The sequence below is a fragment of the Ailuropoda melanoleuca genome, chromosome 4 (genome assembly GCF_002007445.2).
Source record: "Ailuropoda melanoleuca isolate Jingjing chromosome 4, ASM200744v2, whole genome shotgun sequence".
Classification (NCBI taxonomy): domain Eukaryota; kingdom Metazoa; phylum Chordata; class Mammalia; order Carnivora; family Ursidae; genus Ailuropoda; species Ailuropoda melanoleuca.
In genome coordinates this window covers 65,581,784-65,653,339 of record NC_048221.1, presented here as the reverse complement: position 1 = coordinate 65,653,339, position 71,556 = coordinate 65,581,784, and the positions used below count along the sequence as shown (strand labels likewise).

The following is a 71,556-nucleotide window of genomic DNA, read 5'->3' as shown; positions in this document are numbered from 1 at the left end:
CAAAAACCTCCAAAGACACATCATGGGACAAAGTGGTACCACCTCTTCCTGTTTGAAGTTTTAAAGGATTATTACCATTTTCAATCCTGTAATGCAGTATTTCCCCCAAGTGGGTTTTAAAAAAGACTTAGATATTTATTTTAGAAAGAGGGAGAAAAAGAGAGAGAGCAAGAAGGGGCAGAGAGAGAGGGCGACAGAAACTTCAGCAGGCTCTGTGCTAAGCACAGAGCCTGACGCAGGGCTCCATCTCAAGACCCTGAGATCATGACCTGAGATGAAACCCAGAGCCAGACACTCAACCGACTGCCCCACGCATAGGCCCCCTCCCCCAAGTGGAATTTCTAGAATGTTCTTCCCATGAGACACATGCAGAAAAAAGACCCCATGGTCAAATAAGGGTGTGTCAAAGCTCTGTAGAAGATTCACAACCCGTGTTAGAATAAAAAAGTCACTGAGAAGTTCTGCAATAAACAAGTCTAAATCAAAGTTTTTCAAATTATTTGAGCAAGAAATGATTACAAACAAGGAACTTAATAAGTTTTTGAATGAGCACACGTTTGGACAGTCAGGAAAGGATTGGCTATCTCAGGGAAATAGCAACCTAACGCAATGAAAGTGTTAACATTCATGTCAGGGTGCAATGTGAGCCCCAGGGACCTCCTCCCTCCAATAGCCACACCATCTGGAACACATGGCCTCCAAAACAGCCAGGGAAGGGAGAGAATGGAGGAGCTTGGTTAGTAGTTTTCTATGGGCTGGATCTAGGTGTTCCCCACACTGCCTTGGCCATGATAGTCTCATCTCTCAAGATACAATGTGATCTCTCTGTATGCTTAGGAGGAAAAGGTTTGATGACATACAGTATGGTACTATATACACCACACACTTTGGGAAACACTGCCCAGCTGGCGTATATGGTTTCAGAATAGGTATCCATGTTGATTGACTGATTGACAGCATATGAAGAAACCTCTGAGAGCAAGCACTGTGGCCTCTGCTCCTGGACCACCTGCCGGTGGTGAGGCTCCATCTTGCCTCAGAGCCCAGCCCTCAGTTTGGGACCAGAACAGGTATTCTGACCCTGCACCTATATCACCATCAATCATGTGTATTTCTACAAAAAAACAAAAAACCAGGGGAACATTTGGAAGATCACATGCCAAAAATTTTTTACATTTTTATCTCCTCACAGACAGTATTTGACAGGAACAATTGAGTCGATGAATTTAAATTGCTCAACTGAAAGGCAGGTCAGTGGGCTACCACTGGGAGAACATGGCTCTGTATAGCCACAGACCAGGCAGAATCCTGCAGAAACAGCCAGTGCATTAACATGGCCAACCCACAGCCATTATTATTTAGTGTCTGGTCATATAACAAAAATAGAGGCAAGGAAAAAAGAGGTACTGCTAGTGATAAATACTTGATGTTTTCCCAGAAATAAAACCTGGTCTTAGTGTGGTCGGTGCATCAGGAGACATTGTAAGCTCTGCAGTGGAAGGACATAAATAGCCTGAAAGGCGCGTTAATATTTTACACACAAAAATCAATAACTCCTCAGTGAGCGCATAGGATGTTATTATGCTTCATTAAAGTGTATTTAAAGCCTTTTCAACATCAAGTGGTGTTGTGGAAGAGAATAAGAGCTGCCGAGCATGTGGCGCTGAGACAGAAAGTGAGGAATAGATTAATAAAAAGGGTTAGAAAAGGTGCTGTGTGTGCCTGGGACGTGAGCTTCTTGGGAGGGTCTCCCGGCTGGAGAGCAGGCCTGGCTCCCCCCGTCCAAGGTGGGCCAGCCTGCCGGGCGCCCTGAGCCAGCGCAGGGCCCACCTGACAAAAGTGGCTGTGGAGGGGGTGGGGGGCCCACAGCTGGGCTGCCTGTCCACACCCAGACGGGAGGCAAAGCTTGTTTGGGATTCAGGGGGATAACAGGAGCCAAACCCTGGCTCTGCCACTCTGTGACCCCATCCAGGTCACTTCCCGCCCCCCCCCCCAGCAGGACCTGCTTCCTCCTCGGTGACCAGGATTATAGCCAATGGAGGTAGTGCCGTCAGGCCCCGCTGCACCGAGGGCCCTCCAGGATGGCAGCCATCCTCTTGCCATGCGTCTGCTCGCATTTCTGTTTCTCTCTGAGCACCCCCATCCCTCTCTGCCATTCCTGGCGCCCAGCGCTCTGGCCTGAAGTTAGAGGCCGTGCTGTTTCTCCCCTGGCTCCCCCTCTGAGCAACTGGAGCTTTCTTTTTGAGAGCTTTCCACAGCTCAGCCTCCTCAGCTGAAAGGGAGAAACATTTCACTTTGCATCTGCTTGAGTGGTTGTGGGGATTAAACAGGGTGATGCATATCAAGTCTGAACACACTGCTGGGTGCGAGAAGACGCTCAGGGAAATACTTGCCATTGGTACTTCCTTGCTTGTGTGACTGCTGGTCCCAAAGCTAACAGAGGAGGGAGTTTCAAAGAGGCGGTGATGGGTACCAACTCTGTTCCACATTATGACAAAGGAGAGAAAAAGGAGCCTTGAGAACACACATGTACCAGGTGTTTTGTCTGTGTCTGAGGACAGCTATGGGGTGAGAAGATGGGCCTTCCAGAAGCCTCTGTCTTCTCTTATACATATTTCCCAGATAGCCCCTCGTTCGTTGAAGATGATTATGTGCCTTGCCTGAAGCTGAGCCATCTTTTCAACGTGTCTGCTCAGCGCCCTGGCCCTTCCCTGTCACTGCACAGGTGAACCAGGAGGATGTGTTTGGGGGTGAAAAGTAATATTGTAACTGAAATCTGACTGGGCTTCCCAGGCTGTCTCTGCTGTCACCCCACACCCCAAGGCCAAAGTTATGCAGCCGTATTTTTTTAAAAACCCAAACCCTTGGGGCGCCTGGGTGGCACAGCGGTTAAGCGGTTAAGCGTCTGCCTTCAGCTCAGGGCGTGATCCCGGCGTTTTGCGATCCAGCCCCACATCAGGCTCTTCCGCTATGAGGCTGCTTCTTCCTCTCCCACTCCCCCTGCTTGTGTTCCCTCTCTCGCTGGCTGTCTCTATTCTCTGTCAAATAAATAAATAAAATCTTAAAAAAAAAATAAAAACCCAAACCCACTGAAAAGCATCCCCCTAATAATGTGGATAAAGTTTCAGGGAGAAGAGAAGGAAAGGTTCCACTGACACCACACCAGAAAATATTTTTAAAAATCTGCCATACCCTATCTCGCCTGCCTTCCTAAGATGCTCACATGTCCCTTCTTGTCCAGCCCTGCCTCTGGTGCCTCTCCCACACTTCTCTTCAGCCTTCCTCTCCCCTTCTGCATACTCTTTGCACACACCCCTGCCCCCACCACCCCACCTCCCCTCTCTACACTTCTGCTCATTTGCGTCCCCATCTATTGCCCTGCTCCGAGAAACAAAGCTTCCACCCCAGGCTACACCCACAGGAAGGTAGAAAAGGAAAAATTAATCAAGAGGTAGTATTTTCCTAGTTACAAGGTAAATATAAATTCATCTTTCATAGTTTTTATGTTATGGGGCGCCTGGGTGGCTCAGTTGTTAAGCATCTGCCTTCAGCTCAGGGCGTGATCCCAGGGTCCTGGGATTGAGCCCCACATTGGGCTCCCTGCTCCGCTGGGAGCCTGCTTCTTCCTCTCCCACTCCCCCTGCTTGTGTTCCCTCCCTCACTGGCTGTCTCTCTCTCTCTCTGTCAAATAAATAATAAAATCTTTAAAAAAATAGTTTTTATGTTATGCACATTTCCTAAGATTTATTTTTCTCCATTCTAGTAGCAAAGTAGCAAGAAATGAAAATTTCCTGTATGGTTAGGGAAATGTAATTTACTGACCACTTCTCACTCATAGGTTCTCAGCCTAGAGAAGACAAGTCACCTGTGAAACTTTCCAGCATCACAGAAGCTCATCGAATGCACCTGCTAAGTTCTCCCCAGCACCCCTCATTTCAGTGGGTGTCCTATCAGGCCTTTTCCTTTGCCCATCTGGGATGGGGAAAATATGTATATGAGAGAGGATGTTGGTGGCTCCAAAGGAAAGCCAGGGAAGCAGGTGGGAGCCTCACACAAGACGCATTAAGAGGGGATCAGAGAACATTTCTGAAGAATCCAGAGCCCATCTTAGAAAGTAGACCCTAAAAGAGATGGTTTCCATACTTAAAACCATTGAGTTGTGCGCCTAACATGGGTGAATTGTACAGTATTTGAATTATATCAATAAAACTGTTATTTAAAAAAATNCATTTCTGAAGAATCCAGAGCCCATCTTAGAAAGTAGACCCTAAAAGAGATGGTTTCCATACTTAAAACCATGGAGTTGTGCGCCTAACATGGGTGAATTGTACAGTATTTGAATTATATCAATAAAACTGTTATTTAAAAAAATATATTTCAAACCAAGTCAGGTTAGTAAAAAGAAGAGAGAGATTCTTTCAAAACCCAGACATAGGCTTACATTCTTTGATATAACTATGGTGTCTCTAGAGAGATCTTAAGGATGTATGAGCATATTCACAGATTTAGGCTTTTCCAAATAGGAAGGGTGGGGTAGGGAGAGGAGAAATGTACCCAGGGACCCAGGGGACTACAGCTATATTTGTATTGTTTTATTTCTTAGCTGGGGTGACAGGCAGATAGTCCTTATTATGCTAATGTACTGTGTGCCTAACGTGTTTTATTCTTTAAGGGAAAATGATTGGAGATAACTAAAATTCAGAAAAATAATTTCACATACTGTAGATTTATATTTCTTTCGTCAGATATGGGTTGGTGTCTATATTGGAAGTAATTATATAACTTTTAAATACAGTTGATCTTCTGGTTTTGCTCAATTTTAAAATTAAAGGTAATGAGGGGCACCTGGGTGGCTCAGGTCATGACCCTAGGTTCCTGTGATCCAACCCCATGTTGGACTCCCTGCTCAGTGGGGAGTCTGCCTCTCCCACTCCCTTTGCTCCCCCCTCCTTCCCCCACCCCCGCTTGTGTGCACACGTGTATGCTCTCTCTCTCTCAAATAAATAAATTTTAAAAATCGTTGAAAAAATAAAAAAGAGGTCAACTAATCTTTGGCAAAGCAGGAAAGAATATCCAATGGGAAAAAGACAGTCTCTTCAACAAATGGTGTTGGGAAAATTGGACAGCCACATGCAGAAGAATGAAACTGGACCATTTCCTCATACCTTATACAAAAATAGACTCAAAATGGATAAAAGACCTAAATGTGAGACAGGAATCCATCAAAATCCTAGAGTAGAACACAGGCGGCAACCTCTGTGACCTCAGCCATGGCAACTTCTTGCTAGACATGTCTCCAAAGGCAAGGGAAACAAAGGCAAAAATGAACTATTGGGACTTCATCAAGATAAAAAGCTTTTGTACAACAAAGGAAAGATTGACAAAACCAAAAGACAACCGACAGAATGGGAGAAGAATTTGAAAATGACATATAGATAAAGGGCTAGTAGACAAACTGTATAAAGAACTTATCAAACTCAATACCCAAAGGACAAATAATCCAATCAAGTAATGGGCAGAAGACATGAACAGACATTTCTCCAAAGAAGACATCCAAATGGCCAACAGACGGATGAAAAAATGCTCAACATCACGGGGCAGCAGGGAAATACAAATCAAAATCACAATGAGATACCACCTCACACTGCTCAGAATGGCTAAAATTAACAGGTCAGGAAATGACAGATGTTGGCAAGGATACGAAGAAAGGGGAACCGTCTTACACTGTTGGTGGGACTGCAAGCTGGTGCAGCCACTCTGGAAAACAGTATGGAGGTTCCTCAAAAAATTGAAAATAGAGCTACCCTATGACCCAGCAATTGCACTACTAGGAATTCACCCTAAAGATACAAATGTAGTGATCCGAAGGGGCACCTGCACCCCAATGTTTATAGCAGCAATGTCCACAATAGCCAAACTATGGAAAGAGCCCAGATGTCCATTGACAGAGGAATGGATAAAGAGGATGTGGTATATATACACAATGGAATACTACTCAGCCATCAAAAAATGAAATCTTGCCATTTACAACAACGTGGGCAGACTAGAGGGTATTATGCTAAGTGAAATAAGTCAGTCAGAGAAAGACAATTATCATATGATCTCAATGATATATGGAATTTAAGAAACAAAACAGGATCATAGGGGAAGAGAGGAAAAAATAAAACAAGATGAAATCAGGGAAACAAGCCATAAGAGACTCTTAATCATAGGAAACAAACTGAGGGTTGCTGGAAGGGAGGAGGTGGGAGGATGGAGTAACTGGGTGCTGGACATTAAGGATGAATCACTGACCTCTACCTCTGAAACTAATAATGCATTATATGTTAATTAATTGAATTTAAATTTAAAAAAAAGATTCTCTCTCTCTCTCCCTCTCCCTCTGCCCCTCCCTCCTTTCTCCCTCTCCAAAAAAAGGGGTAATTAAAAAAAGAATTGCGGGGTGCCTGGGTGTCTAAGTTAAGTGGCTGCCTTTGGCTCAGATCATGATCCCAGGGTCCTGGGATGGAGCCCTGCATCGGGCTCCCTGCTCAGCGGGGAGTCTGCTTCTCCCTCTCCTTCTGCCCCTCCACTTACGCCCCACTTCCTCAAATAAATAAATTTTTTTAAAAGATTTATTTATTTGACAGAGATAGAGACAGCCAGCGAGAGAGGGAACACAAGCAGGGAGAGTGGGAGAGGAAGAAGCAGGCTCATAGCAGAGGAGCCTGATGTGGCTCGATCCCATAACGCCAGGATCACGCCCTGAGCCAAAGGCAGACGCTTAACCGCTGTGCCACCCAGGCGCCCCAACAAATAAATAAATTTTTTTAAAAAAGAATTGCCTCTGAAAAAAGTAAAAAATAGAAAGATAGTGAAATACTGGTTTCATGGTTAGCTAAGGACGTGGGCTTTAAGGCTTTGGTTGGTGACATCTGACCAGTTTCTAATGCCATCTAGTGGTAATGACATACACAATCTTTGAGACCAGCCTTCAGACTCCCTGGGAAACACTCAGGAGCTTTAAAAAGAAAATATTGCTGTCTCGGCCCCAACACCCAGAGATTCTGACCTAAGTGGTCTTGGGTGTAGCCTTTTTAAAAAGCTACTCAGGTGATTCTAAATGCAAAACTAAGATTGAGAATCACCATCCTAAAATGAATGAGATGTTTTACTCCTAACGTGCTATAATGACCAATGATTCGTTCATTCCCTCATTTGCTAAGCAAATATTTATTGAGCACATATTTTGTGCCAGATACTCTTCTAGGTCTTAGAAGAGTAACACACCTTAAGATCCCTGTTCTCATGGAACATATATTCTATTGGGAGAAAAAAGACACAAATCAATAAATAACATCAAGAAATATCAAGAATGCTACTAGGCAATGATGAGTATGGTACAGAGATTGAAGGAGGCTGATGGTGTGGAGACTGGTGGGTGGCTATGTCCCTCAGGATCAGAGAAATCTCTGGGAGAAACTGAGGATGAGAAAATAGGAAGGAGCCAGCTCTTCGGATGGAGAAAAGAGCAAGTGCAAAGGCCCTGAAGTTGCACTGAGTTGGCCTGTCTACGGAACAGAAGAACGGCCAAGATGAACAGAGCATGGATGGAGGGGGACAAGCATCGCCACGAAAAGCCAAAGATCTTTGTAAACTACAGAAAGGAGTTAGAGTTTTAATTGTACCAAGAAGCCACTGGGCTGTTCGACAAGGTCATAAATGAGCTATAAGCCTAAAATACGGAGAACCTGCTTTCGCATGTCTTAAAATTGAGGCTCTTAATCAGATTTCTCTAAAGGGATCATCTTTGAGATTGTTTCTATAAGTAGTGGGTGGATATATGTTAATTGTTTATTAAAGTTGAGTATTCTATCTTTATTACATTTTAACTTAAAAGCAGTGTTGCAATGCACCACTCTCAGGTCCAGTGATTTGCTAGGACTCCAAGAACTCAAAAAAGCGGTCATACTCCGCTTATGGTTTATTCAGTTATGGTTTATTTCAGGAAAAGGATAAAGATTAATGTCAGCAGAGGAAAGAGGCACAAGTGTCCAGGTAGGTGCAAGTTTCCGAGTGTCTCTCCCGTCACACGCGTGCGGGCCACTTGCTCCTCCTAGGGCCTCTTATTACCAAAAGTAATGAGTCAATAAAGGGCAGTATAGATGTGTTATCTAAGTGAGACATGAGGTTGCTAAAGACCAGAAGAAGCAGGGGAAAGTGTCGAAAGTGGTTGTCTCCTTGAAAAACACCACCCGGGGAGCAGCAAGCCAGGAGACCGCTGTTTCTCCATGATGAGTCCGTTAGAGCTATTCCATGTCGCAACTCTCGATTTGGTAAAATAAAAATTAACTAATGTTTTAATAAATTAAAAAGAAGGTGGTGAAAGCTCAGTTATGTTTTTAAAAATCGTAAAACAATGGTAAAAATAAACCATTTTTAATGATTTAGAAAGTGTAAGGAATGTTGGAAGATATAAGTTATCCAGAAAATGTTCTAGGAAGGAAACAGTGACAAATGGAAACAAGTAGTATCTAGGTGACGGAGAAGTTCTGGCGTCGTTTTGAGTGCTATTTTTAAATGTTATGTTTATGGACTCGAAAAACGTGTGAGGGCTCTCCTAGATTCCTTTGCAAAATCAGGCCCTCCAGGGTTTTTTTTGCAAAAGGCAGTGGGTTCCAAGTTGTTTCCTTAGAGTCTGTGGGATGACGGAGGCACGCCCGGGCCACCTGGAGGGCTAGTCCAGGGGAGGCAAAGTGAGTGCGGGCCCTAGGAGCCCCCACTTCAATCGGAACGTCTCTCCTTGGGTCTGGTGTATTTAGTGGTGTTCTCTATGGGCTTTCTTGTGAGACGGGCGACCTCTGCTGGTAAAACTCTGAAAGCACTGCCGGTCCTAAGTTCTGCGGTGATCCTGTGCTTGAGGAAGGATTCTGTGCTTACATTCAGGAATAGCTCAGATCACCGCTCTCTAGGCACTGAGCTCTTTATTTGGACAGCCCGTGCTAGATTTGGGATGGGGACCTTGTCCTCTGCGGCTCAGCAGCAGCAACACGTCAGCTGCTGGACATTTGGGAGCTGGTGGTCTAGCCTGGGTTGGCAGGTTCAAATGGTCAAATTACAGGTGAGTGAGGGAGAGAGGAGTTATGGCTCTATGGGGCCTCCTGGTCACAACACTGGGACTCTCAGGCATTCTTGGTCAGCAAACCTTTATTGAACCCTGCAGTGGGCCAGGCACCTGCTGAGAGCTGTGTATCCAGTGGTGAAGAAGGGCATGCACCTGACTGCCCATTGGGCAGGCTGCTTGTGGATACAGGCAATTACAGAACATGGTTATGCCACCTGTTTCATCTGCCTCCCCTAGAGCCACTGTCCACATTTCTATGCCTACCCTCTACTGCAGGAGGCTGGCCATAGCGTCCTGTGGGCCACATCAATAGCTTCCCCAAACCTCTGGCTGCCAGTCAGATTTGCTCCAGCAGGGGAATCTGAGTGTGCAGAAGAGTAGGGTATTTAGGGCATTTCTTTCCTTAGCACATATGAAGGGCCGCAATCCTATATGCCTCTTTCCTTCTGGCTTCTGACAGTCCTTCCTTCCATTTGTTTCTTTGGGCCTGGAGATGTAACTACCCCATGGCCACCAGCCCTGGGTGATTGCACTACCCCTGTGACTCCCCTCACCCCACCCAAACTCCCCTAAAGTTATGTAATTTGAACATGACATCTGTTTCCTGTTGGGACCTTGACCAAAGCAACTCTGACAGGCACAGAGCCTTTGAGGGAGAATCAAAAAAATGGAAAGAGCTTTCTGATGCTAATGTATTGACAGGAGGTGGCTACTCAGCCGATGGGCAGAAAATCCAATGTTCCCACTGAAGCTGCCTCTTTCTTTTTTGCCTCTCTCCATTTTTTTCTGAAAGAACCACGTGGAAAGGATAAGAGAAACTAACCGCCAGAACAATTAGACCGCACCACGGGGAGACTTAGACTGTTTTGCCTTGGGTTTCGTGGTGTTCCACGTGGCAAGAGGATTGAAGCTGCGTCAACAACCTGGAATGGACTGAAGGGGAAGGGGCCATCTGGCATTCCTTTTCAGCTTGGGAAATGGGAGAGGCTCCAGGAAGAACCCAGAGGCAGGTGTTTGAGTAAAAAAGAACAAATCCCAATCATACACTTACAAGTGATGTTTTCTGTCTTTCAGTAAGATTTCTTCCATCAAAAATAACGCATGGTGATTTGGAAATCACATGAATGTAAAAAAGAAAAACAGGTATCCATCTAAAGACAACCGCTGTTTACGACTTTAAATACGTACATATGCGTGTTTGCGTGTGTATATGTATGCATATATACCACCTTTGTTTGCTTTCGGTGTTTAGCATCATACCATAGAAATGTTGCTATATATTTTTTAACTTTATTTTGAAATCATTGCAAGCCTACTTAAAAAAAGCAGAAGAAAAAGAAAAAAGGGGTGCCTGGCTGGCTCAGTCAGTGGAGAATGTGACTCTTGATCTCAGGGTCATGAGTTCAAGCCCCACGTTGGGTGTGGAGCCTACTTAAAAAAAAGGGGGGGGAAGGAAATAATTGTTGATTCACAGGAAATTGCAAAAAAAAAAAAAAAAAACCATGTAGGGAGAGTTCCCATGTACTCTTCACCCAGTTTCTCTTAGGGGTAACATCTTGCATGATGATCAAATACAATCACAGTTAGGAAACAAGCAGTTGCAACTTATGTGTGTGGTTCTGTGTAGTTTTATCGCACACGTACACCTGTAGCTACCTTCACAATCACCACACGGAGCTGTTCCGTTAGAGTCCCATCCACCGCTCTGCCCCTCCGCCCCCCCACCACCCCCTATCTCTGGAAACCATTCATCTATTTTTTAGCTATTTTTTGAATTTTGTAATTTCAAGCAAGTTATATAAATGGAATCATAATCATGTGACCTTTTGAGATAGGATTTCTCCACCTAGTGTAATTCCCTTGAGATCCATCCAAGTTTTTACATCTATCAGTAGATGCATTTGTTTTTAATGGCTGAGTAGTATTCCATGTGTGGATTTTCCATATAATTTTAACTGGTTGGTAAACACCATTTATAACGACCACAAAGCATTCCGGCTGGTACTGATGCTCTCCATTTCCTAGCTATTCCCTTATCGTTGGACATTTAGGGTTAGTGATGAAAATAAATGCTACTGGACATCTTGTCCGTAAAGGGTCTCCTGGTTCTGATTTCTTTAAGATGGACTTTCAGAGGGGAGTTATTTAGATGTCGGCTATTAATGTGTTTCAGGCTCTTACTGCATATTACCAAATCACTTTTCCAAAAGGTGCACTTATGTTTATAACCCCACTGGCCTTTAGAGACAAAGATAAGAGGTTTCCCCAAGTTACAGGCTGAATGATAAAGGTGTAACTTGCTTTCTGTAAAAGCCAACTCCATATTCATAGGAGAAGCTAAAGGGCCTGTTATGTCTGAGATGTCCTTGGTTTGGCACGCATGATCTAGAGTTCTTGCTGCCTGCTGTGGCCGACATGACTGGTACGGCCATAGCCAGGAGGCCTGTTGATGCTTTGAACTGTGCTTTCCCTGGATTATGCTGGATACCTCAGAGAGGCTGATCTCTGGAAGAAAAGAAGGAAAAGTGAGAAAAATCACAAAAGCTCAGATCTGAGAGGACAAGTGACTGACAGGGATGTGCACATCACTGACATGTTGAGCCCACCAATGGCAGCGACCAGCTGGGAGCTCTATCTTCATGATTAACCAGCAGCTTCAATGAAATCAACAGACTGGGGACCCTTGTATCATTAGTGATATTAAACAGTAACCTATGAGTAAAAATCAAATCCTAAAGGTGCTTCATCCATATCGTGGAAAGATCTCTGAAACGCTGACGTTCCTTCTAAGATTAACAATTCAAAAATTTTGGCCAAAGATGCTACTGTCCTACCATCATGTGTTCAGTGTCACAAGCAGTCCCAGCCTCAACATAGGACATATTGATGGCTCTAGTCCAGGGAAATGCAGTAGGCTCTGGAGCCAGTACCTGGAGTACCTGGAGCCAGCTGGGGGAACAGTGACCAACTCTACAGGCAACTATAATCTAGAGCCAAACCCGAGAGAGCCTGGTGAACTCAAGTGGCAGAGTAGACAAGAACAGGGCCCAGCATATCATCTCTGCTTGAAGATGGCCGCGGTTCTCACCAGAGCTGGGCATCTTCCTTAGAAGCCTAAGAGATCCAGTTGGATCTCAAAAGGGGAAATTGGAACCGAGGAACTAGGGTTTGTGGTTCAGCTCACGGAGGCTACTGCAACATGCAGTGAGCAAAGGTTATGAGCCAGGAAGGATGAGTCCTCTAACATAGGCAGACCCTTTGACCTCATCTCCCCTGATGTCAAGGTACGCAGCTGCAGAAGGAAGCAACTGTATGCGTGCTCAGCGTTGCCCGGACCCGTCCTCAGGACTGAGTCGTCCCGGTCCCTCTGAACTGGCTGGGTTTCAGCCATGTTACAAACATCTTATAAAGTCCTTTATGTGTTGGTACAACAAAAGTGACCACAAGAAATCAGGAACTTAGTCACAGTCACAGTAATAGAGTATAAAGTAATCACAGAGTGGGAGACTATAGGCACAACACCTACATTGACAGAGTACTCATATATAGAATACATCAAGAACTCCTACAAATCAATAAGACAAAGTCAAACAGGGGCACCTGGGTGGCTCAGTCGGCTAAGCGTCTCTCTTCGGCTCAGGTCGTGGTCACAGGGTCCTGGGATTGAGTCCTGAGTCGGGCTCCCTGCTCGGTGGGAGTCTGCTTCTCCCTCTCCCTCTGCCCCTACCCCCAGTTTGTGCCCTCTGTCTCTCTCTCTAATAAATAAAATCTTTTAAAAAAGAAAAAAGAAAAAAAAAAGTCAAACAGCTGAATACAAAAATGGGCAAAAGACTCAATAGGAACTCTGCAAAAGAGAATACCACAGATCCAATAACATATGAAAAAGTGCTGAGCTTCCTTTAGCCATCAGGGAAGTGAAAATTAAGGAGCACAATGAAATACCACTAGACACTCAGCGGAATGGCTAAAAAGAGACAGGGAGGCATTTATTATTGATGTGAGGAAAAACTCGTTCCTTCACTCACCTTCTCACTGAGCGTTTCTGTGCTCCAAATGCACAGTCAGTCTTCTCCCCTGTGTAATTGTGGTCTGAGCTATTTGATTGTCTCCCTTTTGTGTTGAGTTTCCTGAGATTCTTGCAGCCACTTGAGAGACAAGGAAACATTTCCTTGCCTCCTACCAAAGTTAAGTTCACTCTCTGTTACGGGTTGAGTTGGGGTCACCCCTCCCAAATTCACGCGTTGAGTTCTAACCCTTAGTTAGAATGTGACTCTATTCGTAAAGGGTCTTTCAAGAAGTAATTGAGTTCAAATGAAGTCATTAGGGTGGGCCCTAATCCACTATGACTCAGTGTCGTTATAAGAAGAGATTAGGACACAGAGAGAGATGGAAAACCATAGGAAGATACAGAGAGAAGATGACTGTCTGTAAGTCAAGGAGAAAGGTCTGAGAAAAAATCGACCTACTGACTACCTTGATCTTGGATATCTAGCCTCCTGAACTGCGAGAAACAAATTTTCTGTTGTTTAAGCCTCATCTGTGGTACTTTGTTATACCAGCCTGAGCAAACTCACACATTTCCAGCTGCCTTTGAAAGGGAAATCCCTTGCTACAGTGCCCGGAAAAGAGAACAGTGGGAAAAAAGCATGAGAATTTCTTTAAAAAAATTTTGTTTTGAAGATTTTACTTATTTGAGAGTGAGAGACAGAACAGAGACAGAGGGAAAGGGAGAAGCCAACTCCCCACTGAGCAGGGAGCCTGAGATCATGACCCGAGCTAAGTCAGATGCTTAACCGACTGAGCCACCCAGGTGCCCCCAAAGCATGAGAATTTCTACAAGAGGATGAAAACAGAAGCGAACATCCAGCAAGAGTTCAGCTCAGGTATGAAAGCCAAATGTCCATCGACTTCAGCTACCTGAAGCTCAGTGAGGAAGCAGCAGGTGTTCTGAGAAGTTTCTAAACCAGCATCACAGTATCCAGTTTCCAGCAACCACACAGCCCCTCACTGCACCACTCGTGTGGACTTCAACTGCAAGGCTCACTCTCGTGGGAGAATAACAACCCTACAGGGATGAGAGAAATAGAAAAAGTACAAAAGACAGACCTAAGAATTCAAAACCATATAGCAAGAGGAGGACACATTGTATGGAGCAAATAGTTCTTTATGCCTAATTGGCCCTTGTCATGACCGTCTCAGAGCATCGTCAGAGCAGTGATAAACTGTCTGTACACTCCATCTGAAGAGAGGGAAATGTGATCTAGAAAGAATTTAAATCCGTTTCAGTGGGGTGTTTGGACTCTATGGTAAAGTCGGTCATCATAAAGGATGAAGTGATTCTCCGGCGGGGGCGGGGGTGTTCTAGACTGCCCAGAGAGTTACTGTGGGGCTGACCAAGAGGTCACCAAGCTCCCCTGAGCATTATGAGAGCAGGGCTTGATCTCTTGGTCACTGCCTTTCAGCAGTGCCTACAACACTGTCTGGCGTGTATTAGGAGCTCAAAACAGGATTTGTTAAATCCCCAAATGCTGATGTCGAGTCTAAGGACAGAGGTGAGGTGGGTGTGAAGGACAAGTACCAAGACATAAGCTCAGGAGAGTTTAGGGCCTTTGGGAGGCCGAGGGTAGGCCCCTCAAGATGTGCCACTGTGGCATATCGGTTACTTAAAATAAAATTTTGTAAAAAGATTTTATTTATCTATTTGAGAGAGAGAGAGAGAGTGAGCAAGAGAGCACAAGCAGGGGGAGCGGCAGGCAGAGGGAGAAGCAGGCTCCCAGCTGAGTAGGGAGCCTGGTGCAGAACTTGATTCCAGGACTCAGGTCATGGCCTGAGCTGAAGGCAGACGCTTAACCAACTGAGCCACCCAGGTGCCCCATAAAATAAAATTTCTTAAGAGGCAGCCTGTATAGGGGCGCCTGGGTGGCTCAGTCGTTAAGCATCTGCCTTCGGCTCAGGGCGTGATCCCAGAGTCCTGGGATCGAGCCCCACATCAGGCTCCTCCACTGGGAGCCTGCTTCTTCCTCTCCCACTCCCCTGCTTGTGTTCCCTCTCTCGCTGGCTATCTCTCTCTGTCAAATAAATAAATAAAATCTTTAATAAAAAAAAAAAAAGAGGCAGCCTGTTTAAGAAGGACACTCAGACCTTCCTCTGCCCCCCTCAAATCTTGTGAGCAGTACCCTCCCTTACTAGGAGGTAAAGAGACACCCTTATTGTCAGAGATGGGAAATTTAGAGCAGAGAAGGCTGTACAAAGACCCCTTGTTACATTTTACTAATTTACTATCCCAGGAATTCTGCGTAGAATTCCTTACTCATGGAAGCTCCCAAAGTTGTTTTCTTTGTCCTGTCAGTTCCTCACAGATTGTCTGTTTGTCTAAAAAGTACGAAAACTTCCTGCCTTGGTCATTTCTTTAGGTTTCAATTTCATTATTGGACCTCTGTGCCTATGTAATAAAAATTTGGGGTTTTTTTTCCCTCCTGTTAATCTGTCTCATGTAAATTTAATTATTAATCTAGGTAGAAGACTCTTGGGCCAAGGAAAACGTTTTCCTCTCCTCAGCCTCTACTGGGTTAAATAGTATCTCCCCAAAATTCATGTCCAACTGGAACCTCAGACTGTGACCTTATTTGGAAATGGAGTCTTTGTAGGCGTCATTGAAACCGCTTAAAAGCATCAAGTTGCATATGAATAAAAATGGCTGCACTAATCTCTCTTCAGCGAAACAAGTAACCTTTTGCATCTCTTCCACAAAACTCCCCTCCTCCCTTCTCAGCCTTTTGTTTCAGAAACCTGATAGCACCCTGAAAACAACTAACACTGAGGAGGCAGGCGGCAGAGACACAATTCCTGTTGAAACTGGCTGGATCCTGTATTTCCCAATAACTCCCCTCCCCAGACCCTTCGGGGGGGGGGGGGCTTGCAGATTTGAGAAGGCCATAGCCAGCAGCAGCCTCCTTGCCCTGCAAAAGCAATAAAGCTATTGGTCCTGTTTAACCCAGACTCTGCCTTCAGAGTTAGATGTTGGCCCGGAAGGAAGCACAAAGGTCTGTTTTTGTCCACATGATCAGTGAAGGTGAAGTCATACCGGATTAGGGTGGACCCTCAATCCAATGACTGGTGAGGGGGGAGAGCTAGGTTCTTGTCTCCTGGAGTCAAAGAATGAATCTCACCGACAAAGGAGAGTGAGTAAAGCGATGAAGAGTTTTTATTAAACAAGAGTACAGGGAAAAAGCTCTCAGGAGTGAGAGGGGTCCCGACAGGGTTGCCACTGAGGGCTTGTAGGGTTGGTCTTTTATTGAAGGCTAAGCAGGGACCTTCCATCTTTTTGACTTCTCTACTGGCAGCACCACTGATGAAGGACTAGTGCTAACATCTTTAATGGCTTACTTCTTTTTAGGGTCTGGTTATTTTCTGTTGACCACAGGAGACTGTCATAAATAAGACTACCCCCGCGGACACCTAGGGCAGGGTGCTCTGGAGTGTTCCCTTATCTCTGATTTCCTTACATGTCCACATTTTTGGGACTTCTGTGAGCCTGATCCAGTAGCCCCCTTGCCTATCTCTATCTAGCCTTGCCTGTCCCTTTTTCACTGGTGTCCCCATAAGAAGGCCATGTGACACCCAGACACAGAGAAGAAGGCCATGTGACTGCAGAGGCAGAGATGGAAATGGTACAGCTAGAAGCCAAAGGATGCCAGAGACAGCTGGCAACCACCAGAACCTAGGTGAGGAGGGAGAATTCTCCCCTAGAGTCTTTAGAGAGAGCACACTCCTGTCCACCAACACTTTCATTTTGGACTTTGAGCCTCTAGGACTGTGAGAAAACACATTTCTGTTGTGTTAAACCACCCAGTTGACTGTTACCAGTAAACTAATGCAGGACCTGAGAATTGTTTTCAGGGACCATGTAGGAAACTCTGGATATCATCTCAGTTTTGAAAATGGCCCTACAGAAAGAAAAGTATTTAGTTCTTTTGGTGATGGTAATATGTTCAAATATTTTGAACTTCTTTAAAAAATAGTAAAACACGCTATATATATAACGTATATATTAATATATAACAAATATATATAACATATTAATATGACATATTAATATATGTAACATATATATGCTAATTGCTATTACAAATAGACCCCACAATGTAAAATGGCTCAAACACGATAAGGTTTATTTACCATAGTAAAACAATAAAATGAGAATATTTTCAAGCTAATTCAAGTCAGTTTCCCAAGAGTCCAGGCATTAGCAAATTGTATTTGCTGCTGTTAAAAATGTTTTGGAGCCGCCTGAGTGGCTCAGTCAGTTGGGCATCCAATTCTTGAAGTCAGCTCAAGTTTTGATCTCAGGTTCCTGAGTTCAAGCCCATTGTTGGGCTCCACTTTAAAACAAATGTTTTGGCAGGACCTTTCTAATGGGGAACTCTAGCAGTAAATTGAAGAAGCCTTCATGATTTGCATACTGGTGATACAGCCCGTTCTCTTCCTTCAGTTTTACTTTAGAATGAAGGTGGCGCTTAACTGAAAGATTCTTGAGCAGCTAGCATTGCTTAGCGCAGACGGGATTTCCTAAACTTGCCTCGTGGAAATCGCTGGAGAAATCCCCTAGGTTCCTTTAGGTCTAGGGAAGGACTGGGCAAGTCTGGGGAACGCCGCTCGGGATTCAGCCCAGAGTTCATATTAGAGTCACCTGGGGAGGTGGTGTTTTTTTTTTTTTTTTTTTTTTAATACCCGACTGGTCTTTGGGGGCTGGCGTTACTGTTCTTAAAGGTTCCCCGGGTGGGGGCCTTCCAACCACAGTCAAGGCCCAGAATCGCGCCTGAGGGCAGAAAAAGTAAAAAGTCGCACAATTTTGTAAATGAGTGTTTATTGGAAACATTTTCTCAAAATCCTGTTAAAATAACCACGCACAAAAACTCAAGTGTAGTATGATTCCATTTGTGCGAAAAGGATTGTGAGACTGGAAATTAATCCTCGTTCCGTGACTCGCATTTAAACAGTTTAAAATCATCAACAGTCACGTGTGGTGCATTGGGAAAACTATTTAGAATCTAAGACGCATTCTTCCAGAAGATAATGTGGCCCATATTCACCGGGGCCGACCGCTGCCAGGCTCTATCTTGGGGACTCCTAGGAGGTCCGCTTGGGGTCGCCAAGGCGCAGACCCCGCCCACAGAGCCGGGCGGTCCCGCGGCAAAACCTCCGCAGCACGAGGCCCGTACCTCGCAGGCCCCCACCCCACTTCCGGTCGCTTCACCCCGCCCCCCCCGCGACTCCGGATCCTCTCCCGGGCCTCGCTCCACCCGCCTCGGGTTCTCTCCGGGCTGCCCCTCTGCTCTGCGGCGGTCTGGTTTCCCCGACGTGTTTTGTTTGCGACGCTGTCGTGTAACAGCGCGCTTTACGGCCGTGGGGACGAGGCGAGCCGGCGCCAGGGCCACTCCGGCCGGGAAGCAGAGCAGGCGGACGAGGTTGATGCCCGGTGGCGGGGTGAGCGCGGCGTCTGGCCGGCTTCTCATCGCCGCGGAACAAAGGGGTGCCCGGGAAGCGGCGGGGTCGGCGTCCAGGAGCGGCCCGGGAGGCTCCAGCGGCGGCGGCAAAGACGGAGTAGGCGGCCCCGGGCCGGGCAGTGGAGGCCCGGGGGGCCCCGCGGGCAGGATGAGCCTGACCCCGAAGGAACTCTCGAGTCTGCTGAGCATCATCTCGGAGGAGGCGGGCGGCGGCAGCACCTTCGAGGGCCTGTCCACCGCCTTCCACCACTACTTTAGCAAGGCCGACCACTTCCGCCTGGGCTCGGTGCTCGTTATGCTGCTGCAGCAGCCAGACCTGCTGCCCAGCGCGGCGCAACGCCTCACCGCGCTTTACCTGCTCTGGGAGATGTACCGCACGGAGCCGCTCGCCGCCAACCCGTTTGCCGCCAGCTTCGCGCACCTGCTCAACCCCGCGCCGCCCGCTCGCGGCGGCCAGGAGCCCGACAGGCCGCCGCTCTCAGGTACGCCCGAGGCGCGCCGCCCCTCGTCCGGGCGGCCCCTCCCTCCGGAAGCCAGGTGTGAGCTGTGGACAGATTGGGCACTTGCCGCCTGCGCTTTTGCGAGAGTTCATCCGCAAGTGAAATTGTCTCCTTTCGAAATTATCTTAACTCCCTCCCCAGCAAAGTATGGGGAAGTGGTAGCTTAATTACAGATTCGGGGCACCGCAAATTACTCCTCTCCACTGTACGGGCCTTCAAGTCACGCAGCTTAGTGGGGTTTGACAGTTCAGCAACTCAGTCACAGTTACTGTAGAGCCCGTCTCAGGTGTGTGACGTTGTAACTAATGACACTCTGCTCCCGGTTTTAAGTTTCAGTCGAGTAAATAGAAGTTCAGAACCCGAAGAGTTGTTGGGCGAAAATAGACCTTAAACGGTGTTTAAGGACTTTGCATCCACCTTCGTTGGTCTGATGCGTGGCCCTGAATAATGTGATGGGGGAGAGGATAGAAGGTAGTCTCAAGTTCACGGCCTAAGTTAGAAAACGCATGACTGCTGGACGTTAGGTAAAATGTATATTTGTGCAGTACTGGTAAGATCAGATCAGTGGGTTTCATTGGAGGCTGTTTGTTTTTTTTTTTAACTCAAAGAAATGCTTTATGAGATTTGACTTTGGGAGAAGACTCAGAGCCAGGAAAGGAGAAAGGCACAGAAGGGATGGTGATTAGTGATAGAGCCTCTTCGGAAACTAAGACAAAGACCAATGTAGTGGGGGCAGTAGGTAGAGGTGGGGGACAGTTTGATCTCACAGTACTAAACCAGTGGGGAAAAGAGCCATGTATAGGTAGGGGCCACTCTACAGAGAGTTAAAAGGCGAAGGCAGTGGATTTTGAGATTATACCAAGAAGTTTTTCATAGCATAGGAGGGCTTCTACCTTGTAAGCTAGTTGGTGTTCATGCTTGGCACCCCCTTTGGATCTAAAGCATCTTCTGGTTGGCTTCCTGCCCTGCTCTTATGTAAGAGGGGCAAACTTTGTGTTGAATAAGATGCCCTTAGGGTACTAGTACTGAACCAGGCTGTCAGGAAGTTAGAGAATGCCCAGAAAGTAATGGAACATATCATGGGAGGTCAAAACTCACCATCCTAGAGGGCCCTTAGCCAAGAATGGGGACAGTATGGGATTTACTCAGCCATTTGAATTCTGAAGGCCAGGTTAGGCAAAGGGAGGATGACTTATGGTCATTCTCAAATGCCATGAGTCTAAACCTAAATTCACACCACAGACTGCATTGTAAATACAAATTTGCCATGGAAGGACTCCATGGATAGGTTATTTTACCTCCCTGTGCCTCAGTTTCTTTGTAAAATGCAGATAATAATTCCTAGCTGATAGGATTAGGAGGAGGAATAAAAGTATTTACAATAATTGTTAACCATTATTATCTTTACTTTCATTAAATAGAAAATAGAGAATATCAACACCAAGGCTTATATTGTATGTCTAGGGTGAGCATCTAATGGATATATTTTTAGAGTTTTTTCAGGTGATTCTGATGCAGAGCTAGGATTGAGAATGTATCTAGATGTAAATAAGATGGCTTCCCTGCACTCAAGAGGCTTGCAGTCTGGTCGGGGAGACATAAATGTAGTCATAACCCAGTGGAGTAAGGGTTGTGCTAGATGTCACATATGAAATGCTCGGTGGCACAGATGAACAACTACCTTTGTGGCTGGAGACCTTCTCAGGGAGTAATGTTTTTGCTGGATATTGATAAGAGATGGGGTAAGGGGGTGTGTGAGGGAAATGTGGGGCCCTGTCAGGTATTCTTAAAGAACTGGGTATATTGGATGTTTTGAAATCAGGAATTCGAGAACCTGGGTGATTGGTGCAACTGGAGTGTAGGATATGTGGGTTGGAGGGGAGTTCAAGAGATGAGATTAGGAAAGTGGATCAGGACTAGATTATGAAGGGTCTTAGAATGGTGCAGAATTTTGGGTTTAATTCTGTGTAAACAGGTTAAGTTATGTGAGCAGATTTGTACCTAGAAATATATAACTAAGTGGTAAGTGGGAGTGTGGACTGTAGGTGATGGGTTGGTGGGTAGGAGTCAAAACTGGGAACTGGGGAAATGAGGGAGGCAGGCCTGGAGTCCTGGCGAGAGAGGAGGGGAGGGGACGGAGATGAGCAAACAGAATCCGGCGACAATGCTGCTGTGGAATGGATGCAGCTTGGTGAGCAACTGAATGTGGGACAGAAGGGAACAGCGTTCAGCACTGTGGGGATTCTGTAGCTGCCCTGCGCACTGACGCAGGTATGAGATGTGTACTTGCGCTGCGGATGCTTCCTTCTTCAGCTGGTACGGTTGCTCACGGCAGCAGAGGAGAAAAAGAAGCATTTCTGAGCACTAGCTTTTTAATTTTTTTTTGCTTGCATGTGTAAGCTTTAGCCTTTGCATGTTGGAAACAAAGTTTTTAATAGTTTAAAAAACTTAAGTTTCATTGATATTGCCACAAATCAGAGAATTTCAAATGGTATATTTTATTACATTTTCATAAATGTATATATCTGGTTAACTGAAAATTATAATTTTGTCTTTAAAATATGTGAGTGGAGATGGCAAGTAACAAATGCAAATTTTACAGGGTCAAGTTAATTTTTAAAAATAACCACTGGAGAAATTGTTATATGTTTTTGTTTACAGGATTTTTGCCTCCTATAACTCCACCAGAAAAGTTTTTTCTTTCCCAGCTGATGCTGGCACCCCCAAGAGAACTCTTCAAAAAGACACCTCGACAGATTGCATTGATGGACGTTGGAAACATGGGCCAGTCTGTGGACATTAGTGGGCTTCAGCTAGCCTTGGCTGGTAAGGAATTGGTGGTTTGGGTATTCTTGTGTGGTAGCATTGGGCTTTTTTTGGAGGGGGGTTTCCAGTTAAAATGAAGGTCTTTGTAACTATGCTAAAAGCTTAGTAACTTCCGTGAGAAACGTAGCTTCAGTATTGGATCCTTGCTAATATGGCATAAAAATTCATTCTTCACTTGATTGCTTTTCCAATTTAAGAAGAATGCTGGATAAAATTTAGTAGGTTTAAAAAAATTTCCTGATGTCAAAGTGAGCTACAAATTCAATGATATTTCTGTTAAAATCCCAACAATGTGTTTTGCAGACATAGAAAAACCCATCATAAAATTCATACAGAATCCCAAGGGACCCTGAATAGTCAGAATGATTTCTCTTGGCACCCTTGTTGAAAATTATTTGACCGTATATGGAAGGGTTTATTTCGGGGCTCTCTATTCCATGATCATTGCTTTTTCTGTATTCTACTTCCTCACATTTGATTTGTAGTAAGTTCTGAAGTCAGGATGTGTTAAATCTCGCGCATCCTACGTTTCAAGATTGCTTTGGCACCTTCTGTGTTACACGTATAAATGAATGAACGGGTTCTCTTGAAGCAAAAGCGTGTTGTGATAGAAAATAGAAGGACTTTCTTTACCTGGATGGTCAGACAGACTCTCTCTGAGTAGGGAAGGTAAAGAGGCAGCGTTCGCTTGACTGCTCTGAGCAAAAATATGGATGAATGGGTCTTACCACTTGAGAGTGATTCGTTAGGAAAAATCTAATATATAGGCAGATTTGTGAACCCTTGACCTTATGATTGAACTGCAGTATTAATTTTGACAGTTCTCCATCCTTCTTAGACTTAAAGCATCTGTGACATTTGGTTTCTTACATAAGGTGACATTGTTCAATAAACTTTTTCCTTGGAGCATTCTGAACCTCACTTTTTAACTCCTGGATATCAACAATATAACAATGGTTATTTTCTGAAACCAAGAGAAATCTTTTTTTTTTTCTTTTAAACCTTATTTATTAATTGTCAGGGAGAAAGAGAGCAGCAGGTAGAGGGAGAAGCAGGCTGGCTGAGCAAGGAGCCCGATGTGGGACTCCATCCCAGGACCCTGGGATCATGACCTGAGCCAAAGGCGGACACTTAACCAACTGAGCCACCCAGGTGTCCCAAGAGAAATCTTTTTAAGACTTTTAAGATTGAAGGTACACAGAAGTATCATTAGTCACTAGTACTAGATGCAATCTATTCACAGAAATGAAATAATGATTATTTCTTTAAAGACTGTATGAAAGCTGGTTACAGAGGTGACAAGCAGTTTCAGTCACCTTACCTTCAGAAAGGATTTACATGCTGAGGGTTCTAGCTTTGTATTCAATAAAGTGAGAATCGGATCTGACCTCCCTTGCAACTTAAAATGACTTGAGTTAGTCTGTGAGATAGTTTTAAAGTATATCAAGCCCAGAAAGGAATATGTGCTAGAGTTAGCCTTGAGAGAGCTTGGCAGAGTGGCTAAGCTTGCTGCTTGCTGTCCCCTACCCAGACTGAAGATGTCCTAATCCATTTACTTTTACAAGTACCAGGGGAAAAAAGAGATCCACCTGTCTTTGGAGCTGATGACCACAGCTTGCCCTTGCAGAGGCCTGCAGTTCATGTCTTGTAGTGGGACCCATGGACCAGCTGTTAATTTATGGAGGATGCGGTTGCATTCTTTTTTTTTAAATTTTAAATAAACAGGCAGACAAGTTAAAAGTAACCACAAGGGGCACTTTTACCCTGTTAACAATGTCAGTATTCATTTCAGAGGTTTTATTAAAAATTCCTGACACACAACCTGCACTTACTAGGTTACCATATGGCGTGCCAATTTAAACAGTTTTCTACATTTTGGTCAGGAGTATGCTAATTTTCTGTACTTTAGCAGTCAGAGAAAACAGCATCTCAGGATAATTTTAATTAGCATTTTTCCTATTAAATGAATATGGTAAACATGTTATAGGTCTAAGGCATCTTTCATATCTGGCCATTTTTCCACTGGATTGATGGTCCTTTATTAACACAGGTAGTTCTTTAACGAATCAGAAATTTAGCTGTGTTTTCAAAGCTACCCCAAAATCTGAGATACACAGTTCATAAAACCTGCATGTATTAAGGAATTATAAAGTGATTCTGGAGCAGCCATCATCTAGGTTGAAAAATGGAATAGTTTCAGGACCTGAAGGCTCCCTGTCTGTTTCTCTTACTAGCTGCTGCCCTCCTCCCGTCACTAAGCTCACTTTTGTGGTAATCATTCATGATTTACTTTATAGCCCTCCCCTCTGTACATGCCTGTAGTTTAACTTCGGATGTTCTTAAACTTGATGTATATGTGGCATCATACTGTGTTCTTTGGGGTGTTAGCTGTAAGGCGAATCCATGTTGATGAATTGTAGTTGTTGCTTTTCATTGCTGTTGTGACATTCATACAATGGAATACCAAGTTCTTTATCCATTTTACTGTTGATGGACATAATGTTGCTATGATCATTCTGGTACATTCTCCTGGTGTACATGTGAAAGTGTTTCTTTTAGAGAGAAAGATAAGCACATGTAAAACTTGACTAGCTAATGGCAGATTGTTTTCCAGAGTTGCTGTGCCATGTTTCACTCCCATTAGCGGTGTGCAAGTTACTTGACAATCTCTGCATCTGATAATTTCAGGCTTGTTAATTTTTTTTTTTTTTTAATCTCTCAGGTGGGATTTTCTTTTTCTTTTCTTTTTTTTTTTTTTTAAAGATTTTATTTGACAGAGAGAGAGACAGCCAGCGAGAGAGGGAACACAAGCAGGGGGAGTGGGAGAGGAAGAAGCAGGCTTCCAATGGAGGAGTCTGATGTGGGGCTCGATCCCAAAACGCCAGGATCACGCCCTGAGCCAAAGGCAGACATTTAACGACTGAGCCACCCAGGCGCCCCCAGGCTTGTTAATTTTTGTCAACCTGCAGTATGTAAGAGTTTCTTGTGTTTTGACTGATTCTCCCCCCCCCCACAATGATGTTGAACATCTCTTCAGATGTTTATTGGCCTTCAAGCTTTTTTTTTTTCTTTAATACAGTGCTTGTTGAAGTCAGCCCATTTTTTCTTTTTTAAAAAATTGATATGTAGGAGTTTTTTGCTTTCTTTTTTTTTAAATTGAAGTACAGTTGACATACAATATTACACTAGTTTCAGGTGTACAACATAATAATTTGACATTTCTTTGCATTTATTCAGTGCTCATCACATTAAGTGTAGTTTGTAACCATACAAAGTTATTGTATTATTAACTCTATTACCTATGATGTCCTTTCATTCTCATGATTTATTTATAACTGGAAGTTTGTATGTCTTAATCCCCTTCACCTATTTTGCCATCCTCCTTCCTCCCTCCCCTCTGGCCACCACCAGTTTGTTCTCTATCGAGGAGTCTGTTTCTGGTTTTTATCTGTTTTGTTAGATTCCACACAGATGTGAAATCATATGGTATTTGTCTTTCTGTGTTGGACTTCATTTAGCACGATATCTTCTAGGTCCATCCATGTTGTCACACATGGCAGGATTTCATTCTTTTTTAATATTCTTTTTCTACAATATTCCATTGTGTATATATATACACCACATCTTTATTTATCTGTGGACACTTAGGTTGCTTCCATATCTTGGCTATTATAAATAACTGCAATAAACATAAGGGTGCATGTGTCTTTTTGAAATAGTGTTTTTGTTTTCTTTGGGTGAATATTCAGAAAAGGAATTACTGGATCCTGTGATACTTCTGTTTTTAGTTTTTGAGGAATGTCCATACTGTTTTCCGGACAGGCTGCACCAGTTTACGTTCTCACCAACAGTGCATAAGGGCTTCCTTCTCTTCACATCCTCACCAACACTTGGTATTTATTTTTTTCATACTAGCTATTCTGACAGCTGTGAGGTGGTATCTCACTATGGGTTTGATTTGCATTTCCTTGGTGATTAGTGATGCTGAAAATGTTTTCATGTGTCTGTTGGTCATCTGTGTATCTTTGGAGAAATGTCTGTTCTGGTCCTCTGCCTGGTTTTTTAAAATTTAATTTTTTATTTATACTTTGTTTGATGTTGGAGTTCTTCACTTATTTTGGATATTAACCCCTTATTATATACATCATTTGCAAATAGCTTCTCCCATTCCGTATGTTTTCATTTTGTTTCCTTTGCTGTACAAAACCTTTTATTTTGATGTAGCCCCAGTTCTTTATTTTTGCTTTTGTTTCCCTTGCCTGGGAAGACTTAGCCATAAATAAGTTGCTAAGGCCAATCCAAGAGTTTACTGCCTGTGTTTTATTTTAGGAATTTTATGGTTTTGGGGTGCCTGGGTGACTCAGTCTGTTAAGCATCTGCGTTTGGCTCAGGTCATGATCTCCAGGTCCTCGGATCAAGCCCCACCTGAGGCTCCCTGCTCAGCGGAGTCTGCTTCTCCCTCTCCCTCTATGTGCACGTGCGCTTGCTCTCTAATAAATCTTAAAAAAAAGTTTTATGGTTTCAAGTCTTAAATGTAGGTCTTTTATCCATTTTGAGTTTATTTTTGTGTATGGTATAAGACAGTGGTCTCGTTTCCTTCTTTTGATGTAGCCATCTAGTTTTCCCAGCACCACATATTGATGAAATTGTCTTTTCCCCCAATTGTATATTTTTACCTTTTATAGTAGATTAATTGGCCACTTAAGCATGGGCTTATTTCTGGGTATTCTTTTCTTTGATCCATGTATCTGTTTTGTCCCGATACTATACTATTTTGATTACTATAGCTTTGTAGTAGTTTGAAATCCAAGATTGTGATACTTCCAGCTTTGTTCTTTCAAAAGATTGCTTTGGCTATTCAGGGGTCTTTTGTGGTTCCATACAAATTTTAGGGTATCTGTTCTAGTTCTGTGAAAAGTGCTATCAGCATTTTGATAGGGATTGCATTGAATCTGTAGATTGCTTTATGTAGAATGGACATTTTAACAGTATTTGTCTTTCCAATTATTTTTTTTTGTCTGACTGTTAAGGCTAGGACAGGACTGTGTTGAATAAAAACGGTGAGAGTGGACGTCCTTGTCTTGTTACTGACCTTAGTGGGAAAGCTTTCAGCTTTTCACCATTGGGATGTTAGCTGTGGATTTGTCGTGTATGGCCTTTATTATGCTGAGGTGTATACCTGCATTGTTAAAGAGTTTTTATCATGAACAGATGTTGAATTTTGTCAAATGCTTTTTCCGCATCTATTGAAATGACCATATCCATTATATCCTTTATTTTGTTAATGTGGTATATCATGTTGGTTGATTTGTGACATTGAACCATCCTTGCAACCCAGGAATAAATTCCACTTGATCATTTATTTCTGTTCTAATCTTTATTTTTCCTTTCTTTTGCGATTTTAGGTTTTGGTCTTCTTTTTCTAGCTCATTTGGGTGTAAGGGTAGGTTGTTTGAGATTTTTCTTGCTTCTTGAGGTAGGCCTGTATTGCTAAACTTCCCTCTTGGAACCACTTTTGCTGTATCCCGAAGGTTTTGATCTCTTGTGTTTTCATTTTCATTTGTTTCCATGTACTTTTTTAATTCTTCTTTTATTTCCTGGTGATCCATTCATTGTTCAGTAGTTTGTTACTTAACCTCCATGTATTTGTCTTTCCAATTTTTTCATTGTGTTTGACTTCCAGTTTCATAGTATTGTGGTCAGAAAAGATGCACGATATGACTTCAGTCTTTCTGAACTTGTTTGGTGGGCTAATATGTAATCTGTTCTGCAGAATGTTCCATGTGCATTTGAAAAGAATGTGTATTATGTTTTAGGATGGAATGTCCCAAATATATCTGTTAAATCCATCAGTGTGTCATTCAGATCTATCTAAATTTTCTGTTTAGATGATCTGTCCACTGATGGGAGTGGGGTGTTAAAGCCCCCTACAATGATATATTACTGTCAGTTTCCCCCTTGATGTTTGTTAATATTTGTTTTATATATTGGGTGCATAAATATTCACAATTGTTAGCTCTTCTTGTTGGATTGTCCCTGTATGATTTTATAGTGTCCTTCTTTGTCTTTTGTTACAGTCTATACACTTATTTAAGGGTTTTTAAAAATTTGAGAGTGAGTGAGCATGTGCACGAGTGGAGGGAGGGATGGAGGAAGGGACAGAGGGAGATAGAGAGAGAAGCAGATTCCCCCACTGAGCGCAGAGCCCCATGTGAGGCTTGGTCCCAGGACCCTGAGATTATGACCCGAGCCCTGAGATCATTACCTGAGCGGAAGTCAGACATTTAACCAACTGAGCCGCCCAGGGGCCCCTATTTAAGTATGTATGTATTTATTTAACTAGGCTCCATGCCCAACATGGGGCTTGAACTCGTGACTCTGAGATCAAGAGTCTCATGCTTTACCAACTGAGCCACCCAGACACCCCTACAGTCTTTGTTTTAAAGTTTAGTTAGTCCAGTGTAAGTACTGCCACCCACTTTCCCCCCCCATCCATTTGCATAGAATATCTTTTTCCATATGGACCTTCACTTTCAGTCTTTCTTTGGATCTTGTAGGAAGCATATAAATAGGTCTTGTCTTTTTATCCATTCAGTCACCCTGTGTCTTTTGACTTAAAAGTAAATGTGCATTTAGTTCATTTACTTTTTAAGTATTCATTGATACGTACTTTTTGACATTTTGTTGTTTCCTGGTTGTTTGTAGTTCTGTGTTCTTCTCTTGATCTCTTCCCTTATGATTTGATGACTTTATTTAGTGTTATGCTTGGGTTCCGTTCTGTTTTTTGTGAATCTATTTTAGGTTTTTGGTTGGTGGTTACTGAGGTTCATATATAATATTCTTTGTATATACAGTCTAAATTGTTGATGGTCGGATATGTTTGAATACATTCTGAAAGCACTATATTTTTACTCCCTCAGCCTGCTCCACATTTTATGTACATATTGTCCTATTTACATCTTTTCATTTTGTGCCCTTTATCTAATTATTATAGATATAATTGATTTTACTTTTGTCTTTTAACCTTCATACTAGCTTTATAAGTGATTGATCTAGTACCTTTAGTATGTGTTCGCTTTTACCGGTGAATTTTTTCTTTTCATAATTTTCTTCTAATTATGGCTTTTTCTTTTCTGCTTACAGAAGTCCCTTTAACATTTCTCGTAAGGCTAGTTTAGTGGTGGCAAACTCCTTTAACTTTTGTTTGTCTGGTAAACTGTCTGTCTTTCAGTTCTGAGTGATAACCTTGCTGGGGCAAGTAGTCTTGATTGTGCTTTTCCCCAGCACTTGGGATGTATCATGCCACTCCCTTCTGACCTGCAGTTTCTGCTGAAAGAAATCTGATAGCCTTATGGGGTTTCCTGTGTAACTATGTGCTTTTCTCTTGCTGCTTTTAAGAGTCTCTTTTTGATTTTTGACATTTTAATTATGTGTCTTGGTATGGAGCTTCTTGGGTTCATCTTGTTTAGGGCTCTCTGCACTTCCTGGACCTAGCTGGCTGTTTTCTTCCCTAAGGGAAGTTTTCAGTGATTATTTCTTCGATTATTTCTTCAAATAAGTTTTCTGCCCCATTCTTTTGCGACTCCGTATAATGCAAACGTTATGCTTGATGTTGTCACAGAAGTTCTTTAACCTGTCCTCATTTAAGATTTTTTTATCTTTTTGCCGTTCAGCTTGGGTGCGTCCCATTACCTTGTCTTCCTGATTGCTGGTCCTTTCCTCATCTGCTCATCTGCTTTTGATTCTTTAGTGTAGTTTTCATTTCAGTTATTTTATTCTTCAACTTCGTTCTGAGTTCATTCACTTTTCTCAAGTCTAATGCGGGTCTTTATGACCATTACCCAAACGCTTCATCAGGTAGGTTGCTTACTTCTTGTTTCCTTTAGTTCTTTTTCTGAGGTTTTGTGTTGTTTTTTTGTTCAGAACATATTCCTCTGTCTCATTTTGTCTGTTTGTTTCTGTATATTAGATATGTCAGTTATATCTCCTGTACTTGAAAGTAGTGGCCTTATGTGGAAAATGCCCTGAGGAGTCCAGTACCTCAATCCTCCCTGGTCACCAGTACCAGGCACTGTAGGGCTATCCTGTATGTGGGCTGTATGTACTTTCCTGTTGTGTCTGGTCTGCAGTGGCTAGGGGTGCTCTGACAGGTGGGACTGGCCCCCAGCACAACTGGCTGAGAGGCCTGACTGTAGCTGCTGCTGGTTTGTTGGTGTTGTTAGCTCTTGGTGGATTTGTAGTTTTTGAAAAGAAATACATACATATTTATACTCAATTTTGCCCTTTATTTGTATGTGTTGCAGATAGCTTTTCCCAATTAGTAGCTTGTCTCTTCTCCTTGTGATACCCTCAATTTAAAAATGTCTCTTATCCTTTTTCAGAACGCCAGTCTGAATTGCCAACCCAAAGTAAGGCCAGCTTCCCTAGTATTCTCAGTGACCCAGACCCAGACTCTTCTAATTCTGGATTTGACAGCTCGGTTGCCTCTCAAATCACGGAAGCTTTAGTCAGTGGACCAAAGCCACCTATTGAAAGTAGGTATACATAATTTTATACACTTGGGTTTTATTTTACCAGCATCCTGAGACTTTTGGTTTTTTAAAACATGGTGTTATTTTTTATTGCTCCTTAAACTTGAATTCAGTGAGAAATCTAGTGTCTAGTAGAACATAGCAGAGATGGTCAGTTAAGTTAGCTTCTTCTTTAATAAAATTGTATAATAAGTTTTTTATTAGCAGCATTCCTGAAGATATAAATTCCAATTTTACTGAGTCTTTTATAGATATTTTTCTTCTATAGTGCTTTATCAATCTTATCACTCTCATTACCTTCTCCCTTGTAAAGTTTTACTGATCTTATAGTTCTTAGTTTAATTCAAATAAAACACCTATGGAACTTGAAATAATATAGCTCCATCTTTTGGTTTCACAGGCTTTTATGTGGTTTTAATGATGAAGGCATGCTTTATACTTAGGAATAAAAAAATGTTCTCCAAATTACAGTGTTACCACGAGTTTAAAACGTGCATTACTTTAATGTCATTACCAGATCTTTGGCATAAATGGGTTTAATATCTGAAGTCTCAGCCAGTCACAAGTGTCCCTGAAGGCCCATGGCACGTGCTGATTTTTATTTAATACTTGCTTAGGCACAACTTTGTGTTACATGAGCCACCAGAAAGGTAGGTGAGAAGCAGATCAGTTAGCTACTGAGTCTAGCTCTAAGCATCAGGCATCTGAACCTTGCAGGAATGTTTTCCTTATTGCATAAGTAGTGCTTCTCAGGAAATGTTAAAAATTTTGTTTTTTCCTTTAAGTGGTCTGAAAAGATTGATACGCTAGTCCTGGTGATATAAGTAAAGTATGAGTATAGTTTAAGATAAACTGATGATTCTTAGCCAGAAAACCTTATCAGTAAACTAATCTCAAATTTGGTAGGGGCCAGGATCCAGGACCAGAATAGGCCATCTTAGGCCCTGTGGGGAGTGAGGTGTGAAATTTGTTCACCAAAAATCCCAGCCAGCATTTATTTTAGTGGGTTATAACTTAGGGATCAATCTTGTTTCACAAAATAGTTGAGGTATTGAGTCATTGCATTTTCCTGTCATACTTTCACTGTTTTATGAGAATATGGGATTTGTGGATTTAGGGATTTATGTGCAAGTCTCTGGATTCATTTGAAAATGTTAAAGGCAGCTACACTTTTCTGTTTCCTGCCATTTCATCTCCAGAGGTTATAAGATACAAAAACAAACAAAAAAACCAGTGCAAATAATAGTGGTCTCTGGGTAAGAGTAGGATGAATGAGATCAAATAGCATTTCATTTTTCCCATCAGAACTTTTACCAGTATATGAGGTTGTAGCCTTTGCTTCTGAGTGGTGATGCTTACCTGAATTAAAAATTGTCAGATCATGGTGTAGTGCCTTTCTCTCTTGAAAAGTAGATTTGATCTCTAACATAATAACGTTAGATCAGTGTTTCATTTTGTTGGATTCTGAACAAAACTCTTATTAATAATCATCTCTGCGTTGGATTTTGAAGTTTGAGAGTTCGATGTAGATGTGTATAGATGGTAGTTTACTGATAGAAGCAAACATTCCTATTCTCATTACAGGCCATTTCCGGCCAGAGTTTATTCGTCCGCCACCTCCACTCCACATTTGTGAGGATGAGCTGGCTTGGCTGAATCCAACAGAGCCTGACCATGCGATTCAGTGGGACAAATCAATGTGTGTCAAGAACAGCACTGGTGTGGAGATCAAGCGAATAATGGCCAAAGCCTTCAAAAGCCCCTTATCTTCTCCTCAACAAACACAGGTATGTATGTATTGTAAGCATTTTGTCCTTAATCCTCCGTATGATAAATGAAAAATAAATGATCCTGTCAACAGGAGGCAGCAGTAGGAAGTGTTTTGGATCCAAGGAGTCTTGGATCTCTGGACCTTTGTTCTGCTTCTCCAGCTCTGGTCATTTTACTCTGGTGGGGAAAGACAGATCTCACATTTTTGGCACATTGCATACATTGTTACATTTAAGCTGGACAGTAACTCTACTGAGGGTAAGATTATTAACATTTTATAGAAGAGGAGGAAAATGAGACCGGGAGAAGGTAAAGTAGCCTCCATCACATGGCTGGTTAGTGGTGGATTTGATAGCCCCTGCTGCCCAAGTGTAAGACTCCCCTGGGGGAAAAGGGAAGGACACCTGGTGGGTGTTTTCTGTTTGGAGAATTTTATCCAGGTTGCATACTTTCACATTAGAACTTGTGAGGACCTATTGACACTTCTAATCCAGTTTACCACCAAAAAATGTAATTTTTCAAAGTCAGATAATAGTTGTGTTTGTAGTTCACTTTGTTTGCTAGGCCATCTTGAAACACAGTCCACTGTGGTAGTTGCAGGTAGGTAAAGGAGAGAGCATAGGGAATGTGTAAGAAAACACTTATTCGGCAGAGATGTTTTTGAAGAACCTGTTTGAATTGCAGTGTGAGCAGGACCTGCACTGTATCGTCCTGCCAAGTGAGAGGCACTGTAACTGTAAAGACCGCAGCTCTCCCTCTTCCCATCCTGCTTCTCTCCTCAAGCATTTGTTCTCCACCTGGGGCTGTACTCTTGTTTCTCATGTCCCTCAGTTCTGTGGTGTGTGCTTTTCTGGAGAGCTGGTTGGCAACTAAATTATTTTAGGTTCTAACAGATGACAGAAAAAGTCTATAAAGGAGTTAAGGATGATATTGTTACAGTCCAGACAGTTCTATCCAGCCAGGCAGTGCTGAGTCTGGCTTACCGTCCAGGAGGGATCACTAGCATGTTTATAAACAGTCTTTACAGTTCAGTTGTCAATTTAAAAATCAAGACATGATTTTAATGGTTTGAGGGAAGAAATTTATGAAGTTGGTTCAATGCAGGCAATTTTACAGCTTGTTTTTATAGGCAAGAGAAAATATTTGACTCAAGAACCTCTCTCTTTTTGTAAATTTGGTTGTATTTAGCTCTTGGGTGAGTTGGAAAAAGACCCCAAACTCGTTTATCATATTGGCCTCACTCCAGCCAAACTTCCTGACCTGGTGGAAAACAACCCTCTAGTTGCTATAGAAATGCTGCTGAAGTTAATGCAGTCAAGCCAGATCACAGAGTATTTTTCGGTCCTGGTCAACATGGACATGTCCTTGCATTCAATGGAAGTTGTAAATCGGTAAGTTTTTAATAATCAGGTGTGGGGGAGGGGTGGGGGAGTATAGACCCTGATTTAAACAGCCAGAAGGGAAAGACTTAGAACAAATTTTAAGGATTTTTTTTTTTTTTTAACCTTCTTGAAATTGTACTAAAGACAGTGTCCTTTTAAGCTAATCAATCAATCAACCAGTGAAAAAAAGCCTGGCTGGAAGCCCCGTGATCAAAAGCACGGGTACAGGAGAGTCTTCTTTTGGGGTGGGAGAGGGAGGCAGCATGAGGTTTTCAACTTTATTTTCTGTCACTGACAAAACTAGTTAGCTGCTTGTTGAAAATATATTACTTCATTTCTGCATTCTCCTGCGCAAGCCTTTCCCCTTTGTAGACTCACAGTTCCTTCAGGGGCTTCCTCTGCTCCAGTCCTTGGATTGACCTACCTCTGGGTGCTTGCTGCTTCCCCTCCACTCCATTCTTACATAGCATTATTGTCTTCACCAGATATTTGTTTTTAGTCCAAGAACAACCACATCTTTTTTATCAGTATTATTCTTTCTAGAGAACAAGTTCAAGGACAAGGTTTGTTCCTTGTGTCCCCCACCCCCACCCTTTCCCCATCTCAAATGACCACAGCGCTATTCCTTGGAGCAGTCGTTCCTCAGTGCCTTATGGAAAAAGGTTCTACGGTCAAATAAGTTTAGAATTTCTTTTGGAAATTCATAGCCTATAGTTAGCATAAATTCCCTTTATCTGAACATGGAATTCCCATCCCATCTTTTTGTTTTCCTTAAACATTCTACAGAATCCTTTCTCTAATACGCCACCATGCTGCCTTCTGTCACATTCCATCCAGGTCTCTACCACCGTGTTCCTAAACAGACCACACCGAGTCCCAGATTCCAAGCTTTTCCTCTGATCATTCACTAGGTTATTAGGAACACTTCTAGGTTTCAGTTGACCTTTCAAGGCTTTTCCCATCTTTTAACTTACAATGCTTCTTACAAACCCCTCATTTTTTAGCATTTAGTTATATAGTATACTATTTACTTACTGAACTATATCTTCTTGGATATACCACCTTCCATATCACTTAGGTGTAACTGGGGCTTAGTAAATGTTACTTATTAGACCTTGAAGACCATTGACTATGAACTCTGATTCAACCAAAAACATTACACACAGAAATGTGGTGTTCAGAAAAAATGAGTAGTTACCATGTGTAATGCTAAGTACAGACTTAAAAATGGAAGTGTCCTTTATTAATTAAGCAGGGCGACTCAGGCTTATTTGAATAAATGTTTAAAACTAGGTAAGTGATCACAAATCAGAAATTTTCACTAAATAACCATAAAATAAAAAATTTCTCTTTGGTTAAGTGTTTAATAGCCCTAACTTTTAAACAGACTAACTACAGCTGTTGATCTACCTCCTGAATTTATTCACCTTTACATATCAAATTGCATCTCTACTTGTGAACAAATTAAGGATAAATATATGCAGGTAAGTAACAGAAACTTTTATAAATTTTATAAATACCTGCCAAGAAAACGGGTACACTAAAAAAATTTTTTTTTCCCCCAGAATCGTTTGGTGCGTCTTGTGTGTGTCTTTCTCCAGTCCTTGATCCGTAACAAAATTATTAATGTGCAGGACTTATTTATAGAAGTGCAGGCATTCTGTATTGAATTCAGTAGGATACGAGAAGCCGCTGGCCTTTTCCGGTTGTTGAAGACATTGGATACTGGAGAAACACCTTCTGAGACCAAAATGTCAAAATAATACCTCATCAGAACCACCGCATTCACTGTTCAGCTGTATTGTGACTTAATTTTTAAAACTGTTAGAACCTTGAGTGAATTGCTTGGCCCAATGCATATAAACACCACTTTATCTACTTAAAGCAAAATTTTACTTTCCTGGATGACTTTTTCCTTGAGATGGATTTTTGGTAAGATTTTGGGAAAATGTGTCTTTTCGGTGTCGTGCTGACGATCAGGAGTAACGGTTATCCACAAAGTTTTTGCAAACAAGTAGATGAGCTCTTTAGCACGGTAGAGCAGAGTGCCTGTTTTTGTTTAAAACACAAGTTACAGGCTGCTGCTAAATCAGGAATCCAGTTTTCTTAAGGTTCTAATATTAAAAGTATTTAATGAGAGTCTACGAAGACATTCTTAATAATTTGTCATACTGCCCCTGAGATGAAATCAGTTGAATGTTTTTGACTCAAGTGGCAAACAGAAGTTTGGTCCTTGAACCCATTTGTGCGTATAGCCTCTAATTTCTCATTAAGCACAGTATGAACCAAGGACATGCTTCTAACTTGATCCTTTCTTGTCATGGGGACTTAAGACAACAAAATACAGGCATTTCTTGGACCTCTTATAAACATGGGAACTCTTAGAAACTGTTTTTTGAGACTACAGTAGCTGGTATAATTTTGTTTTTTTCTTCTTGAGATGTTAGTTCTCTAGTTATTAGTCTAAGGTGGTTATTTTTTAGTTTTAAGGAAAAGTATTAGTCCATGCTTTGGGAGATAATTACCACAACTGAGGAACTGTCACGTAAAACCTTTTCCTGAGTGGGAACTGAACCTGCTGTCTATGGTGGGACAGATGGCCTGTTCGAGACGTAGGAGAACAAGGTGGCATCGTGTGGGCTGTTATCCCTCACTTAACTTTGGACAACAGTGCCTTACATTAAAGTTTTTTATGAACTGTATTATCTGATGTGTTTTTTTTACTTGAAGAAGCCATGAAAAATTCCTCACTGACTGAGGTACTTCCAAAGCATAGTTATTATAAGGAAATCATCTGTTCAACAGGAATTACTTTCCATTTTAACCCTGAGCAAAAGTTAAAACCACTTGGCTTGGTGTCCTTTAAAATGAGTACAAATAAATTCCAATCTTGGAATATTGACAAAAGAGTACTTATAAGAAATTTTATACCTTAGCTATTCTTACAAAAGTAAGGGATTTGTAAATATATTTGCTTAAAGGAAAGAAGAACCCAAGCCCGTATCACAAGAGGAATGCCTTTAAACATCCAAAATTCTACCAACCTTGATTTCTGTCCATACCTAAAAGTGGACATTTACTATTTTACATACTCGGTTTGGGAAAAGAAACCATTCATTATGCAGTTACTTTTTGGAATGGCAAAAGTTTGGGCCACTGCGGAAGCAATCCAAACTCAGGCCCGAGAACCTACTGACGCCCTGATCATGTTGAATGCATGGCCAACAGCACTGTAACTCACGCCTGAACAAAGCTTACCTAACACGCATTTCCTCTAGTAAGGCACTTCACAGCCTTCATCATGTGCTGAGAACAGTAGATAACACTATGCTTGGGGGCCATTTTAAACTGAAATCACCAAGGTACAAAATTTGAAAAACATGGTACTAAATGGACTGGAAAAGGACACAGTGTTGACAATTTGAGAGCTGAAACAAGAAGGCAAAGTGTCCTCTTGTTCAACCTTAACTGGAAAACCGTGTCCGGTGCCTCAAAATTTTCACCACATTGTATGGGTATGTGTCCACCACAGCTGCACAAGCACCACACATCCTGATTTTGGGGTTACAGATAAATTTCAGTAGGCAAATTTACAAACAGGGACTCTGCAAATAAAGAGACTGACTACTGCTAATCATTTCAAGATCATACTACTGGTGTTTACTTGAAAGAGGTAAGATTTTTAAATCTAAATAGCTTACAAAGAATATAGTAATATTTAGGGAACATTTTATAAAAAAGAAAAATCAGGTTTACAACACCAGCAAAAGGTTCTTCATTAAACATGTTTAAAAGTAGAAGAAAGTTTACCTGAAATAAATTATAATCCTGGGACTCAGTAACTGTAATCAACTTTTAAGTGTAGCTCAATAAACTGCCATGTTTGAAACAACACATCTTGAATTCTCTGAATTCTCTGGCTCCAATTTCTAGCTGTAAAATCTTCAAATTACCTGTTAAGAAGATAGCACTAAGTTACATCTTAGGGTAGAAATAAAAGACACTTCAAAAAAGAAAATAATTTGGATCCTAAGCTGTAACTATTTCAAGTAATTCCCTTTAACAGTGTTTATACATTTAAACAACTTAAAAGAAATGGTTATCACTTACCTTTCTTACAGAGTACACATTTTCACAAACCCTTTTTTCTTTAAAGATTTTGAGAGCAGGGGAGGGGCAGAAAGTCTTAATTAAGCAGACTCCCTGCTGAACAGGGAGCCCAACATGGGGCTAGATTTCACGACCTTGAGATCATGACCTGAACTGAAAGAGAGTCAAATGCTCAAACAACTAAGCCACACAGGCGCCCCCATGTCCACAAACTTTCAAGCAGCATGTACCACTAAATATGTTCTGTAATGACTCACATTCCCATGAAGAACAATGGATCCCATACCTATTTAAAAAATTTTTTTCTTCTTTTAAAGTAGGCTCCACACCTGGTGTGGAGCCCAGTGTGGGGCTTGAACTCAGAACTGTGAGACTGAGACCTGAGCTAAGATCAAGAGTCAGACGCTTAACCAACCGAGCCACCCAGGCGCCCCTCATGTACCTATTTTAAATACTTTGAGTAACAGCACTTTAAGATAACACTTTAAGGATATCTCAAAAATTAATGCATGGGAAGAACTTTTTACATATTCTTTAAAATTCTTGCACCCTCTACTAAGACATTTTGCTGGTTTCACTTTAATCAGATCTTTTTATGCAAACTACTACTGTTCTAATCAGGGAATCCCCAAGATGCTTCCAAAAGCACTTAACAATCCTGGGATCATATACCTATGCAGTCAAGCCCACAGAAAGTACTGGTGTTCCCAGGTTTCTCATTAGCCTACCCCTCATCAAAAAGAAGTGACTTTTCTATTCTTAATGTGATACACATTACCTTTTCAATTTATAATTTCTACTTTGCTCTTAGAATAAGGGCAAATCTCTAGCTGCATGGCTGATGACATTACAGAAATTTCACTTTTATAACCAGAATTACATGTTAGCATTTTTAAAAGTGAAATGCTTGTCTTTTTAAAACTTCAAAAACGAAATTAACTGGGAAAGGCGTAGGTGGCTTTTCTAATTGGTTGTTGCATCACAGAAGCACAGCGCATGTTACACACAAGACTCATTTTGGTTCCGGCCAGCAGCCTGTGATTTGTAAATCACAAAATATGGTTTGTGCTGAGCTCAAAGAAACTGCTTTTGACCAAACATGTAATTACCTCAAGTTCTAGTTAGTAACATACACATACTGATTTAATCTCAGCCTTCACTGAGCAAATAAACTTTAATGTTCTCAAAAGAAGAGACTGGCCAATTAAGCTATCCTCTTGGGGAATTTGGTTACATGAGGTATTCCATCCAAGTGAAAACACACCTGTTCTTGAAAGTCTATTATTGTTTTATGGTTCTAGCAGTCCTTGATTCAGCAGTACACCATAAAGTACGTAGAAAGGTGTTTACTACTCAGTTAAGGCCCGATGTCTCAGATTCACCAATTATTTTTTCTTAAAAATATCTGAGCTCTTTTAGGGAGGACCCCTCTTGGAAAGCCTGCCCAAGTGCAAAGCTCTAATCCTGACGTTACTGAGGTCAGACCAGTGGTTCGCTTCCGGAGATTTTGTCATCGTGCACCCCAGAGAGAGCAAACTGCTGATGGGCACACTGCAATTCGGCCTTTTATTGTCATCACTCCTCAGTGACCACAGGGAACAATCTCTCAGGAAAGGTTTTGTATACCGAAGATCCCCCAAAAGTCAGCAAGCAAGGAAGTTTACCTGCCGAAGGTGCTATGTTTTTGTGCTTCTCCTGGCCTTTGTGGTTTTCTGGTGGGAAACTCAGGAGCAGCACCAGCGGGCAGCGGAGGGCAGAGTGCTTCCTTCACATGCTGCCTGTGACTTTGAAAGTTTAAAAAAAAAAAAAAAATTATATATATATATATATACTGTTTCTACACTATCTGTAAACAAATGGCTTTTATGACAATTCTTAGAAGGAAAATGACTACTGCCATAAATGGTATGACTAATCTTAACCAAACCTCTCTGGTTTACTCTTCCTTCCTTACATTCTCTGTTATTCCAAATAGCATTTCATCAATTTTATGTCTCAGCAAAAATTCTGCTAATATTTGATCCTTCTCAATCATATTTACTTCTATCTTAAAAAAAAAAGCCTAACAAAGGAAACGTTCAAAGTGTTGCAGTTTTCTATTTCCTCTTGGTAATTCCCTTCTTTGCTATTGAAGACATGTTTCTAGAGAGACCAGACCACCACAATTCTTCCAATCTCTTCTATTTATAGTGTTCAAACTTTTGAATTAAGGAGAGCTATGTCCGATAGCTGCTAATTAAGAAATCACACTTCTGTAATTATCAAAAACAATTTACCTTGATCTGTCATAGTATTGTTTTTAAAAGTCTGCTTCCCTGGATACTACAAAGAATTATTAATTAAAGCATTTCTCCCAGGTATGTATCTTAAAATACAAAAAGCAAAATACCTACTTGGTACAGAATTAAGGACAGACTTTCCTACTCTTAAAGAACCACAGAAGGCAGACTTCGAACATAATGGCTATTACGGAAACCTGCTTTGAGGCTGTCTGTTAAAATGAGAGCTCCAAGTAAGACAAGTTTTGTTTCAGTAACTCAAACTGAATCTGGCCAGAGTTTACATCAGTAAAGTGGAAAAAAAAAAAAAAAAAAGTAAAGTAAAACTCACCAAGTGTTTCACTATGAGTGGCTAGAATCCAGGTGCAACAAATGGTTTGAAAAAAAAAAAAGCTATATGCAACTTAGATACAGCTGTAAGAATAAATTCTTTAAATTTTTTTAAACTCTATTTTTCTCAATAGACATTTATTTTTACTCACAAAATAAAGATATACACAGCAACTGGCTTAGAAGCAACAAAGGACAACAGTTTCAAGTTAAGAAATAACTCTCCCTCATCCTCAACTTCCACCTCCAAGAAGGGAGAGAAAAGTGTGTGTGCCTGATCATTTTAGAAAACTTAAGAGCACAGCCTCCAAAAGCTTTACTTTAACCTGACCCTTTCACCTACAAGTAAGAACAGCCAAGATTAAAAAGGATAGATGATGACACAAGGTCATGATCATTAAGTCTGCTTTAAATCCATCAAGAGAACTGGTTACTTATTTTGTAACAACCACAGTCAAAATTCTCCATCTATCACCTTTTTAATTGTAAAGATTAAATTGTAGTTGGAACCAATATATTCATCATTTACAAAAAAAGTCTGCCTACTCGATTTCCTTAAGGCAATAAAAAATTTACTGCTCATGTGTGACGCAGAATCTTAGCTTTTTTTATTTGTAAAAAAAAAAGAAAAGGACAAATTTCCCTCTCCTTTAAGGTGTCATAAGAAATTAGGAATTAAAAAGGAAAAATGCAAATCCTAAAGTCTAGTGGTTTTCCTATAATTACAAAGAGAAAACAATGAAGTCTTCTTAGGTTTCAAAGTCTCTATATGACATGGAGGTTCCAGAAAGCTATAGATTTCTCTCATCTCATTCACAGGTTTAATGTTCTAGAAAAGTCTTTCCTCCAGGGAAAACTCGTGCTCAATTACTGAATTGAATTATACAATTCCACTTCCACTAGTCTAAATTCAGTTGCTTAGTCCTTGAGAAACAAAATAATCCTGTTTTCACAGTACTGTAGCAGCTAGTCTACTATTCAGAAACAACCCCCCAACCTGTCCCCTTTAGAGTGCCTTCCTAGTGGTCTCTGTAATAGTCCAAAGCAACATACTGTTTATCATAAATGATACATTTTAGTAGATAAATATATTAAGACTAATCAAAATGTCTCTTTAAGAATAAAATATCTTAGCCCTTTGTATATCAAATCAGAACCTGAAAGGTAAAAGAATGTACATTATCTTCAAATATACAAACTATGTACTGAAGTTAAAAAAAAAAAAAAGTCCTTTAATTCAAGCCAAAGCTCTGTCCATGATGCGGTCACCAGGATGTGCGCTAGGAGGTGGGTCCTCCACGTTGAAGGTTGCTCCTGCCCATTTCTACGACGAAGCAACAAAAACCAGTGTTAGTCACTTAGCATATTCTAAACTTTAATTACATTACCACTGTGACCATTCAGAGACTATACTTCAAGAAATAACAGAAAAATTTAAATAAAACTTACATGTAAAAATGATAACCCATTCCAGGAAGTCATGAAAAATATACAAACATCTTCCTCACATATAGTATGAGAGGTTTTCTAGTATTAGCCTAACCAACATTACTCTGATCAGCATGGGGCTATAAAGACAGTTTTAGTTGGTGGTATTAGTATATGTTTTCAAAAGTAAACCTGAGAGCTATGACGATGACCATGAATGATGGTGTCATGAAATGACCATGAGAACAGCAACCATTTACTGGGTTATGTATGTGACCCTATGAGGACTAGGATGTTACTATGCTCATTTTACACATGATTAAACGCAGGAACAAAGAGATTAAACTATCTTGGAAGAGGAATATGTATTCAACTCCAAACAGACTGGTATTACTAGGAAGAGGAGCACAAAATAATTTCAGCACAAAAGGTTTCTTACAGTAGTAGAATACTTCCTAACATACAGAACCAAAGGCTGAACTCACCTACAGTCGGAGCCAAGAAGGTCAACTGGACAACAGAAGGAGCACTCACCAGGGAAACACTGTCTGGCAAGTAGTCTACCATTAATAACTTCCATTATTATTTTCTTAGTTGCTACTAAGAGCCCAGTAAATTTTTTTTTTTTTTAAAGATTTTATTTATTTAACAGAGGGAGACAGCCAGCGAGAGAGGGAACACAAGCAGGGGGAGTGGAAGAGGAAGAAGCAGGCTCACAGCAGAGGAGCCTGATGTGAGGCTCGATCCCATAACGCCGGGATCACGCCCTGAGCCGAAGGCAGACGCCTAATGACTGAGCCACCCAGGCGCCCCAAGCCCAGTAAATGTTTTATCAACTTTTAAGTGAAGCCACATTTTATTCTGGAAGTACTAATGTCTGATTAAAAGAACTGATTTCTCCAATTTAATATTTCTCAAATTATATTGGTATAGTGATAAAGTAGAAAGAACATTATCCCTCACGTATGGGGAGAGGGCGCAGCTTCTTCAGAAAGCATCTAACATTCTGTTGTTTTATAACCTAGCTTCTTTTTCCACCTTTATTTCTATGCACTATTTCACATGATATCTTAGTTCTAAGAGGAGAGATGCTGATAAACTAAAGCACGACAGGTAACAAGAACGCAGGAAAACATGGGGGACTGCTTTTGAAGGAAGTTGAGTCAGGATAAGAGTCCTTATCAATCTTTAATTATCTCAAGGGTGGTCAAGTACTAGAGAAAGGAAATTTAGTTTCTTTTCTGGAGACTGAAGGCAATGGCAAAAATTACACTGGCATGTACTTGGGCTCAATTTGATGGAATCCCTGAGGTGGTTCAATCCCAGCAGGGGGCCGGGAAGCTCATTAGGAGAATGCCCTTTCCACCTTCCAACACTCTGAAATGGATGCTTCCCTTCTCTTCCACAATGTGGTCTTCTCCCTCCGATACCAGTTTAAAACCTAAGTTCTAGTATTTCTAGCTATCTTTGCCTCACAGATTCTAAACACATCAAACACAAAACTGAGTCATTTTGAATATCACTGATTTGGGAAGTATGTGTCCTCTTCCTGTATGGCATAATTCAAAATTAGAAGCACTAATTCTTCCCAGGTAAAATAATATGTAAATTTTTTTGATTATAATAAAAATTCTAATGGGATTTTCTTTCACTCGGCAAATAATTGGATTACTTTTTTTTTTTTAGAAAATGCTGAATAGTCCAGATTTTTTAAAATTCAAGATGAAGGGATTTGCCTTGCCAATATCAAAACATATTCACAGTTATTATTCACTAAATAATTATCAGTCACTAAAATAATTATAATTCACTAAATACCAGGACAACTGGTTAAACATTTGGGGGATAATAGGTAAAATCTTCTCTTAAACCATGTGGATTAAAGATTTAAACGTAATAAAATACAAAAACACAAATATTAGCAAGACATGGGTTAATATGCTTAGATCCTGAGATGAGCAAGACCTTCCAAATGTAGCATGCTATCAAAGGCAGAATCATAAGAGAATATGTTGGGCTAGAGAAAAATGAAACACTTCTGTCTACAAAATACATCAACCAAAGGATAAAGAAATTGGGGGAGAAACATACAATACAGATGACAAAGACCAAAGAGCTCTTAGAAGCAACATGAAAAAATTAGTTTCTCCAGAGCAAAACAATGTAAGGATGAAACAGGCAACTCCTAAAAGAATAAAAGCGATCAACAAATATGAGAAGGTAATCTCAGTAATTTAAAAAAAAAATGTAATTCACTCTATTTCATCCCTCAGAATGACAAGAAGCAATAAGACAAGTGGTGAAAGTATACACATAATGATTTCAGAGTGTTAAAGTCCACCAAAAGGGTGCAGTTTAAAGAAATTCTAGTAAACTGAAGCTGTGACACTAAGTAGCTCCACAGAATCACGCACCTACCACAGAGAGAGCTTCACACATTCAGAGAAAAAACAGGTTGCCTAACAGCACATAAATGATACTGTCCCCATCCTTAAACAGAGAAAAACAGCTGAAAAGGTATTTACCAAAATGTTAAAATAGTCTTTGCAGGTGTGGGATTATGGTTTTCATTTTTCCTTTATGCTTTTCTGCATTTTTCCCTCAACTCCTAACATCATTTTGTTTTATGACCTACAAGGCACTTACCTAGTAAGGCTGTGTTTTCACCTGCATCTTCTTTAAAACTAGCGTCACATTGCAGTGCAGAATCACTAGTGGAAGACGATGGCACGCTGCTCCCCTCACTCCTGTCATCTTGTAAAGTAACACTCAAATTTGCAGCCAAAACACTCCCAGGGGTAGGCTCTGCAGCGGGCGTCTCCTGCACATCCTCGAGCTCTCCCTTGAGAGAACAAAAGAAAATACCTTGTCTGAGTAACACACTCAAAGCTTATCTATCGTTTCATAACCATTACTCATAACTCCTACAAAGCATTTACTTTTATACACAGAATACGGCAAGAACACTAATGTCTTCTTTATCAGAAAATGAATTACTTCTCAGTGAGCAGCTTTCCAGACCTAAACACTGTTCATTTGAAAAACCACCTTTCCCCTCGATGCAAGCCATGCCACCTTTTAAACTCTTTACTGACAGTAAGTGAGGCTTTGTTAGAGACACACTTTCCTCGCTTTCTGGACAGAGGCTGTGAATCAGGTTGGCTGTGGCTGTGAGCTTGGATTATTGCTTCTAACTGCCCTACTGTCTTACTGTGGGTACCAGGGTTTCGGAAGAACATAGTATCTGACAACAGAGGGCTTCAGACTGCATTTGATTAACTTAAAAAGAATCAGTTGTGGCTCCCTAAAGACAGTGTCTACTGGCTGTCAGTGTACCTCCAACTCCCCCATTTCCTGTCACAGGAAAGTGACAGCCCAGTCTCAAACAGAGGTTTATCCAGATGCCTTTCAGATTAATGCCAGAGTCAGAGCCATGTTGTGAGAGAGCAAACCACTGGTGAGATGACCTAGTAAAGAAGGGGTGGCTGTGGGTTTATAGGGAGCCTGGGCTTCATGTGAGAACATGGTGCTGTTCCACCCCCCTCCCCGGGCTCTTGGGGCAAGGACACAGCTGGCCTGCTCCTCCCACTTCTAGAACCGCCCTCCTCCTGAACCACATGGTACACTGCCTCCTTCCTTCTCACTGGTAAGCAACTGAACACCCTCAGAACAGACTCCAGACACACCAAGCCACAAATCCTACTGAGTTGCCATTAACTCCCACCCCGCCCACCCCCATCGGTTTTCCCAGATAGTTACCAGGATACCTACCAAACTTAACCACCTGCCAGTCTCAAAGCCCACATGGTCACACCCTCATCTGCAATACACTGATCTGTCAGGCAAATCCTCTAACACCCAGCTCAGACTCCCCTCTTAAAAAACCACCCTCTTATCTTCTCACTCCACCTGGCGGAGTAAATTCCTCCTTGCTCTGTGCTCCTCAGCACTTCAAACATACCTCCTTTGCAGCACTGTGTGTGGGTACAGGCCCTGGCCCCCCAGTCTAGAATGTGGAAGTCCACAACCAGAAGGGCTGCGTCTTACTCATCTTTGTCTCCCCAAGTCAGGGTCCAATCTAGCACCTGAGAGAGCACTCCTTTGATACATACTTGCTGAATGGATGAAAACAACAGCGACAAATGGCACACCGAGAAGGTTGTAGCTGCCAACACAAGGACCACCTCTCAAGCCCACGTGAAGGACCGATGGCAGCCCTCTCACCACAGCTGTTTCCTTGCGAGCAAGAACTAGTTGCCATATGACAGTGTGTCCTAACTGTCTACAAAACCCAATGCAGGAAGGGCAAAGGGACTAAAGAAAATGGCACACTCATCAAAAATTATAAAAACAACTAAGGGCAAGACAAGTTAATTTCTTAGAGCTTGATTTAAAGTTACTACAGGTTTCTGTTCTTCAAAAAAGAAGTCACAAGTCCTGGGGACATAAGATTTCTGAAATTAACATTCTAACAAAGTAATCCAACCTGATGCAAAATGAAGAATCTTCATTTTTAATGTATGAAATACATATATGCAGATGTAGTTCCAAAAACATAACTCATGAGGATTATTCTCAGTGCTAAGATTAGAGAAATACCCTTACAAAAATTTCTAGAAATGAAAAGCAGGTTTAAAACTATCGACTATGAAGAAAGTAACTTAAAATGAGCTTTAGAGTGCATCTAATGAAAGAAAAGAGGAAGGAGAAGAGGAAAAAGGAAAACTCTGCCAAGAAAAACATCTGTCAAGCTCCCTATATTGTACTGTTTAAGATGCTTAAAACTCCAGGAAGGGTGTCTAAGACACAGGCTCAGTTCACTAAGTCTCAAATTCACTGATATGCCCTGCTAAATAGAGCCATCATTATTAAAAACTATAAATAAATGTTAGAAATTCTAGAGGAAGGGGTGCCTGGGTGGTGCAGTCGTTAAGCGTCTGCCTTCGGCTCAAGGGCGTGATCCCTGCGTTATGGGATCAAGCCCCACATCAGGCTCCTCCGCTATGAGCCTGTTTCTTCCTCTCCCACTCCCCCTGCTTGTGTTCCCTCTCTCGCTGGCTGTCTCTATCTCTGTCAAATAAATAAATAAAATCTTAAAAAAAAAAAAAAGAGATTCTAGAGGAAAGACAGATTTTCTAGACATCAAAGCAGGTGAGTTTTCTTTCCCTAAGAGGTCTTGAATGCTGACCTTCCTCCTTTCCTGTACCTGTGGTGGGGCATTCCGGAACTCACACGTGAAGAACATAATTCATAGGGACACCTGGATGGCTCAGTCAGTTGAACATCTGACTCTTGGGGTTTCGGCTCAGGTCATGATCTCATGGGTCTAGCCCTGTGTCTGGCTCCATGCTCAGTGGGGAGTCTGCTTGAAGGGTCTCTCCCTCTGCCTCCCCCCACTCCTCTCTAAAATAAATAAATAAATCTTAAAAAAAAAAAAAGAAAAATCTAATTCATAGAAAGTAACAGTGGTAATCAAGGCAGCGGTCTCTCAACTATCTTTCCAAGACTCGCCAAGCTTGAAGATGAGAGGATACCTTGAGGGCTACTGGGGCTGTAAGGTACATGAAATGCTTATCACAGAAAAAACTCCTTGTGGTTTCTAACTCTACCATAAACACTATTAAAAAACCCTAAAAAAATATGTTTAGCAATAAGAAAAGTATGTGATATTTACATTACTTCTAAACATTATTTCAAAACGATGTTATTTAATCAAGAATATTTTAAGACACTAATAGATTATACAAAAACTCTAAAAACAATAACAAACACAACAATCTAGAAAAATCTGTTTTTTTCCTCTATGTCTCCCCCTTTAGGGTGGGACTACTAGTTAAAAGCTTGTACCCTGGAATGAAGCAAACCTATATCTGAAAGTAGATTCCCAAATAACTTGCTGTGTGACCTTCGGTGAGCTACTCGGCTTTTCTAAGCTCAAGTTCCTAATTAGTAAAATAGGGAGAGAAACAGTACTTACCTCCCAGAGTGGCTATGAGGGTTATGACGCAATAACGTACAGAAGGCACTCAGCACACAGCTGGCTACTATTAAGCACCCTCTTTCACTCTGCCCTCGTGTCTTTGTTTTCGGGGGAAGGTCTACGACCACCTAAGTACCACAAACCGAAGGAGCAAATTCCACACAGGACCAATTTCCCCAGCAGGGTTGATTTTCAAACCCAGGAATCTGAGACCTGGTGTCAAGAAGTGCTGGCTTCAGTTTCCTCATATGTAAAATATGCACCTTGAGCCAGAAAATGTATGAGGCTCCCTTCATTTCAAAGATTCGATAATTCCTCTTTGTACGAAACTGATGAGTATATACACACTCTACAGGGCAGCATACTAAAATACATCATTCTAAGCAATTAAAAACTCTCGGGGGGAAACATCTAGCATATCGGTCTATAATCACAAAGGCAGCAGTTCATTAACTTTTTGGAATGTCTTAAACATTCATTTTCAATAAAGAGGAAAGTTTCTTCAGGGAACCACAAAGCTGTTAGAAGGAGCACTTAGTCCATTCCTCTTCCCTTTGGTAAGTAATGAAATTGAATCACTCAGGAAGAACTGGGGCAGAGATTGAATATAAACAAAAATGTAACAAACCCAATATCCCAGGGCTTTGATGACATCAAGTTTACACATTGGACACGTGCGGTGATCCAAAAGCCATGGGTCAATGCATATTCTATGAAAAATATGCCTAAAAAAATTAAGTACGTGTTAATTTTGTAAAATAAATGTTTGTATCTTATAAAGGAAACAACACATTCCACTAACTCATCTTCTCGGTACAAGTTAAATGACTTCAAAGCAACATTCTGGTCTATTCACTTACTCTACATAATTATCTATTCTACTTTTCATGTTAAACAGAACCTGGAACTTACAGGGAAATTTTCCCTTCACTCCACGAAAATAGCATGGTTTATTTTTGCTTCATGCTAGGTTGTATTTTTCTGTGCCTCTGTAACTTACTAAAAGCCTTTTGGGAATGAATGTGGCATAAGTAAACCAACAGTCAACTAATAATAAACTGAGAGTATCTTACTTAAGTTAATGAAATTAATCAAATGGAAAAACAGCAAAATACAAACAGATCATCTTTGGGTTTTAGGCTTAAAAAATACCCCACTTATTTTCTGTCTTAACATATTTTTGTATATTCCATGTTCTTCTATAATGGTAACTTTCAGAACCGAAGAAAGAAATAAAAATTGCCTATGTATCTTCTTTTTACTGACTTGTCTTAGTTGGCTAACTCTACCTTCTACGTGGTGAATGTGTTCCACACAGAATGAAGAGGAGGAGACAGGAAGAGTGGGTACAGGACCCATGGCTCCCACAGCAGCTGTGTGACATGATGCTGGGACTCTGAACTGTTGCTTAACCTCTGCATCTCCACCGCGGGCTGTTCTTAGCAGCAAATAATGTAAGTGTTTACAACAGTGTTGGGCACAATAAATACCGAGTAACTGTTCATTATTCATGCTGTTGTGTGAAGACCTCTGCTTCATACTGAAGTCTGATAGCGCAGTTAAAAATAACAGTACTTAATTACATAACATAGTCTAGCCTGTCTTCTGACCTTTCCATCCTCAAACTGAAACTGAAACTGACACTGATACAACAGAACTAATTTTTACAAAAACTCAAAGGAAACATGTTGGCTTTATTAGGAAATCTGTTAAATAAAGCACAGGAGAAAATGAGGGGAAATTAAGTAAAAGCCCCAGATTAGGAGACCAGGAAATGTGTACAAGCAACATGTCTGCTTGTGAGGGTCAAGGACAAAACCCAGCTCAGTCAACAGGACAGATCTGGTGCTACAAAGGAAGTGAGCCTCAGGCCGCTCATTTGTGCTGCATCCCAAGCATCATTTTTAAGTCAGAAAGACGTGCCCTAAACCATCCTGGATAAAAATTCTTTTCTATTTTAATAACTTTCCACAGGACATACTGACTCCAGTTCATTAAATACCCACCATACCAACCTCATATAAAAGCCTGTAGACCAAAGTTAGCTATCTTTATTCTAGAAACTTTTGTTATTCTGGTATATACACACACACACACACACACACACACACACACACTACTTTGTAAACATAAAGCAAACCGTAATTACATATCAATTTCTGACCTGCTTCTAATAGGTGGGAAGCATAATTAAAATTGATCAGACTGAAAGGATATTATACTTTTTATACACCCTTCTGATAACAGCCATTCTTCTAAACAGTTATCAGTTAATTAAAGTATCCCATTATTTAAAAGAAAAAAAGGAAATTGCAACTTCCCATTGCTAAAGCAAAGTCCCTAATGTATCTAAAGTGAGAAATATTTATTTTGCAGAACCCCCAAAAGAACTAAAACCCAGGGTGCAAATAATAGCAAACTCCTACCCTCCTTGACCCACTTTCTGCTAGCCATTTCTGGCCCTCCCCCTGGGGTCCTTCACCGGTCATGCTTCAGTTTCCTTTCTCCCACACAGTGTACATTTTGAACGGCTAAACATATGATGGAATTCTCAGGATTCAAATGAAGCCTTGCTTTAGACTAAAAGCCAATCCATGGCAGAGATATATAATGGGTCTGCCTGAGGGCCTGAGGTCTCTTAAGCAATCTTAAAGTAATATAATCTAGGAGCCTAGAAGGCTTGAAGCTTCCTTCCTAAAGGATGAGATGATCACAAGATCATCACGTGATAGCAAGATCCTCACATTGTAAAAGACACACTAACACTTTTGTCAGAAACCTGAAACTTGTCCAGTAATTTATAGCATCTCAGGAAGTAAAAAGAACATACTTGCATGGCAGAATTCTGATAATGTCCTTTACTTTAAAATTTTCAATACACACTGCACAATTTTCAGCATCAACATCAATTCCCTGTAAAAAGGAAAGAAACAAGTTCACTATATCCTTGCTACATGCTCTATCTTGATAAAACTCACAACACCCTGGGTAAAACAATGACAAATTTTGTACTACCAGGGTACAACCAGAAGCTAAATACAATCTCTACTCAGTATATTTACCTTTTACGACTGTCCAGAAATTATTTAAAGAATCTGGCTGAAAAGGAAAAAATGTCATTGTCTACCTAATCAGACATGAACAGTTTTGATACTAGGGTAGTGTTCATGTTTTAAGGGTTATAGAAATGCAAATGCCTACTTTACTACAGTAAAAGTTATTTTTCAAATATAAAACTTATAAAGAGAATATCCAATAAGCTACTTGTTTCTAGAACGATTAAAACCAAAAACAAGAGCACTTTCACTAGAATTTGCTAAAGAACATAGTTAACAACTTGCAAATGAGAAAACAAAAATGGCTAAATATCTGCAAATATTCCCCTCACTAGTGATAAAAGAATTACAGATTAAAATAAATTACCATTTTTCATCCATCAAATTAATAAAGGTAAAAAGAAATAAGACTTGCCAGGGAGGAAGCAGTCTTATGACAAAATTTCCACTTCTAAGAATCTATGGTCATCGGCCTTTTTGGTGGTGTCACCCTTTCCCCCATTCCCCTGGGTACCCCCCACATCGAACCACCTGGCCTCATCCCATCAAAGCAGGAACAGCCAGAGTGGTCATCTGACCCAAGACAGGCCATTGAGACTCTCTTTGATTCTGGGATGGACTCAAGAACTACCAGTGTCTGCATGTAGCTCCAACGTTAGCAAGTGTATCTTATGGGAACACGGCTACCCTGTCCTTATGTAATTATTTTAAAAAAATACACTGAGCCGTGTACATCACTTGATAGCAAGCAAGCAGTAAAAACTGATTATTGTTATCTAAGAGTATTAAAATTTTGTAATACTTAAAATTGTACATTGCTGTTAAAGTAAATATTATCATTTATCATATGCCATACAAAACTGATGAAGTAATTTTTCAAGTCCTAAATGGTCTGTAAGCTTATACGTTACTGTGAAGGAGTCCATTAAAAAAATACAAAACTAGAAACCAAACACCCATCTCTAGAACTGGACAAGATGTAGATTTAAGAAAACACAACATTTTTCTGCACAAACTTAATCAAAATCATTAGAAAATCACGTGTGTGGCACCTGGCTGGCTTGGTCAACGGAGCACGCGACTCTTGGTCTCAGGGTTATAAGTCTGAGCCCCATATGAGATGTAGAGAATACTTAAAGAAATAAAACTTAAAAAAAAAAAAAAGAAAGAAAGAAAAAAGAAAAATCCACGTATGTACCTCACAGACCATTTAGGGATTTCTTTTTAACCATTATTTTGACAACTTTCAAAGAACATGTAGAATCACATTTTCAAAAATATTCTGTATAAAGAAATGCTCAGGGGGCTCCTGGGTGGCTCAGTTGGTTAAGCAACTGCCTTCGGCTCAGGTCATGATCCTGGAGTCCCAGGATGGAGTCCCGCACTGGGCTCCCAGCTCACCAGGGAGTCTGTTTCTCCCTCTGACCCTCTCCCCTCTCACGTTCTTTCTCACTCTCTCTTTCAAATAAATAAAATCTTAAAAAAAAAAAAAAAAAAAGAGTTTTAAGTACATTTTTTTCTCCCGTTCTCTACAAATCCGTTTTTTTCCTCCCTGTATTTAAGGGAATCAGAGAGAATGGACACATAGCCTATTGCCTCAAATTTAACAGAAATGAATTTGAAGAATCAAAGGTCTATGGTCTAAGGGAACTTGGAAGTTCTTTACCTTCCTTAGAGTCATCTGGGTCTGACCGACAGGTACAACTTTCTTAGGTGACAGATGTGTCAGTCCTGTCCAGTATGGCAGCAACCAGCCAATAGGGCCATTTGAATGTAGCTCTAGTGTGACTCAGGAACTGAATTTTAGGTTCAATTTCATCCATTTAAAGTAAAATAACTGTATGCAACTAATGGCTACCTTATCTGGTGGCACGGGTTTAGGAGGCTCTTCAATGTGCAACTGAATATTTCTGTCAACCCTTCCCTAAAATGAACACATGTATGCAAGTTATTGCTAACTCAAACTAGTCAAACTCCACATGTTCAATGTGAGTTTAACAGACTGGAAAGTTTTAGTTAGACATATAAACAGATACGTACTTTAGTCTAAAAGAAACAAAACCCCATGAAAATGTTACCTTTTCTCCATGCTTTACAGTATGAAGTGGAAGCTGGCCAATGATTTTCTTAGCTTCTTTCCTATGGCTCTTAGGTAGGAAAAATATTATTATCACTAAAAATTTTAAGTCACTATTTTAAAAAATTCACATAAGTGTACAGAAAAAATTTCATTTAAAAAACAAAGTTAAATGATTACAATGAAAATGACAAAAATTACCATTTACATCTTAATATATAAAATACCCACATATAACTTAAGAGCTGTTTGATCAAGAGTATTTATTTTCAATTCCATGCCTGAAGAAGAAACCAATTCTTATGTTTAAATATTGGCAAGAGAGTAGGAAGCTGAGGATGGGGGCGAAGGGGTCCCACCGATTCATCCTCTAATGCCCGTCCCTAAACGAAAGAGCAGCAGGTGCAAGATGACCTGAAATGACTACCACCTGTAAAGCCAGAAAGAGTGGCTTTTCAAGACAACAGGTAAGTGTGAAATTCAAAGCCCTGTCTATGGAAGCCTCTGGGTCTCTGCAGATAAATGGCTTTGAAAGTTGCCCCACAAGAGAAGCCAGGAAGCCCCTCCCACTCTGCTCCTCGCCTTCAGCTGAGGGTTCTTGTTTTAAACACAGAACCAGGTCCTGTACCTTAGGCCTATTTATTGTTCCTTTATGTCCCAAAAAGGGAAAAAGGGTATTCACAGGAGCAAAACATGCAAAAAGTGACCCCATTTAAAGGTATTTAATTTCCCACAGAACAGAAAATTTAATATACTCTAATTAAAAAATTATTTTTAAAAAAAGTTATATGAGGAATATTTATAAACTATCTTTTAAAAAGCAAAGTTAAAAAGAATTACCCATTATTACCTGACTTCCAAACTGTGAGCCAGTATATAGGAAACGCTGTATATAGTAGAATATCAGCCAGGCTAATGAGATAATCATCATGGTGATGAAGGCGATGGCCACAAATACCACAGACTGACCACTGATAAACTCCTGGACATGACGGGTGCCAACCCCTATGGTCATTTTGACTGCAATGCCTTTCTGCACCAGATCCAAAATTTCTCTTCCTTTTGGGTAGCTAACCATAATGACTACTATATTTCCTGTTCCTGTAGGGAAGAACAAAAAAAGTCAATACAAAGAACACAAAATGAGATACAGAGAAAGGTAAGAGAAAAATATAAAGAGTACTACAGCTTGTCCATATGTAACATCCAAAAACTTTAAAAAAATGTTTAATTTTCAAGGAAAACATAAGTTGCCAGAACCGGTCCCCAAACAGAAAACAGACTGACCACATTAGAAGTAGAATAAGTCTCTAATAACTATCCCCCAAAAGTAAGAGCCCCATTCAATTCCACAGGTAAATTCTACCAACAAAACTTTAAGTACTGAAACTGTTCCACAGGAGATTTAAAAAGTTTTAAAAAATTTCTAGATAATAAAGCCAAACATGGGAATAAACCAAAAGAACCATACAGACTAACTTCATTTATGAATATTAATACTAATGCCTAGAGGTGCCTGGGTGGCTAAGTCGGTTAAGTATCTGCCTTCGGCTCGGATCATGATCCTGGGGTCCTGGGATTGAGCCCTGCATCAGGATCCCCGCTCAGCAGGGAGTCTGCTTCTCCCTCTCACCCTCCTCCCTCCCGTACGCCCTCTCACTCTTTCTCTCAAATAAATAAAATCTTAAAATGCCTACCTAAAGCATGCTTATTAATCACAGGGAGGCAATCTGAGAATTTCTACTATGATCACTATTATTTAACGTTAGTCTGAAGGCATAAGCAGACATAATACAAAAAATAGGAAAGAAGAGGTAAAATCAGTTTACATAAATCTATCTATAAATTAATCTATAAATCTATTTAATCAATCTACTAATTATAAATTAGAAATAAAATACCAACAGAATTCTTAAAACCTTAAAAATGCTGTTTCTGAAGTTCATTAGTGGAAAAATAATCACAAATGATCAGGAAAACTTTTTAAACGTAAAACCTGAACTAACCTTTACAGAAAAGACAAAACTTTTTTTTTTTACATATCAGCTTTAGTGAGATAGAATTGACATGCCATAAAATTCACCCTTTTAAAGTATACAATTCACTTTTTTTTTAGTATATTCACAAAGGCTGTGCGACCATAGCCACAATAATTCCATAACATTTTCATAGCCCTAAAAGGAAAACCTGTACACCTCAGTGGTCACTCCCCAACAAATAGATTTTAAACACATGAAAAGTCATGGTACAAATGAAAACATTAAAAAGATCTTCGACTTACAACGCAATGCATCCTGAAAACCTATCCTAAGTTGAAAATATCCTAAGTAGAAAATACATTTAATACTGAACATCACTGCTTAACCTAGCCTACCCCAAACGTGCTCAGAACACTTACAACAACCTATGTATGGTTGGGCAAAATCTTCTAACACTGTACCTACAGGGAAGTGCTGACTATTTCACGTAATTTGCTGAATACAGTATAGAAAGTAAAAAACGAAATGGTGATCTGGGTACAGAATGGTTGGTGACCTTCATGATCATGCGGCGGGCTGGGAGCTAGGGCCGCTGCCACAACCCAGCATCATGAGAGAGTACTGTAGGCCGTATCACTAGCCCCGGAAAAGATCCAAATTCAAAATTTGAAGTATGATTTCCACTGAATGCATGCTGCTTTTGTGCCACCATAAAGTAAAAAAATTGCAAGTCAAACCATAGTAAGCTGGGGATCATCTATACCTATATGATGGCAAAGATCAAATAGTTTTGATCCTCCATAACGGCAAGAGAGAGCGCAAACCTGCACTCTCGCATGCTGCAGGGGGAGTTTATTATTACAATCGTGGATGGAGGGAAATGGCTATCAAAAAATTTGTATTTATTTATTTTTCCCAAGAAATTTAATACACAGCGCTTTGATTCAGCAATTCCATATCCAAGAACTTAACTGCAAAGTTACACTTTCATACGTATACAGGAGCTATCCGTAAAGATACCAAATTTGTTTTCTCTAAGTTTCTGCTATCACAATCTAAACGTCCATCCATAGGAAGAGGGTTACATAAACTACAGTACGTGTACACAGACTGAGGTGGTGACTCCATTTGTATGGACAGTACCCAAGATGACAGGAGGGGGAAAAAAGCAACGTGTCAAACTATGTGGATGGAAAATCTATATGTCACATCAATTTGGACCGCCTCTGGAAGGTGACCCAGAGACTAGGGACCCTTACTCCGTCTGGGAAGAGGAGTTGGACACAATAAAAATTCTGTACAATGTGCGCGTATCACCTATTCAAAAACTAATTTTAAAAATACACAGAAAGGGGCGCCTGGGTGGTTCAGTCGGTTAAGCGTCTGCCTTCGGCTCAGGTCATAATCCCGGGGTCCTGGGGTGGAGCCCCACATCAGGCTTCCTGCTCAGGGGGGAGCCTGCTTCTCCTTCTCCCTCTGCCTGCTGCTCCCCCAGCTGTGCTAATAAATAAAATCTTTTAAAAAATAAATAAATAAAATAAAAATACACACAAAGAATGTTCTCTGGCATCACTATGAAACTGTGTCATAACAATTTTATTTTTTTTTTTAAGATTTTATTTTTTTATTTATTCTACAGAGATAGAGACAGCCAGCAAGAGAGGGAACACAAGCAGGGGGAATGGGAGAGGAAGAAGCAGGCTCACAGCAGAGGAGCCTCATGTGGGGCTCGATCCCACAACGCCGGGATCACGCCCTGAGCCGAAGGCAGATGCTTAACTGCTGTGCCACCCAGGCGCCCCATGTCATAACAATTTTATTGCAGAGAGAAACTTAATCTGTAGCAAACCAACTGTGGCCCCTGCCATTGGGATTTAGTTACTGAAACACCAGAAGGGCACCCTTCTAAGGTGGCTCCCCCCTGGAGGCCAATCCTTTGACCTGGGCCGTAAGTATCACTTGGCAAGAACTGTACTTGTCGCCCCACTCACACAGTCTGCCATGTCATTGCTGGGAAGACACGAGAAGGAGGAAGGCATTTCCTGCCTTCAGGAAAACAAACATCTAGAAGCTGAGACACATAAGCACAGAAACAATTATTATGATAGTTATACCACTTATAATTACATGGCACTTATAAGCTGAAAGCCTTTTCTCATAAACCTCCTTCTGTGGAAAACTTAAAGCACACACTAAAGTAGAAAGAACGGTTTAATGAACCCCATGCGCCTCAGTTTTTATACAGAAAATAAAACTGTTTCCATGCTACGGTCACAGCTACTCAAAACTTCTGGTACTGACATAATTTCTTTGTGTTAACTAGGGAAAACCAACTTTGGAGCACTTTCACATGCACACCTCACTTGAAGCAGAGAGGCCAAATTACCCTTTTACAGATGAGGGCTCAAAAATCTGAAGAGAACTGCTGAATGTCATATACAACCCGGAAAAGCCAGTTCTAGGCCCTGAAGACCCAGCTCCCACACAGCATCTCTGCCCTGCCTCCTCGTGGGGTACCCAGGCTTTAGAGCCACGCAGACTGGGTTCAAATCTGTTATCCACTGTCTGGGTCTGGAGAAACTACCCTCTCCGAGAATATTTCTTCAGCTATAAAATGAGAATGAGAATTTTTCTATTTTGGACTATTGCTTATTTAATAAAGAAGCGGAATACAAAGAGCTGCAGAAATGAAGTGATAGCTTTGTCTGAGGCGGGAGAGAACATTCCTTAGGAAGTACACTTGAGGTACATTTTGAAGGACAGGAAAAGTTTACCGAGCAAACAAAGAAGGCTTTCTAGGCTGTGAAATCATCATAAAAAACATATTTGAGGGGCGCCTGGGTGGCACAGCGGTTGGGCGTCTGCCTTCGGCTCAGGGCGTGATCCCGGCGTTATGGGATCGAGCCCCACATCAGGCTCCTCTGCTATGAGCCTGCTTCTTCCTCTCCTACTCCCCCTGCTTGTGTTCCCTCTCTCACTGGCTGTCTCTATCTCTGTCAAATAAATAAATAAAATCTTTAAAAAAAAAAAAAACATATTTGGGATGGTGATTGGTCCAATTTGGTTAGTGACTAAAATACAGTTGTCCCCCTTATCACAAGAGATACATCCCAAGACCTCCAGTGAATGCCTGAAATTGCAGATAGCAACGAATGCTATATATACTATTTTCCCCCATACATACCTATGATAAAGTTTAATTTATAAATTAGGTACAGTAAGAGATTAACAACTAATAATAGGACAATTATAACAACATACTGCAAAAAAGTCATATGAATGTGGCCTCTTTTAAAATATTTTGTACTGTACTCACCCTTCTTGTGATAATGTGAGATGATAAATGCCCACGTGATGAGAAGAAGTGAGGTCAATGATGCAGACATTATGACCTAACATTAGGCTACTACTAATCTTGTAATCATAGGTCAGAAGGAAGATCATCTACTTCCAGATCGAGGTTGACCGCGGGTAACTGGAACCATGGATAAGGGGGGTGACTACTGTCTATGTAAAGGTATCTTGTTTATCTCCTTATCCCCAGTGCCTCACATAGAACCTGGCACACAGAAAGTGTTTAATAAATATTTGCTGAATAAATGAATGAGTAAATAAAAGGTGGAAGATGAATTGAGATTACTGGGGTTCTTGAACACCAAAATTTTCAAAGGGGCTACTGACACAGTGATTATCAGAGGGATACGCTGAACTGAAACCACTTGTAATATCAACTTGAAATTTTTCACCTAGGAAACTAAAACAGTTCACGGAGTTAAATCATGAAAAAAAAAATACTGTGTCTAGGATGACAGCTAAACCATTTGCTATACTAATTATAGCAGCAAGATTGCTTCTGGGAACTACTTTAAATTAACAAAACTCAGAATGAAGACTCATCCTATACCATGATTTCCTTTTTCGGAACATTTTTTGGGATGAACCGGAGGTAGGGCAGCTGAATAAAAATGCACTAGCTTGGGGTCACTGTGTGCATGACTGGAGGGACACCAGGCACAGGCACCTCGTTTGGCCCTGCCCTTACCTCCTCATGCACTACCACGTCCCCAGGCCAATCCTAGAGAGCCTTAGGGACACATGAGAGCAAATCACAGCTGATTTCCCAACTAAATAGCTAAGTTTCTTCATGGGACACACAGACACTCAAAGACTTAGGAGAGGAGAGAAAGTTCTTAGGATTTTTCCCTACCCCAGCAAAAGAATCCCATTACATTTCAGGTTTTCCTTCTTTCTCATAACTTCCATACCCTTAATACTGCCACCAGTCATGCTTGTGTAAAAACGGTCATCTTGTGCAATCCCTCTCCCTCCCCCAAAGAATCTACACCTCTTACCATCAGACTGGAAAACTCCAAGTTTATTTTTGTCTTACTTAGCACAAGTCTGTGTACAGAGTACATGATCATAAACCTACTTGTCAGATAATAAATACCAAATACAGTACTCTTTAGCAAGCCAAACTGTCCATAATATAAAACTCCTCTGTGCCAGAAATAAAATTGCATATATTTCCGTTTCCTTTCAAATGTCTGTGTTCCTCTTACTACTTGCTCAAAAACAAAAAAGTAAGAAATCTTGTCTTGGTCAATAGGTTCAAAATTTTAGAGGTTACATGTGAGTCCAGTGTACCATTTCTCTCCTCCCAAAGGAAACTATATAATTTCAACATTCTTTTGAAGGGGGTGGGAACTACTGAAATACTTGAATGGTAGGGGAGGAGGGTGGGGGACTGGGATAGACCAGTGATGGGTAGTGAGGAGGGCACGTACTGCATGGTGCACTGGGTGTTATACGCAACTAATGAATCATCGAACTTTACATCGGAAACCGGGGATGTACTGTATGATGGCTAACATAATATAATAAAAAATCATAAAAAAAAAAGAGAAAGAAATACTTGAATGGTGGATTAGATTTCTGCTCTAGAAAACTGATTCAAGCAGCAGGAAATACATTTTAGAGTCCCAGCAAAAGATCCCATTAAATTTCAGGTTTTCTTTCTTTCTCATAACTTCCATACCCTCTCCACCTTCTACCCCCCAACCTGGAAAATTCTTAGTCAAATCTTCAAGATTCAGCACAAGCTCAACCCACCCACCCCTTTGGGCCTGCAATGCATCAGATCCTCCTAGATACAGCTCTAGTAGGTGTATAAAACATCTACTAGAATTTCTTTATAGGTCTCGCTCCCTCACTAGACGAGTATTACCTGTTCTTATTTATTAGTTTTTGTAGCCAAGTATCATGCAGTGGTGACCCATAGAAGAGTTTCTGTATGCATCTGAAAAAATTGGCTTATCTTCAAGTACTATAGCTGAAATGCCTCAATAAGGATAATATTAATAGAAACAGTATACCCAATATGAATGCAAATCTCTCCGAAATTTGAAGCTACTATGCAAAACAGAAATGTTTTTATGGTTGGCTGGGAGTGTCAGGAGAACACAAAAACAAACGTTAATTCTTTTCTTGGAAATTTAAATTATGTTTTGGATAATTTGACTTGCTCAAAAATATTTTATATTTGTTGAATACACAACTCTACAGGGTTCCTAAATGCATTACTTTATCTCAGGGCTTCAGCCTTTTGCAATGCTATTCCCACCACCAAGATGTCCTATAGCCGGACCCCCCTTCCACACACCACACACACCCAGAGACACCTTCTGCATCAACGCGTCCTTCAAAACTCAATCTTTCTGGGAACAATCTTAGTTAATCCCACCTTCTAAGTGTGCCTGTGAGGTGCCATTTCTGTCTTCCTACAGCACCAAAATACATAATTCAAATTCACATTTTTGGATCATTTGAGTATAGCATTAAACATCATCAAACATTTATTATTCATAAAGAACTACTTACCATGCTCTGCAAATGCAAAATGCACCACATCTTCTATAACACAAAGGACTTCTACATTTTTGTCATTTCCCTCCACCCCAATCCTGGCCCCTTCTTCAAACACAGCTCTAAGCCTTGCCAGTACTTGGCACTCAGTAAACAGCTGTTAACAGAATGAATGAAGTTAACTGTATACACAGTAAATGAATGAATCTATTCTTAAAAGGCCATGCCATGATTTCAGCAAAAGGATCATCCTATTTATTAACTGACAATAATTACACTAAGGCCAATACTCTATAAAAATTTTGTTTAATTTTTTTTTAAAGATTTTATTTATTTATTCGACAGAGATAGAGACAGCCAGCTAGAGAGGGAACACAAGCAGGGGGAGTGGGAGAGGAAGAAGCAGGCTCATAGCGGAGGAGCCCGATGTGGGACTCGATCCCGCAACGCCGGGATCATGCCCTGAGCTGAAGGCAGACGCTTAACCGCTGTGCCACCCAGGCGCCCGTTTAATTTTTTTTTAAAGTTTCTTTTTTTTTTTTTAAGATTTTATTTATTTATTTGTCAGAGAGCACAAGCAGGGAGAATGGCAGGCAGAGGGAGAAGTAGGCTTCCCGCTGAGAAGGGAGCCCAAAGTGAGACTCGATCCCAGATCCGTGGGATCATGACCTGAGCTGAAGGCAGACACTTAACCAACTGAGCCGCCCAGGAATCCCTAAAAATTTGTTTTAATGATTTGACTTGTATCAATTTTTATTCATCTTAGTCAAACTAACTTCTAGTCACTCTTGCAGGATCTGCTTTAAATGTCCTTCCTTTATGCTCCCAAAGCATCCATGCATATAATTCAATCAAGGTCCAAACCATATTGTCTAGAAAGTTGTTTAACGCTCCCACCAGGTCACAAACTCCTCAAAGGCAGGCACGAGTCTTATGCATTTCTATACCTGAGCAAGCACAATACTTGGCCCAAAGTAGCTACTCATTATTCTGACTGCTAAAGTAAAGAAAATTGACAGGGAATTAATTAGTTTAACAGTCCTTATAGCTGTTCTGATAGATTATCTTAAAGTCATGATTTTATTTTTATCCAAAGTATCTTGTACTAGATTTAGTAGAGTCAAGTAACGCACTTAAGAAAAAATGGAGAGGGGTGCCTGGGTGGCTCAGTCGTTAGGCATCTGCCTTTGGCTCAGGTCATGATCCCAGCGTTCTGGGATCGAGCGAGCCCCCCACATCGGGAAGCCTGCTTCTCCCTCTCGCAGTCCCCCTGCTTGTGTTCCCTCTCTCGCTGCCTCTTTCTCTGTCAAATAAGTAAATAAAATCTTAAGAAAAAAAAAAAAGAAAGAAAGAAAAACTGGAGAAATCCTCCCTGAGATGTGGGAAAAGACTATCACAATCCAATTTTACAAGTAGCCACCTCGATCTGTTTTGCAGAATACCAGTGCTACACAGGAACACTGAAACCACTGAAATCTGTGGTTTTTACTGCCGCCAGCCACATTCTGACAAACTCCAAGAAACTTAACTTGAGCTGCATTCGAGGTTCTGTATAACATTTCAAATTCAAATATTTCAAAGTCAGTTTGTCTTCTGACTTAATTCCATTCATTTCATTCTTAATGCTATTCCATTCTCAAAAAGTCATGATACACTTGTATCCTTGTTCCCAGTTGGGCCAACTTCTGTGAAGGTCATTCCTTTCCATTCCTATGGTTACCACTACAGTATTAGCCCTTATACAGTTGATCCTTGAACAACACAGGTTTGAAATGTGTGGGTTAACTTATGCAAGGATTTTTTTTTTCCAATACAGTACAGTATAGTAAATTTTCTCTTATGGTTTTAATATAACATTTCCTTCCCTCTAGCTTATTTTATTCTAAGAATCCAGTATGCAATACATGTAACATACAAAACATGTGTTAACTGACTGTTTATGTTATTGGTAAAAAGCCCAGTCAAAAGTTAAGGAGTTGAAAGTTAATATGCAAATTTTCCACTGCATGGGGGGTTGGTGCCTCTAAGCCTTGTGTTGTTCAAGGGTCAACTTTATTTCTACTTGGATCAGCCCAACAGACTACTGTCTCTGCAGGTTTTCCTGTTTAATCCACTGGTCACAATGCTACCCAATTAATCTCTCTTTAAGTCAGTGGTTCAAAACATCGGATGATTTTGTCATCACTTCTTCCCCCCCAGACATTGGTATTATCTGGAGACATTTTTGGTTGTCACAACTGGAGGTAGAGGCCAGGGATGCTAAACATCCTATAATGCACAGGACAGCCCCTCCCACAACAAAGAATGATCTGGCTATATACAGAAACACCCCCCCCCATTACCTGGTCCAGTTTCCTCATCCACAAAGTGGGGTTAAAGTACCTACATTAAAAGGCTGTCAGGAGGATTAAGTGAGCTGCTGTGTGGAGAGCACTGAGCACAGTGCCTAGACACTGGGTGCTCTCACACATTACAAAAAAAATTGCTAAAGCTGTTACTTTTGTCTTTTTTCCCAAATGGAATGATTCTCACAGTAAAGAGATAAGAATGGACACTGATAATAGAAGAGAAACTCATGAGGATTTCAAATAAACATCAATGAGGTGTTTTTTGGGGCCTGGATAAATTATGTCAATAATATAAGCAAGCAATGTGGCTGAACCATAGTTAAAGCAAGTGCTATTAGCCTGGAAAATGTGAACATCACGATCAAAAAACGCAGTAAACAGGTTTAAAAAATTGTAGTCGATGTGCCAGCCATTGAAAAGAAAAGGTCCAAATGAAGATGCTGTAGACTCAGAAGAGACTACAAGGACCCAGAATCAGAGAATCCTGACACACTAACCTCTTTTCTTTGACAGAACTACTAAAACTGGGAAAACACCATCAATAGGATGTATCAGGAATGGTCTCTCAAATCTGACAGAGCTTTTCATGGCAGATTTATGGAAACGTGGCTTGGGTACAATGAGAATTTGGTAGACTTGTAACCACTGGAATAACTGCACCAAAGGTGGTGCCTCACCCAATGCCACCACATGAGCATCTGCTCCCATTTCCTCTTCCAAAACCACTTCCTTCTGTTGCAGCTGAGAATTTCCCCTCTACTGTCTGAACCCAACCACTCCGAAGTATCCTATACATGGCCTCCTTCAAGACCTGCCTCCTGTGGTTACCTCTCCTCTATCCCGTATCTCTACCACATCACTCCCAACCAATTTCAGTACGCCCTACGAATGTCCACCCTAACCCTCCCTTGTCCTGTAGTTTCTGCACACTTCTCTGCATCTCTTGAGCCCTCAGTCAACCTTTTTGAAAGAGTTGTTCTAACAGTCTCCATTTTCTCACCTCTCAACTGATTTCCATTCGCATCACTGCTAAAATAGGCCAAATCCAAAGTCACTTTTCTGTCCTCATTAAAGTTCGACCCTGCCTTTAAATAATCAAAGCGGAATGAAAAACAAAAGTACGGGAAAAGGATGTCTGACTTGCAGCAGCAGAAACTTTAAAACAGACTTTAATCACAATAAATTCAGAATGAGTCATGATCTTAGAAATCATAACAAATATGTTCACTGCTGGGTCCTACCGCACTCAGATTTTAGTTCTGAGGAGGACGTCTTGCAAAATAAGACTCTCAAACTGTCATCTGTGCTTGAAGATGCAACCTGTTGCCCTGGGGAATAGGTGTGTGGGAAGTGTCGTCTGGCAAAGAGCAAGACCTTTTCCTAAATGAACACAACCTGAAAAATTTCATCCAAACTCAAGACTCAAGGAACCTGATTGGCAGTAGGGCCAGTATTATAACCTTACATGGAGAAAGTGAGAAAGCATATCCGCACTTAAATCCAGATTTTATGGCTCAAAAGTTCAGAATACTCAGACATGTTTTATCAAAGTGAAGAAACCAGAGTTCGACCAAGCCACCACTTGACACTGGTGAAGAGACCGCCAGACCCTGGCGTGCGCTGGGAAACAGCTTCAATTCCTACCCCACCTGACTTTGTGAAAACGATGAACGGAAAGGGACCCATGATTAGCAATCTAGAGACTTTCCACCACAATCCTTTTCAGGTAGGTTTTAATTTCTTTCGTTCTCCCCATTGCCCTCCTCCAGAGGGCACCTCCCCACACCTGAAGGGCCCAAGGCGAAGATCTAATCTTGTCCGGAGGCCCGCCTACTTACCCATAGAGCCCCGGGGGGGTCACGGCGCGCACAGCCAAAGCTTCCCTCCCAGGTCCTGACCGCCAGAAACCATTAGAGTCGCGCCCCCATACCCTTCGCTGCCAGCCGCTGGGGATCAAAGCCGAGGCCGAGAGGGCGGTCGGCCATGACTAAGCCGCAGAGTTCCCCCCGCCGCCTCCTCGCGTCCCCCGGCCTTGGCTCACCCGCGTGGGACATGGGCGTGGTGAGGTTCCCGTGGCCCTCCTCGTTGTAGAGGACCACGGCCGAGGCGTTCCTCCGCGCAGCCACCAGCACCTTGTCCTTAAAGGTGCAGCCCCCGCGCGCCACCAGGGCGACCCAAGGCGCGTCCCCCCGGCCGCCGGGCGCCGGCACGAGGAAGCGAGTGTCGGGGGCGCAGCCCTCGGGGTCGCGGTCCGCCGCGCGCGGGACGCCCACGAGGCCTTGCGCGCCCTCCTTGGGCGAGCTGTCGCCGAAGCGGCCGCTCTCTGAGACGCTCCACACGGTGCGGTTCGTGTACGGGTCCACGTACTCGGTGCTCACCACGGCCGAGTACCACTCGAACGCCCGGCCCCTGGCCCCGGGCGCGTTTAGGGCCAGCACCAGCAGCGCCAGCGCGCCGCGGGCCCCGACGCCGGCCTCGGGCCGCCGCCGCCACGCCATGGCCCCACCGCCGTGCTGACGAGGAGGAGGCCGGGGTTGGAGCAGCGCGCTTGCGAGGCCGCTGAGGAACGTAAAGAAGGGGCGCTTGCCGCCGAGCGGGGGAAGAGCCAGGCAGGGCGGCGGGCGGAGCCGCGGCGCACGCGCACCTGGCGGAGCGGGGGAAGGGGGAGGAGAGTGGGGCGGGGCCTTCCCTGGCCCCTCCCCGCCGAGACCCCGGCGCTGTGTGCGCAGGCTGGAGGCTACCGCCTCCCCCTGGTGCCTGAGAGTGACCAATCGCTGGTCGTCAGGCGGTCCACGACCCCAAGGATCCCGCGGATGCAGGGACTGGGTACGGGCAGCTCACGCGACGTCTGGCGCCACGCAGGGCGCGGTGGCCAGCGGCCGAGCTTGTGTAACCGGACCTCGAGGGCCCCCCGAAGCCAGGGGAAGTGACCGTCGGAGAAAAGGGAAGCTCCGCGAGCGCGGTTATGTAAAGTCGCCCAGCGGATGTTTATGAAGAATTTACAGCGCAATGCAAGGCACATGGCAGAGGGCTTGTTTGTCTAGAACCAATCTACTCATGTTTTCCACACACGTTTCGTGACCGATTTTGTAATGCTAATTGATTTCTTGTCGCTTCTCTCCAGCGTTGTACTCACAGCAACCTTTTCTATTATGGTATTTTATGTATAATCAGTTTTGAAATAAGTGCATCAAACTACCTGTTTAGATGAGCACTTACATTGTACAGCAATAAATATAAAAAGGATTTGTTTGGAAGTGCTGGGTGGTAGTTGATTTAAAACTGCCGTGTATACATGGATACAAAGACCGCTGCAGGAAAAGTTGAGACCATTAATTTCTGACTGACTCATCTTCCTCCTTCTACAAGGATCTGTAATTGAAGGAAGTAGAATGTAGCCACGGCAAGGGTTTCTGTTGGGCCTTAAACCTCAATTTTCGGACGCCTGGGGGGCTCAGTCAGTTGAGGGTCTGCCTTCATGTCAGATCAGGAAGGAGTCCAGGCCCCGGGTCCTGGAATTGAGCCCGGCATAGAGCTCCCCACTCAGCGGGGAGTCGGCTTTTCCCTCTCCCTCTGCCCCTCCCCACCGTTCTATTTCTCAAATAAATAAAATATTTAAAAAACCCAAAACAACCTCACTTTTCTTTTTTGTTATCAGACTTTCTTGGACAGCATTTTAAAACGGCTCTAAAATGCAGCCTGGCCCACAGTCCATAGCTTCCCTAGAAGTGGGATCTCCTGTCCCTTTCCCAACAGGAAACCAGTTTTAAAAGGCTTAAAGGAAAGCTTAAGGCCTTTCCCTTGTCCCAGGTCTAGAATAAGGGAGGTAAGCTGCTGTGTTCATGGCAGGTGAGAGAACAAACAGGTCCTAGGGCCCCTACACTATGCTCCAGCAAAACAAGGACTTGTAGTTCCCAGAATATGCCTTTGTAGTTTCACATTTTGTCTTGCAAATTCATTTCCTTCTTTCTGAAATCCTCTTGCTCCTGGCTTTTGTCCTGGCAAACACCAACTTCGTCTTCGAATTTTATCTCAGAAGTTATTTCTTCTGTGAAACCTCTGGTTCCTAAAGACAAACTTGGATGCTCCTCCTATTTTCCATGTTGCTTGTGTAGGTTACGCTTATACGTTAATGTTATGCCAGCAACACTGCTTTCTGTAGAAATCGAGGTGTTCTTTAGCCTTCTCACAATACTGGGAGTTTCATGATGGCAAGGCTTGAGTCTTTGCTGTTTTTATGAACCCACCTCAGCGAGCACAGTGTCATGTGTGTAACCCATGTTTATTAAATGAGCAAAACAGCTCTTTTTTTTTTTTTCCTGTTTCAGAGTTAAGGACTCATGATTGTTTACAGGCTTGTTGCTCAAAGAAGTTCAACAGGTTAAGGCCTTGCAGCTCTTAAGCCCTGAGGCTCACCCCAACTTCTTGGTTTTCCTTTCTTCATCACCAGCTTCAGGCTGCAGCTGGTTCTGAAGCTGCTGCCACTGGCTCAAACCCTTAGGGCCTTCATCCCCTGCACCAGCCCGCAAACGCTACTCTGTCTTCAATTCCCCTTCTCTCCTGTCCCAGGAAGAAAAGCTGACAGGCCTCACCCCCACCACACTTTTAATGGGGGAGGGAGATGCAGGTTTCATTATTTTTTCTTTTGTTTTGTTTCAGAAAATTTCAAATGTTTCCAAAAGTAGAGGGACTAGTGTAATGAAGCTCTATGCACTTATAACTTCAATTCAACATGATCAATTCATGGCTAATTTCAAGTATACCCTTAAGCCACTTCCACTAGCTCCTATTGGATTATTGTGAAGGAAATCCTGGACATCATATTATATTTGTAAACATTTTCATATGTACGTTTAGAAGTAAAAACATTATCACAATATTTAAATAGTCTACAGTTCTTTACTATAAAATACTCAGTGCATAAATTTCCTGATTGTCTCCTGAATGGTATCTTACATTCGGTTTGTTTGGATCGAGGTTTAAACGTTCACACATTGCATTTGGTGGAAATGTCTCTCCTTTCCTTTTTGCATAAGTTTTTTTTTCTTTTCTCTTTCTTTTTAAAGAATGGGATGATTCGATTTTTTTTTTATTGCAATGTTAGTTGCCTTTCATGATCATTACCTAAATCTACTGTTTCATTGTTTGCAAAAGGGTGATATTCTATCATTTCTTCTTCATTTTAAAGATTTATTTGTTTGAGAAAGAGAGGGCGAGTGCCACGGGATCAGGGGAGCAGGACGGAGGGAGGGGCCCAGGGAGAGGGACAGGGAGGAGGAGGAAGAGAGAAGCAAACTACCTGCTGAGCTCAGAGTCTGACTTGGATCTCTATATCCCAGGACCCTGAGATCATGACCTTAAGCCAAAACCAAGAGTTAGTCGCTCAACCGACTGAGCCATAAAGGCGCCCCATTCCTTCTTCATTTTATTAACTGGAGCACTTCTATAAAGAGACACTTCCCCTCACCAAATGGGGTTACCCTGAGGTGCAATTTATGTGGAAGAGCCAGATTAAATGTTTCTTTTATTTATCGGTTTTCAGAATAATGAATTCCTAACTCCCCCTCAAAGAGAATTCTTTTTTAGAAGTCCAATGTGCTATCCATTGCACTATAGAGCCAGACAAGAGAATTCTTTTTAAATTGTCATTAATAATGCATGCTTGATGAGTTTCAGTCATTTGCTGTTATTATTCCCTTTGATATCTATCCTGCTTTCCTGTAGTCAGCAGACCATCAGCCATTTCTCTGAGGACACTTGTTTCCTTTTAGTAGGAAATGCTCTTTAGAGACCACAATCTGTTCCCTGGCTTTTTTTTTTCCCCCCTCCGTTAATCATATAATAATACATGTTCATTGTTTAAAAAAATCAGAAGATACAGATAAATTGAAAGAAGATTAGAAATACCATAATGATACCAGAGAAATACTGCCAAATTTCGGTAAACCACATTTCAGACTTTTTTTCTATGTACCCTTAAGTTTTTTCCTATGAATCTTCTTAAAATGACAAAATATGGTGCTTATTGTTTGCCTTTTAAAACCTCAGCAAAGTCTCATGAACATTTTTCTACATCATGAATACATTTCTCCAAGATCACTTACCTATCTATTGGAGAGAAAGAGTGAGAGGGAGAGAACAGGAGCAGGCGGAGGGGCAAAGGGAGAGGGAGAAGCAGACTCCCCGAGGAGCAGGGAGCCCCAGGACCCAGGGACCATGACCCGAGCCAAAAGCCAACACTTAACCCACTGAACCACCCAGGTGCCCCTCTCTAAGATCATTTAAATGACTACATGGTATTTCATCATTTGAAAGCAGCACTGTTTCTATAATCAATCCTGTTTTGGGACATATAAGTGCTTTTCAATTTTTTCATATTATAAATGAAAACATAAAAAAAACTTACAAATTTTTCCTTATTGATGTTACAAATAATATCACAATACTTAAAACATAGAATATTTATCACTGAAAATTTACTGAGTCATTTAATGTTTTCCCCTATAGGATCAGTTCCTAAAAGTGAAATTGCTGGACCTAGGGGTAGGTATGTTAAAAAACTTCTTTTTAATGTAATATGTTCTCATGATTCAAAATTCAAAACGTACTGGTGCACCTGGGTGGCGTGGTCGTTAAGCATCTGCCTTTGGCTCGGGGCGTGATCTCAGCGTTATGGGATCGAGCCCCACATCAGGCTCCCCTGCTATGAGCCTGCTCCTTCCTCTCCCACTCCCCCTGCTTGTGTTCCCTCTCTCGCTGGCTGTCTCTATCTCTGTTAAAGAAATAAATAAAAATCTTAAAAGAAAAAAAAGAAAAGAAAAGAAAAGAAAAAATTCAAAACGTACAAGAGTATGCTCTTTGCAACCCTTGACCCAGCTACCCCAAACCAAGGCAACCAGTATTACTAGTTTCTTGTACATTGTTCTGATATAATTCCATACTTATACAACAAATTAATTTTTTTTAAAGATTTTATTTATTTATGTGACAGGGAGACAGCCAGTGAGAGAGGGAACACAGCAGGGGGAGTGGGAGAGAAAGAAGCAGGCTCCCAGCGGAGGACCCGATGTGGGACTCGATCCTGAAACACCGGGATCACGCCCTGAGCCGAAGGCGGACGCTTAACGACTGCGCTACCCAGGCGCCCCATAAATTAATTTTTATACTTACTTTCCATCCCTTTTTCCCCACAAATGGTGGGATATTATACACCGTTTTGCACCTTGCATTTTTCACTTGTTTGTTGAAGATCTTTGCAGAATAGTTCATAAAGTGCATCCTTCTCCTTTCTTAGGCTTTATAGGGTCTCATTGTACGTTCAATTTTTCCCATCATCTATTTAATCAACCCCTAACTAACATTCAGGTTATTATCAATCTTTTGCCATTACAAATAATTTTGCCACAAAGAACCTTGCACATATGTCCCTTTACACATTATCTATAGGATAGATTTCTAGAAGAGGCACTGGTGCATGCAAAGGTGAGTGCATTTGTAATTTGGGTAAATATTCCCAAAATGCTCCCCCACAGAGGTTTTACCAAATTCCATTCCACCCGCAGTATCTGAGAGGACTCTCCAAAGTAATGTGGGTGCAAACTTTTTGACCTTTGCAATCTGACTGGTAAATAATATCAAGTGCTTTTATTTGGGTATGTATCTTTTTGCTGCGTTTTACTTCAAATTGACCCTCTGGTCCCTTTTTTTATTTTGCTGTTCATCATTACTTGGAACCAAATGAGGAATTTTTAAAAATGACAAACATGGGAAAGTACCCAGTTATTTTGTTCCTTGTCCTTGATAATTGTTAAATCAGTGGTTCTCTACTTGGCTGTACTGACGAATCTCCTGGAGTGTCTTTTAAACATGCCATGGCTGAAACTATTGTGTGAGATACCCCAACAGTAGATACCTGACATTCAGCATTTGGTGAAACCCTAGAACTGTACAACATAAAGAATGAACCCTGATGTAAACTGTGGACTTTAGTTAATAATAACGTACCAATATTCATCAATTCATCAATGTTGGTCAGTTGTAATTAATACACCACACCAATATAAGATATCAATAGTAGGGAAACTGTGGGGACAGGTGAGGGAGTATATGGGAACTCTGTAGTTTCTGCTCAATTTTTCTGGTTTTTTTTTTTTTTAAGATTTTATTTATTTGTCAGAGAGAGAGAACGCATGAGCAGGGAAGAGGGGCAGAAGCAGAGGGAGGAGCAGACTCCCTGCTAAGCAGGGAGCCCTATGTGGGACTGGATCCCAGGACCCTGGGATCATGACCTGAGCCGAAAGCAGTTGCTTAACTGACTGAACCACCCAGGCGTCCCTCTACTCATTTTTTCTGTAAACGTAAAACTGCTCTATGAAATATAAAGTCTATTAATTAAAAACAAACAGAACAACAAAAAAACGCAAGGCCTACTGCCCTTGGAGATTCTGGTAATGCGTCTGGAATGGAGCCAGGCTTAGATGTTCTTT

At 41.5% G+C, this 71,556-nt stretch overlaps 2 protein-coding genes and 1 non-coding gene across 6 annotated transcripts; 1 reads left to right on the top strand and 2 right to left on the bottom strand.

Annotated features, from left to right (window-relative positions):
• The first annotated feature begins 18,369 nt into the window (after positions 1-18,369).
• Positions 18,370-36,320, top strand: CNOT11 (CCR4-NOT transcription complex subunit 11). Its single transcript, XM_019799616.2, has 7 exons — positions 18,370-19,091; positions 21,771-21,935; positions 30,317-30,469; positions 32,051-32,253; positions 33,425-33,627; positions 35,006-35,102; positions 35,184-36,320. The coding sequence occupies exons 1-7, from the start codon at positions 18,575-18,577 to the stop codon at positions 35,379-35,381; spliced, it is 1,536 nt and encodes a 511-aa protein (XP_019655175.2). The 5' UTR covers positions 18,370-18,574; the 3' UTR covers positions 35,382-36,320.
• Positions 35,098-65,876, bottom strand: RNF149 (ring finger protein 149). Of its 4 annotated transcripts, XM_034658980.1 has the most exons (10): positions 65,112-65,876; positions 53,729-53,979; positions 52,880-52,948; positions 50,576-50,658; positions 48,374-48,470; positions 44,412-44,607; positions 40,339-41,661; positions 39,393-39,512; positions 37,429-37,571; positions 35,098-35,358 (listed from the first exon to the last, which is right to left on the bottom strand). In XM_034658980.1, exons 1-7 carry the CDS (start codon positions 65,566-65,568, stop codon positions 41,618-41,620), a joined length of 1,197 nt encoding a protein of 398 aa, XP_034514871.1. In that variant the 5' UTR covers positions 65,569-65,876; the 3' UTR covers positions 35,098-35,358; positions 37,429-37,571; positions 39,393-39,512; positions 40,339-41,617. The 4 variants fall into 4 exon arrangements, with proteins under 4 accessions (XP_034514871.1, XP_034514869.1, XP_034514872.1 ...); XM_034658978.1 differs by having other exon boundaries at positions 39,393-41,661; XM_034658981.1 differs by having other exon boundaries at positions 35,098-35,355; positions 39,393-41,661.
• Positions 39,201-39,315, bottom strand: LOC117802134. Its single transcript, XR_004625184.1, has one exon. It is a non-coding gene; the product is annotated as a small nucleolar RNA SNORD89 (small nucleolar RNA).
• Positions 65,877-71,556: the final 5,680 nt, after the last annotated feature.

Bases quoted from the DNA above. Each gene is read 5' to 3' on its own strand.
- RNF149 (XM_034658978.1), bottom strand. From the start codon at position 65,568: ATGGCGTGGCGGCGGCGGCCCGAGGCCGGCGTCGGGGCCCGCGGCGCG. The intron at 53,980-65,111 runs GTGAGCCAAGGC...TCTTCCCTACAG, and splicing joins CACGCCCATGTCCCACGCGG to GAACAGGAAATATAGTAGTC. The intron at 50,659-52,879 runs GTAACATTTTCA...TCCTTTTTACAG, and splicing joins CTGTAAAGCATGGAGAAAAG to GGAATTGATGTTGATGCTGA.
- CNOT11 (XM_019799616.2), top strand. From the start codon at position 18,575: ATGCCCGGTGGCGGGGTGAGCGCGGCGTCTGGCCGGCTTCTCATCGCC. The intron at 19,092-21,770 runs GTACGCCCGAGG...TTTTGTTTACAG, and splicing joins CGACAGGCCGCCGCTCTCAG to GATTTTTGCCTCCTATAACT. The intron at 33,628-35,005 runs GTAAGTTTTTAA...ACTTTTAAACAG, and splicing joins TCAATGGAAGTTGTAAATCG to ACTAACTACAGCTGTTGATC.